Source organism: Manihot esculenta, chromosome 11 (genome assembly GCF_001659605.2).
Source record: "Manihot esculenta cultivar AM560-2 chromosome 11, M.esculenta_v8, whole genome shotgun sequence".
NCBI classification, from domain to species: Eukaryota; Viridiplantae; Streptophyta; class Magnoliopsida; order Malpighiales; family Euphorbiaceae; genus Manihot; species Manihot esculenta.
The window spans coordinates 11,104,649-11,176,737 of NC_035171.2; the positions used below are offsets into that span (position 1 = coordinate 11,104,649).

General features: G+C 37.2%; 3 protein-coding genes across 11 annotated transcripts in view; all 3 read right to left on the reverse strand.

Annotated features, from left to right (window-relative positions):
- The window catches only part of LOC110626677, a 9,640-nt gene extending 3,674 nt beyond the window's left edge, over window positions 1-5,966 (reverse strand). The window contains exons 1-9 of one of the 6 annotated variants that reach the window (XM_021772720.2): window positions 5,434-5,963; window positions 4,903-4,997; window positions 4,683-4,796; window positions 4,453-4,557; window positions 4,227-4,298; window positions 2,274-2,386; window positions 1,831-1,965; window positions 798-866; window positions 6-93 (exon numbers count right to left, since the gene is read on the reverse strand). In XM_021772720.2, the coding sequence (XP_021628412.1) occupies window positions 6-93; window positions 798-866; window positions 1,831-1,965; window positions 2,274-2,386; window positions 4,227-4,298; window positions 4,453-4,557; window positions 4,683-4,796; window positions 4,903-4,997; window positions 5,434-5,530 (888 nt within the window). In that variant the 5' untranslated portion in view covers window positions 5,531-5,963. Of the gene's footprint in view, window positions 1-5; window positions 94-797; window positions 867-1,830; window positions 1,969-2,273; window positions 2,387-4,226; window positions 4,299-4,452; window positions 4,797-4,902; window positions 4,998-5,433 lie in introns of all 6 variants that reach the window. The other 5 variants (XM_021772719.2, XM_021772718.2, XM_021772717.2 and 2 more) reach the window with 5 other exon arrangements.
- A 12,032-nt stretch (window positions 5,967-17,998) lies between these two features.
- On the reverse strand, window positions 17,999-28,701 carry LOC110626888. 2 transcript variants are annotated; one of them, XM_021773057.2, is made up of 16 exons: window positions 28,145-28,701; window positions 27,424-27,518; window positions 27,207-27,320; window positions 26,551-26,655; window positions 26,333-26,404; window positions 24,740-24,852; window positions 24,043-24,177; window positions 22,416-22,484; window positions 21,967-22,054; window positions 21,808-21,879; window positions 21,619-21,719; window positions 20,817-20,934; window positions 19,754-19,813; window positions 19,551-19,661; window positions 18,759-18,881; window positions 17,999-18,219 (listed from the first exon to the last, which is right to left on the reverse strand). In XM_021773057.2, exons 1-15 carry the CDS (start codon window positions 28,242-28,244, stop codon window positions 18,774-18,776), a joined length of 1,461 nt encoding a protein of 486 aa, XP_021628749.1. In that variant the 5' UTR covers window positions 28,245-28,701; the 3' UTR covers window positions 17,999-18,219; window positions 18,759-18,773. The 2 variants fall into 2 exon arrangements, with proteins under 2 accessions (XP_021628749.1, XP_021628748.1); XM_021773056.2 differs by lacking the exon at window positions 17,999-18,219 and having other exon boundaries at window positions 18,513-18,881; window positions 28,145-28,700.
- Window positions 28,702-30,718: 2,017 nt separating this feature from the next.
- Window positions 30,719-40,803, reverse strand: LOC110626337. Of its 3 annotated transcripts, XM_021772166.2 has the most exons (14): window positions 40,652-40,793; window positions 40,462-40,559; window positions 38,310-38,700; window positions 38,076-38,212; window positions 36,821-36,934; window positions 36,645-36,704; window positions 35,626-35,805; window positions 34,841-34,982; window positions 33,582-33,742; window positions 33,376-33,502; window positions 33,139-33,219; window positions 32,899-32,979; window positions 32,679-32,759; window positions 30,719-32,490 (listed from the first exon to the last, which is right to left on the reverse strand). In XM_021772166.2, the coding sequence occupies exons 3-14, from the start codon at window positions 38,625-38,627 to the stop codon at window positions 31,222-31,224; spliced, it is 2,751 nt and encodes a 916-aa protein (XP_021627858.1). In that variant the 5' UTR covers window positions 38,628-38,700; window positions 40,462-40,559; window positions 40,652-40,793; the 3' UTR covers window positions 30,719-31,221. The 3 variants fall into 3 exon arrangements, with proteins under 3 accessions (XP_021627858.1, XP_021627859.1, XP_021627856.1); XM_021772167.2 differs by having other exon boundaries at window positions 35,626-35,802; window positions 40,462-40,803; XM_021772164.2 differs by having other exon boundaries at window positions 40,462-40,803.
- Window positions 40,804-72,089: the final 31,286 nt, after the last annotated feature.

Sequence of the window (72,089 nt, forward strand, 5' to 3'; positions counted from 1 at the left end):
CTCACAAGAACTATTTCCATATCAGCCATTGGAATTTTCTGGAAATGCTTCACATAGATTCCCCGGTCCTTTTTTGTTTTCGTACTTGTTTTCCTGGTAAATCAGCATTCTTCCATGGTCTCAAATAATTTTATTTATCATTTTTTCAAAATTAGTTTCAGAATAAAATGACTTGAGGAATACGTTAAAGTGCTTCCACTCCCCTCACCCTTCAAATAAATAAATGAATAATCACATAGATTAAGATCATCAACCAAAAGAGCTTCGTCTAACATGAAATAAATCCAATTTTAAGGTGCTTTCAACTTCCTTAATTGAAAAGAACTATTCCTTAATTGAAAAGAACCATTCCTCCACATCATAAAACTATAGATCACAGGAACCCTGTGGATAACGTGCACCAATTACTAAAAGTATGCAGGCAAGCAAAACAGACTTGGGATCCTTTTGACCTAAGTGTTAGTTATGAATATGCGGATTTTTTCTTTTTGTAAATATTTCTATTTAGGAATATTATATATCTCCCACTGTTTTCCTGTTTAGGAAATAAATGGTTTTCTAATTTCCTTCTTGCTGAAATCTTGACCCTGAAATCATCTATTGTTTGAAATTTGCCTACTATAAAAGCATTAGCAGGCAGTTCTCAACATTTCTATATCTGTCCTGCACCAATATGCTCATCTTGCAATTAGAATGACCACCAAAAAATGTTTACACAATCATGCAAGACTTGTTCAGCGTAACACTACTCACAAAATAATAATTAAAAAGAAAAAGAAAAAGAACAAAAGCATTACCTGTAAACTACTATTATCCTTTCAAATGTAGGCTCTTGTATTGTAGTCTTGCTCAGCAAATTGCCAATACTTCAGAACACAGAGCAGGAATAGGAATGTCACTATGTGGCAACAATCAACTGATAAAAAGCATGCAAATAAAATTGAAGATGGGCAGATCGCAGGCTGTGTGTTCAACATATGCCAATTACTGTTCATGGTAATAATCCTTTTTCTTAGGTATAAATAATTCCTTTTGAATATCGATGCAGAATTAGTCTCCAACAAAGCTGAATGAGAAAGAAAGGATCCATATATCCGAACCAACTAGTCTAGGATCAAGGCATAGTTGTTGTTGTTGTTGTTGTATAAATAATTGCAAGGGCACACCCAAGCACTCCCCTCCCTCTTTCTAACCCATTAAACAAATTACAAAGACGTGTGCACGATTTTCAAGTTTATTAACCATTGCAAGTTAAATTCCAGTTTCAAGTAACCACATCTGAAATTAGGGGAAAAAATCTGGGAGCAGATTGCCGTTTTAATTACTATGTCATATATAACTGAACTTCACTGCAAATCATAGTTAAGGTGATGGTATTTAAGCCAATGAAGAGGTCTAAAGCCTCAATTTAAAAAAGCATATGGAGGCACTCCTGGCAGGTTCTATGCATGTGTATGTGCATGCACCCTCATGCATGTGTATGTGCATGCACAAGAGAAAGTGAAAGAGAGTATTTTTATATAAATTGGTCTGATTCTTCAACTAGCTGAACAATGGAAATATTATCAGGATTAAGGAACTGTAAAAAAAGTATAAATTGATCAAATGAATAATCATAAGAGACAAGTTGGAGTAAATATGAATAAAAGTTAAAAATAACAAAAAGTATTGCAGATAGATATACTAATACAACTTCAACAATTTTCACAAATATGTTATGCAAAAGATGCTCAAAGAGTGGTTTATGCCTTGTCAAATAGAAGCAATAAAGAGTCAAATTCATCAATAATAAATAATAATAACCGCAAGCATTCAAATGAAATCCACAACCTTATTTCCATATTTTCTAGACAAATTCGTTCAACAAGTTCAAAATCCTGATCTGCTAGAGTGGTAATTTCATTATTCTTCTTTACATGTTTCTTTTGCTGTCTGCTTGACCTTCTGGTCAACATTTCTTCTAGCCTGCTGCAAGCAACATAATAGTGAAATTAATATTATTACTTTAGATGGGGTGTTGGACCAAGGATATCAATATTGGAGATAATTTATGCTTCAATTTTTTATCTGGAAACTTTACATTACCATACATGTAAAACTGTAAATGATTATATTAGGCAACTTGATAAACAGTGCTAATGACGATAAGTAAAAACATTGCAAAGATAACGTTTAATTTCATTCAAGAAAGTCTAATGGAATTTCATGTACTGCGAAAATTAAGACTCTCAAGTTACATCTGTAATAAAGTTTTGCATCATGGGCCTGCTTACCGCATCAGTCTTAAAAGAAATGCCCAAAAACGTGCAATGAGAATGTCCACTTTCTCCAAGATGAAATAATCAGTTGTATGATCAATTCCGATCCCTCGTCGAAATATAATATACTAAAAATGCAAACATGACGTAGATTAGTTCACTTGATGAAGAATCATAATATAAAAGGACGGAGCAAATGAGAAAGGTAAACTCACTACATAATTTCTATCAACAAAATGCAGTTACTCAAAATGATCCTTGTGAGAACTAGTCTACGGATTCAATAAGGACCACATGGCTACAGAAACTAGGATAGGACAGTCATTTGTATCCAGGAATGTATTGCATCATGTTGGTCGATATAGATCAGATAGCAAGAATACATTTGTCTAGATCCAAGATATCAAAAAAGAAGGGGGAAAAGATCAAAGTCCTAAAACTATATTAAAATCACTTGTTAAAGCCATTACCTCCACAAAGCACACAAATTGAAAATAATTGCATAACGAATAGAATATAAATTAAGATACCTCATGTGTTTGAAATTTCGCCTATATCCTAAATGCACAGGCAGAATGAAAGTTGTCCTTGAAATCTGATGTAACTATTAGTCTATTACCATACCAGAACGAAACTCCTTCCTGTAATATGAAGAAGTGTTGACAAGAGGTAAAAGAAGCCTATGACTTCATCAGCTTAGGAGATGCACTGCACAAAGTGTGAGTTCCATCTGTCGGCATTGTGCAAAGCTAGAAACACGTTTAATACCAAAAGCAGTGACTTCACAATAGAGCAGAGGGCAATATAAGGTTATATTTGTGAGGAAACATGAGACTTTGACAGCTACGCATTGACATTATCACAGATTTTATTTCCCTTAATAAGGTCAAGTACAAAGTGTGGCAGCAAACTCCTTTTCAACCAACTTTAAATATTGTCTGAAAAATGAAGCCATGATAGAAAGGATTGTTAATATGGGGAAAATTCAAGTGAAGGCCTTGGCTCTAGTAGTGCAATGTGTTTACCATTTCAAACATTGAAACTATACTAGAAAGTTAAATCCAAATTCCCTATTATTGGAATGTGGGTTATCCCACACCAGTGGGCAACCAAGAAGAAGAAAAGAATTTACAAGAAAAGGGCCTCAAGGGCATGGAGACCTAATTATTGATCCAAGATAACAATATCTTCGTCAGAGAAATTAGGCCCAATGGCTGTGGATTTGTAAGCTGAATCCAGTTGGTGGAGGTAGCTAGACCCATGAAATGAGTCATAGAACACCAGATGCATGTAGGCCCATGAATTAGCCAAAAAGAGCTTGGGACAATTGGATCAGTAAGCTAAATGCAGTTGGTGGAGGTTGCCTAATGAGACCCAATTATTGATCCACAACCTCCAGGACCATGAAAACACACAAAGTTTGTTTGAGTTCCATCTTAATTAGAAAAGTAGTGTCTAAATAGCAAATTACTTTTCTCAGAAGTGAAAATAAGATTCACTTAAACCTAGTGTTTAGTGCAGTGGTAACTGAAGAAATAAAAATGTTGTCTAGCACAAATGTCAAAATAAAAATTTATCCAGTGGGTATAACAAGATAGTGGCGCAAAACACATAAATCATGAACACCATAGAAATGAGGCTAAGAGATGACTTTCCACATGTTTAAAAAGGCAAGAAGAGGCAACCAACAAAATATGAACACAAGCTAAACAAATGCTAAACCACCAATTAACAAGAAGACAAAAACTTTAGGAGGATAAACCAAATAATAACCAAAGATACCAGAAAATTCAGCTAGTAGCCATCAAACTTCTCTAGCAACATATCAAAAAAAAAAAAAAGAAGAAGAAGCTATGGCATCATACCAAATACAAAAATGGGAACATCTTGCCTACTGATATCCAAAAATGCAGTCACCCAGAAGATCTTCTAAAGCTATCAGTCTATTTTGCTAATTTAGTACAATACCTTATCAGCAAATGCAGGAAGCTTTACATGATGGTTCTCAGCAAAGTACCTTTTCAGAAGTTCCTTGTCAAGCTACACTCAAAGAGAAGAAGAAAAATAAGAAGAAAGATGAAGAATCTGAGAATCAAGTTTAAAGAGCACATAAAATGCACATAAATGAAAAAAAAAAAATTACTTATGCATGTACTTTACGAAAGGCAATCATATAAATCATATGTTAACAAACCTTAGAATCATCTACTGTGATTGGAAGATTTAAAAGATACTGCCCTGATAGTGCAACATCAATCTCCTCATCAGTTGCTATTTTGAAGTTGCTCTTATCCATCACCTGTCATAATGGATTTGATTCCACCTTAATTTGCGTTATATTTTTAGTTCTTATTTTACAGCAAGACAAAACTTCACAAAAGCGTGTGCATGCATGCATAACTGAACATCCATATTCCACAGTACCTGAAAGAAGCAAGTTAGAAAATTCTGTTCAAATTTATCAATTTCTTGAGGAGATAAGTTTTGCTGCTCCAACTTCTGAGCCCCACTCTCAGGGTCAAAGAGGGAATAAAAATGCTGCAACAGAAGATGCATTTAATTCAAGTACAACAGTAAGCAAGAAACATCTTCAACAAAATAATTATCACAAGATCAAGAAAAGAGACCAAAAGCACTTGATTACCATCAAATCTTCAAACTGTAGATGGTACCAAGCTCGAATTGTGTACTCAATTCTCTTGCAGAGCTTTAGAAACTCAGCCCGCTCAGAAGGATCGGCTACGGAACATTGAAAAAATAAAGTGCCAGTAAAGTCAATATGAAAGCATCTAGATCAATAACTGTACAAACTTATCATGAGATTTCGAGAGTAGCTTGGAAGGGAAGGGGAAAACAGGCAAAGCTAGTTGCCTGCATAATGCCCCATAACATAAAATGAAAAAGCTGCTGATAACAAGGTTACTTATATCCAATTAAGGAGATTTTTCCTCAAATTGGAAGTTTTAACTTGATGGATGTCCAAGCAAGGATATGGAGTTAGCTTCATGGTTTCTACTCTAAACACAGACAAATTATAAAACTGAGAATTCCATTTTCGTCTAAAGAGAAAATGGTTTGAGAGGGGGGGGAAATCAAAAGCTGAAATGACCCAATTATGCACAAACAAAAATGAGAAATTGAAATGGGAAAATGGGAAGGAGAAAGGGTGAGGTACCAATGAAACCCGTCAAGTTCAAGATAAGCTGTGATTTGAGAATTGGAATTACAGCTTCCTTCTCCAATCGGATGATTTCTTTCTGCTTTATCTCCATTCTTGAGCTTCAACGCAATCCCAATTCGAATACTAATTATTCTGAAAGGTTGAGTTGCAGCTCCATACATTGACACACATATATATGCATGTATGTAATGGAGAAAATAGGAGGAGAAGATTACTCAGAGGTGAAGCAAAGAAGATTCGAGGGATGAAAGAAGAGGGTTTTCTTTTGGAATCCATTGTGAATCTTGCGATTGTAATATGCTTGGCAGAGAAGCAAAATGGTTCTTCTCCATCAAATGCACTGCTCATCAGCTTTCTCGAGGAACTTGACATCGCCAGCTACCAGCCCATTACTGGGCTTCTCTTAGAAGCCTCCATGTATACCTCAACTCCTCCTCTTTCAACCCATCTCTTTTTCGGCGCCAAACTTCAATTTCAGAGGCTTCTCTAAGCAAGGTTCATTTGCATGTCAGATAGAGAGTCAACAATTTTCCAATTTAAGATTTTCTAGATTTGTATAACAATAAAAAAATTTTTGTATTATCTAATATAATATTATTTTTTTAATAATATAATATTTTTTTAACAACAAAAATATTTTTTATTTAATAAAAAATTATTTTTATAATTTTAAAAATTATTTATTATATTTATATATTTTTAAAAATTTTTATAATAATTATAATACTAAATTTTTAGTGTTTTAAATTATAAAAAATAATATTTTATTATTAAAAAAGTAACATTATATTAAGTTAGGATTTGTTAGGATTTATTTGGTCAAAGTATAGATATTTAATTGATCTAAAATTTTAAATTGAACTTATTTGACGTTTAAGTGAAAGTACAATGATCTATTTGAAAGTTGTTTGGTTCTCATTTGACGGGATTAAACACCTCAAGCCTTTTGTGTGGATTACCTAAAAGTAGTATTCACCTTTATACGGACTGTATGATTGTTCAAGATTTATGAATCCAGGCTGGTTTGACTAGAGTGAGTTAAATAGCAAGTTTTTAAATATGATGGATGGGGATCTTCGCTCGCGGTACACTTGAGAAGGTCCATTGTCTTACTTGTTTTTGTTACTATTTGTGGGGTAGTAGAAACAAGTTATTGTTCGAAGATGTGCCTTTTTTAATGGGGAGGGCTTTTATTGGTGCTTCTGAAATGTATACATCCTTTATACACGTTCGCCATTCTCCCCTAACGGCATCGATGAGAGTTTCAGCTAGCGAGATTCCGTTGAAGTCTCCTGAGAGGGGGTGGGTGAAGATTGATGGTTTTTTTTCCTCTTGCTCCATCATATGGGTCCCTTAATACTCGATTTGAGGAAGAGATCTGGAAAATAAAGAGAGATGGTCAAGAGTCTATCGGGGATACCCCGGTAGAGACCCTTCGACGTTCAAGTCAAATTTATGAACTAAAGTAATATGGACAGGTAAGAGATGCAGAGAATATAAAAATAGAGAAGCAGAAGAAGAAAAAGCCCTCCTTTGAACAAAAAACCCCTCCTTTTTATCTACCTCTTCCTTTTTTTGAGATATGTGAGAATATACCTTAGCATATTTTTAAGTGGAGCCCACTTTTTAATTAAAATAAATTTATAATTTTTTATATATTATCAAATGCACCCACTCCCTAGTGCTATAAGTTGAGTCAGACGATTGAATGTAGATTAGACTAAGGGAGTATATTCTATGCTTATAAAAGTGAGAAAATTTTCAATGAATTGTTTTGCCAATGTAATATGAACTAGTTCTGTCTTTGTTTTTGAAAGCATTATTTTAGTGATCTTTCCTTTGAAAGATTTGATCTTGATAGTTTTCTTTTTCTTCTCTCTCTCTCTCTTTTTATCTGACTTTTATGGTCTTCCTTTTTGAAACCTTTCTCTTACTATCGCTTCCAGACTTATTAGACTTGCTTTAGATTCAGGCTCATTGTTCTTACGGTCGCTTTCAGACTCATTAACCTTACTCAGAACTCAAACTCATTGACCTTACTGTCGCTTCCAGGCTCATTAGCTCATTGGCCTTGCTCGGGATTCAGGCTCATTGGCCTTACTATCACTTTGAGACTCATTAGCCTTACTTAGAATTTAGGGTCATTGGCCTTACTGTCGCTTCTAGACTCACTGGCCTTGCTTAGGATTCAGACTTATTGGCCTTACTGTCACTTCCAGACTCATTGGCCTTGCTCGGAATTCAGGCTCATTAGCCTTACTGTTGCTTCCAAGTTCATTGGCCTTGCTCAGGATTCAGGCTCATTGGCCTTATTGTCGCTTCCAGGCTCATTGGTCTTACTGTTGCTTCCAGACTCATTGGCCTTGCTTAAGATTCAGGCTCATTGGTCTTACTGTTGCTTCCAAACTTATTGGCCTTGCTCAAGATTCAGGCTCATTGGCCTTGCTCAAAATTCAGGCTCATTGGCCTTGCTCAGGATTCAGGCTTATTGGCCTTACTCTTTTCTTTCTTCTGAATTTTTTTTACAAAATAAGAGTTTGCACAGAGCGTATATAACGAGAATTCTCATTGTTAATTCAATAATATTTATTAATAAATAATATATCGCACATGATACTTAGTTTCATATTTCAGATGAATGCAAATATTAACATTGGATAAAAGTATCAAGATAAATTTATAATTTTTTATATATTATCAAATGCACCCACTCCCTAGTGCTATAAGTTGAGTCAGACGATTGAATGTAGATTAGACTAAGGGAGTATATTCTATGCTTATAAAAGTGAGAAAATTTGCAATGAATTGTTTTGCCAATGTAATATGAACTAGTTCTGTCTTTGTTTTTGAAAGCATTATTTTAGTGATCTTTCCTTTGAAAGATTTGATCTTGACAGTTTTCTTTTTCTTCTCTCTCTCTCTCTTTTTATCTGACTTTTATGGTCTTCCTTTTTGAAACCTTTCTCTTACTATCGCTTCCAGACTTATTAGACTTGCTTTAGATTCAGGCTCATTGTTCTTACGGTCGCTTTCAGACTCATTAACCTTACTCAGAACTCAAACTCATTGACCTTACTGTCGCTTCCAGGCTCATTAGCTCATTGGCCTTGCTCGGGATTCAGGCTCATTGGCCTTGCTCGGGATTCAGGCTCATTGGCCTTACTATCACTTTGAGACTCATTAGCCTTACTTAGAATTTAGGGTCATTGGCCTTACTGTCGCTTCTAGACTCATTGGCCTTGCTTAGGATTCAGACTTATTGGCCTTACTGTCACTTCCAGACTCATTGGCCTTGCTCGGAATTCAGGCTCATTAGCCTTACTATTGCTTCCAAGTTCATTGGCCTTGCTCAGGATTCAGGCTCATTGGCCTTATTGTCGCTTCCAGGCTCATTGGTCTTACTGTTGCTTCCAGACTCATTGGCCTTGCTCAAGATTCAGGCTCATTGGTCTTACTGTTGCTTCCAAACTTATTGGCCTTGCTCAAGATTCAGGCTCATTGGCCTTGCTCAAAATTCAGGCTCATTGGCCTTGCTCAGGATTCAGGCTTATTGGCCTTACTCTTTTCTTTCTTCTGAATTTTTTTTATAAAATAAGAGTTTGCACAGAGCGTATATAACGAGAATTCTCATTGTTAATTCAATAATATTTATTAATAAATAATATATCGCACATGATACTTAGTTTCATATTTCAGATGAATGCAAATATTAACATTGGATAAAAGTATCAAGGAGTCCAATAAATAATACTTTGCATGTATAAATTCCATTTAAATATTCCAATTTTCAATTTATAAAATAATATGCTTGAACATGTAAAATATTGTAAATTTAAGCTTAGGTATTATTTAAACTTTATAATTCTATAATCAATAATAACTGCAAAACGATAAGTAAAATGAAAGTAGTGTAAAAAACTCTCAATTCCAAACTTTGTCTAGTTGTGATGGTCGATAATAATTAATTGTTTGCAGTAAGAGTGGATTTTGTGTCTGCTAATTTTAGAAAATCATTTATAATGGCATCATTGTAATATTTATAAAGAATTTGGGTACTTACCTCCCAATGATTAAGAGCCGCATCGACCACTTTTGTATGGATTGTGTTGACGCGTCGCTCATGATCTTCTACAGTCCGAGCTCCTCACTCATGATCTTCTGCAATCCAAATGGGCCTAAACTTTTTATCCTAGTTGTACTCAAGATTTTCAACACGTTTGAGGCCGTCTTATGCGTGTGAGTTAACATCAATCAGTTGTGGTCACCTTGTCCCACTGCAGCCTTCCAGCTTCACCGAAATCACTCAACCTACTATCCTCTTCCTAAGGCCATACGTGACCAGCTCTGTGTAATTCATGGCTTTACAAGCTTTTGGAGCTCTCTAATATGGTTAGCCGACCTCGACTAATCTCTTTTCAAGATTGGACCCGGCTTCTTGGATTCTCCATCATCGACCTCGCCCAATTTTCAAAGTTGCGCTCCGATGTTTGGTTCTTCAAGAGCTAATCCTGACTTCGACCTCTGCGAATCCAACTGCATATTAACTTAGATCATCTTTTAGTCCGCCGACATGCAGCTCATCTTCAACTTCCGACTCACATGTTCAGCAAAGGTTCTCCTAAAACAGCTCGTCTGGTTTGCTGAAATTCTTCTAGTATGCTCTTATCACTCAGAGGTTGTCCAGTCAGTCCGACCAGTTGGAGTATGTGTTGCCGACCATGATTAATTGGGACCTGCTCTAGTTGAGCTCGCGAGCCAGTCGACGTGGTGAGTTCCTTTGCCGACTTGCTCTGTTGGTCCATCGAGGTCATCCTACTCAATTCCTTTCATCGATCTTCCAAAAGTGACTGGCCCGAGCTCTTTTACCAATCTCTCGTGGAGGACCAGCCGGAGCTCTTCTATCAATCTTTAGCTCGAGCTTTTCCACTGACCTATCAGGGGCTACCAGGTCAGATTCTTCCTCTAACTTATTAAGGAGCCCGAGCTCTCAAGGAGGACTAGCCGGAGCTCTTCCATCAATCTTTAGCTCGAGCTTTTCCACCGATTTGTCAAGGGCAGCCATGTTAGATTCTTCCGTCGACTTATCGAGGAGGACCTGACCGAGCTCTTCCATCGACCTTTATCTCGAGTTCTTCCACCGATCTGTTAGTGATTGGCTATCTATCTTGACCTTGCCGACTTACTTTTCCAGTCTGACCTTGCCCATTTACTATCTCAGTTCGACTTTGCCCATTTACTGCCCAGTCAGACTTTGTCGAGCCAGTGACCTGCTACGCTCTTTGTTGCCTTTTTTTAAACCTTTTTCAATGCCGACTGACAGGATCCTTCCAAATTCTAAAGTGATGGGCACGATTTCAAAGCAGTGACAATTATTCATGTAATTAGATTGTGTGCGTGGCCTACTAGTGCCCTTCCTTTGATAAATCCAAGGACGACTTGCTCCGTTGGCTATCAAGGTCGTCCCACTTAATTCATTCAACATCAACTCATCCAATGTCTTCAAGCTTGCATTATTTCTTCAAGAGGTCATCTTGTCCAAGCTAATGAAATGACCGTTTGAGCTTATGATGCCTTAGGGTTATTTCATCGGCATGTCGAAATCATTTTGTCCAAGGTTTTTTTTTTGCCAACCAACCGATTAAGGTCACGACACATTAATTGCTCGAACTAACTTTATTTATTTTTAGATCTTTATGTGGATCTCAATAGGTAAGATTAGAAACTATAGAGATAGAATAATCTCCTTCGTTTCCACAGATGGCGCTACTTGATAGATTGTTTTCCTCTTGTTACATCATATGGGCCCTCAATACTCGATTTGAGGAAGAGATCTGCAAAATGAAGAGAGATGGTCAAGGGTCTGCTGGGGATGCCCCCGGCGGAAATCCTCCAACGTTCAAGTCAAATTTATGAACTAGAGTAATATGGACAGGTAAGAGATGTAGAGAAAATAAAAAATGGAGAAGCGAAGAAAAAGAAGCCCCTTTAAAGGAAAATGCCCTTTTCTTTTTACCTACTTCTTCTCTTCTCTCTTTTGAGATATATGAGAATATATTTTGGCATATTTTTAAGTGGGGTCCACCCTTTAATTAAAATAAATTTATAATTTTTTATATATCATAAAAAATGAACTTAGATGCCAGCAGGAAAGTGTATGGGAGGATGGGATTTTGTGTTGTCTTCCTAAATGAGAATGGGGGAGTTATGGCATTGGCTATTAGTAGTGATACTGGTTCTTAGACACCACCGATATGTGAAACTAAAGCAATTCTATTTGGGTTTCGATTGGCCTGGGATCTAAGGTTTCTTAAACTAGTAGTGGAAACGAACTGTCTGTACATTATTTAACTTCTCCAATCATAAAACTTCCCCCGTAATCAGCTTGAATCACTTCCTTACGATTGTTGTGATTTTGCTGCTTCATTCCAGAATTGTCCTTGGTCTTTTGTAAGAAGAGATGGTAATGAAGTCGCCCATTTCCTTGCACGATTAGGTGTTGAGAACAACCAGGAGTTGATCCAGATTGAGGAGGTGCCCTCCCCTGTTTTATCTATTATTGAGTTTGAGTCTGAATCTATTCCTCTCTGATTCCTTTAATGAAATTTCTTTAGTTATAAAAAAAAATAGAGATTAAATTATAGATTTTGTTAAATTTTAGAGAGATTATGTTATAAATTAACCATTAATTTAAACTTAAGTGGTTTTTAAATTCACTAGAGATGTTTTCAATTATATTCGCTTTCAATTATAAAATTTATTAAAATTGGAGGAACACTATCTCATTTCAATATTGAAATTTATAATTTTTTATCTTGAGAATTACTTTTTAAAAAATAATTTAATTTTAATATAAATGTGTAAAAATAAATAAAATAAATTATTATTTAATCTCTGAATTATTAGAAAATTTATTAGTTAATCTCTATAATTCATAGTGCCAATTAAAATGTTCCTATTATCCTTAAATACTATGGTTGAATATTTATGTTAAATTAAATTAGTGGAAGACGTTTATTAATAGTAAAAAGTTAAAAATGCCCTTCAAGAAATTATTCCCCATTTTAAATACGATATTCAAGTATAGAACCATAACCCTAACAAACAAACATCCTCTGAAATTCCTTTGACCCATACTTACAACATCAAAGACTTGTGGTCCCTCGTCACTATCCCGAGTCGTCTAGTATTCTTGGGAGTGGTACATTGTTGTCGATAGTGGTCTCTCTTCAAGTTGGTGTACAGGTAACTGTGTAATAATTAATATTTGGGAGAATTACTATTTGTTTCTTCTTTTATAATGCATAAAAGTGGACATTGTTACCATTGGGAGCATTATAGTTGTTTATTGTTGAAAGTGTTGAGAGAATCTTATTTTTAATATAAACTCAGTATATTTGTCGGCAATTTGTATGATAATATTGTTTAAATATTATTGCTTGCATATGCTTTTTGATGTTTTTAAGATTAACTGATTTATTGCTTATAATACATATAGGGTTTTCTTTACATAATGGTTTATGTTGAATGGTATACCCTTGTGGCAAATTATGAAGGGGAAGAGGGAATCCTTAGGCATGTATCTGTTGAGAGGTATTCGTATATAGCAAAACTTAGTGATATGTATGAGCTTTTGGGGATTAAAGTTAATTTTGTTACTATTAAAGTTGGAAATGGGATGACTATAGAAAATGATATTGATTTGTTACTGATATTTGAGTTGTACAAAGATAGACATGTCATACCCCTTACTATCATACCATTAGCTATTGCCATTGTTGTTCAAACACCCTCAGATGAAAATATTGATAGGCAGGTGAAAATATTGATAGGGGAATTAGAGAAGATACTGATATAGGGGAGTACACTCTATGAGGAGAGGAAGATGTTGATTACTTCCTATTAGAGGTGCAAATATTGGTGGGGGATTAGGGGGAATACTGATATAGGCAATTCAAGTACAGAAGTTAATACCCCTTAATAGATGTTGGTATTTGTAGAGATGATATTAATACCTCAGTATATGCTGGTATAAATGATATTAATATACCTGTGGGTTAATACACCTTTAAGTGATGGGATGGGCACTGGGGCAACTACTGGGAGAGATTATGTTCGGACTGAAAGAACTCTGGCTAGAGGGAGAAGGGTTGGTTCATCCATATTCATGGGAAGAATGAGAGGTAGGAGGATGAGAAGAGTCATTGAGATGAACCAATGATATTCACTAATAGTGAGTTTGAGTTTTCATACTCAAATGATAAAGACTAGATGGCACAACTAGTACAGGACTTAAATGACAATTCTAAAACTAATAATGATGCAAAAGATGATGTTGATAATACTGAAGAGTTACAAGATGATCAATATTTGTATGATATTAATAATGGTGAAGATGAATTAAGTGACCATAATAGTGACACTGAAGTATATGAAAACTTGCATAGAACCTGGACTAATCCAGATCCCTTTAGAGGTGTATATTCTAACCCTTATACACAGACTGATGGAGAAGAAATAACCTTTAGAGTAGGACAGGTTCTTGGAGATATTAGTATTTTGAGGAATGCTCTTAGAGATTATGCAATTAAGAGTGGTTATAAAATTACAAGGCTAAAGAATGATAATTTAAGGTTGATTGCAAATTGGGCTACTCAAGGTTGTCCCTAGAGGATTCATGCATCTAGATTAGCTAATGAAATCACATTCATGGTCAAAACCTTCCAAGATGAACACACATGCATTAGACTTATTGAAAATAGGAATTCCAACACAACCACAAAATGGATTGCAGAAAAACTTATGGATTCACTTAGAGCAGATCTTGAAATAGGCTATGAATTAATGAATCACAATTTGATGGCTAAGTGGAGGGTTGATGCACTTATTTGTCAATTATACAGAGCTAGGTGTTATGTAAAGGAAAAGAACTTTGGAATGATATGGAAAGTTTTAAAAAGTTGAAGTATTTGCATTACTTACAAATGTTTAATCCTAGAACAGTGGTCAAAATTCAAGCAGAAACTATACAAAGTGATGATGATCCAACTGTTTTTAAAAGGATATTTGTGCTATTTGATGCTATTAGAAAATGTTTCTTAGAAGCTTGTAGGCCTTTAATTAGAGTTGATGGATGTGATGGATGTGACTTGAAGAGTCCATATGGGGGCACTTTTTTATCAGCAATTGTAATTGATGGAAATAGGAGAATATTGCTTTTGGCATTTGCAATTGTAGAGGCTGAATGTCTAGACAATTGAAATTTCTTCATGGAGAACCTTTATGATTGCATTGGTGGAGCAGTGACAAACAACCCCTTAACCCCTTGTCTTCATGTATAATAAGCAGAAGGTAATATATGTGCTAATTTTTATTGCTTTAATATTTATTTAGGGTATTATGGAAGCTATCAAGTTGATAATGATCAACATTTATTATTTGCAGGTAAATACAAGTTCCAGAGGCAATGTGAGAGCTAACTCAACCACATTGGCCCAACCAACTAAAATTAACATGGATATTGAAGGTAGTCAACCTCAAACCCGTCAAGTGGATCTTAGTCAAGATGGTTCTAATCAAGCTGTTCCTACTTAGTTCTAGAATTTTCGCAACAACTTGAAGACATTATTTTGGACTATTTTCTATGTCCTGTTTTAAACATCTTGAATTATAAACTTTTATAGTTATTTATATATTTTGGTTTTTGCTGATTTTGACATGGTAGCACTTCACATATATATTTTGATAGTTATGTTATGGGTATACTTACATATTTTGGGAAATGTTTATGTAATGATCCTTATCAGTCAAATGATGGTTTTGTGAGATCAATCATTTTAATTGATCAAGCATATTTGATTGGATATTTTGGACAAAGAATAAAATATATTTGATATGTAGTTTGATGTTCAATTGTTATGAATGGATGAATGAAAGAATGGATCAATCATGTTGATTTATAAGATCAAATCATTTTAATTAATCAGGCACATTCCCTTTTGATGAAAGAGTGCCTCAATATTCAATGTTTGTGTATTACAATATCAAATTAAAGGCAACTAATTTGTCACTGTATCTTAAAATACACTATTAAAAGTTCATCACTTTTACAAAATTCAAATTACAAGACCATTCCAATTGCATCCCATTATGCAAAATTTGTCTTCATCACATTTCAAACTCCAAAAAACTTTTATTACTACATTTTAATTATGAAGAAAACACCAATAAGAATAAATATGTAAACAATAGTCTTCAAGAATCCCAAAATCACTTTCATTCGTTCCATCTTCAAAGCAATCAATTTTTTATATTCTTTCATCTTCATCAATTCTTCTTTTATGCAATAACCTATAAACTGATATTGTTTGCCTTGTTCAAAATTATTGCTCTCTACAGTATGTGTGGTAGTAATTGATGGAATACTTTCACACTATCTCTGAATGTGTTACACCTATTTTCTTTGCAATAATAATATGGGCGATAATGTGGGCGATTTTGGTTGCATGTTGATTTAGATATTCTCACTCCATCCTTTAATCTACATCGGTAATTTGTGTTCTTGAACCTCATATCTCGAGTTCCACATGTTGGACTTGACTGAGACATACTTCACACTGACTCGCAGAAAGGTAAAGAAAAGCGAAGGAAGGGCAAGTGAATGAAACACAAGAATAGTCATAGAGAACATGCAACTATAAATAACGGGAAAAGGAGGATAAATGGAGTAGGAAACATTTAAAAATATCATGGATATCATTTTTCCTACTCTCAAATTTGACCGTTATAAAATCATTTTGACTAACAGAAAAATTAATAGAAGGATCCAACTATAGTATTTTGTAGTATTTAAAGATAATGAAAAACATTTTAATTGATTTTAAAAATTATAGGAACCAACTAATAATTTTTCTAATAATTTAGAAATTAAATAGTAATTTATCCAAATAAATACGTTCTATTTATATTGAGTGCTTGGGATTAAAAATTCAATTTTAATTTACGTAAAATAATATTTATTCTGCTCTAAGTACTGTGAAATTTTCCTTCAATGTGATGTTAAAAAAACATTGGGACCATGTGTTTAAAGAGTTTGAGAGAAAGGTAATGAAGGTAAGAAAATTGCAATGTAGATTTTAGTATTCCACCTCAAATGCATAAGTTCCAATTTTCCATTTTCATTTTCCTTAATCAATTTGTTTGATTTGATAATTCACACATAAAATGTTGATAACATTATATCTTGTTAAACCGAAGTTAATAACTTATGCAAATAGGGCTGTGCAATCGGTCGGTTCGGTTCTGAATCGAACCGAACCGAAAAAACTAAAAACCGAATTGCTAAAATTTTAAAAAACCAAAAAAACCGATTATGAAAATATAACCGAACCGAACCTAACCGATAAAAATCGGTTCGGTTCGGTTCGGTTCAAACTGAAATCTGTATTGATTTCTTTTAACTTAACCAATCAATTTCATGAAAACCGGAAATAACCTTAATTTAAAAAAAAAAAAAAAGAAGAAGAAGAAGATCTAGCTCAAATAATTCAATACTCTCAAAATTCATCATATTAAGGAAACCAAATTAAACAAAGAAGAAGAAGAATTACAAACTTCAAGATTGCTGCTACAGAATTCATCATTGCCACCGAGGCAAACGAAGAGGCTGGAGTCCACTGAACCCGACCCATGACCTCACCTACAACGCTACCGTGATTCAATGATAACCCATTAGCAGTCCGCTCATATTCAGGGCGGCCAAGATGCGTTCCAGCACTGCAGATTTCTCCTTTTCCATAGGAGAAGATGCGGCAACTTTGGTGCCGGAAATCATTGTGGGTTTCTTGTTATGTTCTACGATGCTCTTGTCCAAGAGAGGACTCGACTCTCGTGATCGCAGCTGTTGCGAGGTTGTTGATGGTGGTGTTGGCCATTTTGAGAAGAAAGAACGAGGATGAAGTTCAATAGATCGACGGGAAAGAGGTTCACGGTTGACGGGAAAGAGATTAATGGGATTCGACGATTCAGATTTTAATTTCGACTGATGGTGAGTGAATAGGGGTTCTGACGGTGAGAGAATAGGGGTTCGGGCTCGGGGGAGAAATCGGGAATGGGGACTGGAGAATGCCTAAATCAGGGTAGGAGAAGGGCCGAAAGGGGGAGGGGGAGGGTGTTGGGTTGGGTACTAGAGGGGGAGGGTTCGGGTTTGGCTTGGACCTAACCAGTAAAATCAGTTATTTCGGTTTGATCGGTTATTTAACACGTTTAAACCGAATCGAACCGAACCGAAAATCGAATAATCTTAAATATATTAACCGAACCAAACCGAACATTCTGATTAACCGAACCGATAAACCGAAATCGATCGGTTCGGTTCGATTTTCGATTTAAACCGAAATATGCTCTCCCCTATATGCAAACATATATTTCCTAAGAAACTTTATGAAAAAATAATTAAAATAGACAATAATAATATATTGTCATTAAAATATATAATTAAAAAAAATAATTAAAATAAATAAAAATATAGCTATAACATTTCATCACTAAGTAATTAATATTCTAAATGGTTGATAAATGATCAGTATTTTATTTTATTTTTATAATTTGAACGGTAAATTGGTGAAGTATGCATTTGCTTTGAGCAAGTTTTCATCAGAGAATTATACAATGCTCTAAAAAAGTAAATAAACAATAGTGCTCCTCTCTCTGTCTTGAATTTTGCTTCTTTGCAAACTTCACTTCACCTTTTGTTATCTTGGTCCAGAACTAACCATGCACCCACTACAAAACACACCATGATAAGCAGAGATTGGAGATGGAAATTTTACATCAAATATGGTAATTCAAAGCTACTTCTCACAATAACAATTCAAGTTCATTCATCCTTATAACTTCATTTGATATATTCAATTTATTAAAAAAAAAATTAAATATATTCTTGAAAAATTATGCAAGTTTTCAGCTTTTTTAATAATGAATTTTTTTTAAATTAAAAATAATGGAATTATTTCATTTCAAATATGAGAAAATTGCTAAAAAAAAAAAATAAATTAAATTGAATTCTTAATTCGAAATGGAGAGAATTTGAATATACTAGATTCAATAACAAAACCATCATCAACCCGCCACACCATCAAATTACCATTGTAGGGGAACTGCAATTTCACATCTCACATCTTGGTTTACAATATTAACAGAGGATAGAAAATAGAATAAACAGCACTCAGGTAAAACATCACAACAGCCATCCAGAGGTGCTTATCACCGAAGCTATCTACTGCAGATAACAGTAGAGTAGTAACGATATACAAGAATCTAACCTTCCAAAGACAACATCAAGTACTAACACCCTGTTTTGCCTTGAGGACAAGCTCTTCAGTTGTAGTGCCAATGATCTCGTTGGCACGTTTGAGGCCAACGCAGTAATACCGTCCAAGAGTATCCTGCATATGAAGATACTTCAGAGTCGGAACAAACACATAAACAAAAGGCACAAGCAAACCATTGAATAATTGGTTGCTCAAAGCCCCTATTTTACATCCTGTAGGTAATAATATGATCAAAATTCAAATTAGCAAGCTTTTTACTTCCGATAGTTCCTGAATAGGTGCATCACTAAATGCGTTCAACTCTCCTTGCAAATACACAAAATCTTTTGTTTTTCCATAGAACATGATTCCCTTGCCATCCTAAAAAACCCCACACCACTCACAACGGAGTCTGAAAAGTTTCATTAGCTTACTCCAATCGGGAAGGGGAAAACCAGAAGCACAAATCTAAGAAACATGCAACAAATATGAAGCCCCGCCCCGCCCCACGCCCCCCAAAAAAAAAATTGCCTTTGTGAGTGTCTTTATAATATTAGCCAAATGAAAATTAGAACAATGTGGTCCAACTCCGACAAATATGGTCATATGGATAAACACCATGGAAACCTGTTATGCACTCATGACTCACCACTGCACTCTTTCACGTTCATATACAAATTTCCCAATCGACTAACTGGGCACTTTGGATGACCAAGGAATCATATCAATAATAATTATAAGAAACTAAAGGAACATTCTTATTTTTGCATAAATAAAATTGCACATTTTAATACAGTTTCTCACCCGTGCAACAATGCCCAACTTCTCTAACTTCTGAACTGCATCATCAACATCAAAATTACAACTCTCCCCAAATTCTTCTTGAATTAGTTCCTCACATCGCAGATCCAAATCCTATTTCACATTATCACAAAGATGAATATAATTAAAAATACAAGAACTTTAAATACACAAATAGAGAGAGAGAGAGAGAGAGAGATGCAGACCTGCAATGTAGCCTTGCCCTGTTCCATCAATATGAAGAAAGAGATAATAACCTCTTTGACCTGAAATATCAAGCTGATTAAACCATGTGGAAAGACAAACAAATATAAGACATTTTCATACTTGCAATTTTTATTTTTCTGTGTGGTAGTCGGTTGCTATTAGCACACCATTTAATTTTCTTTGGACTTTTTTTTTGTTACTTCCATGGCACTTATGCAATGGTGCATGCATCATGTTTAATTGAGGATTTAGGGTCCTCTCATGATAATGGTAATAGCATTATATTCCATAATCAATCCAAATTGTTGAATCCAAAAAAATATATTACTATAAAGCATCCTCCATTGTCCATTTGTTGTATCCAAATTGTTCAGTAAAATTTGCAGATGTGCATTGAAACACTTGAAGGACATAAAATACATTGTTTATGTAAAATATTTTAGAAAATAAAATACGAAAACCTAAATCTGGAATAATCTAATCTATATATGATCCTATTAATACTATCAATAAGAAAACAAATAAATTAGCAAAAAAATAAGACCAATAATGTTTTAGAAAATAAAATATGAATACGCAAACCTATAATAATTCTAATATATGTATGTTCCTAACTAGCAATAAGAAAAAAAATAAATTTGCACAAAAACAAGTACCATTTTTTTTCCAAAAGAGCATTAATATGGAAAATAACTAAGGTCAATGATGAAGTTAGAATTGCTAGAATAATATTTGTTTCTTGGTTTTTGAGATTATTTTACTAACACGTCTTATATTTTTATTCACATTAGAAACCATCATTTAAAAAAATATAGTTTAAACATTGATTTATTGTCTGTACTTGGCATATATTTTTTGAAAACATATGCACGGATTCATAAATCACACAGGGATCACATACTATGCATGTATGTGAAAAAAGCACTAGTTGATATATATTTTTCTGAATAATTATGGCGAACTAGCTGTCTCCTGATTTCAACAATCATTGCCAGGCAAGAAAAGAAAGAAGCGAACATATATGATGATAATTGGAAAGAAAACATCAAGCTTAAAACTCACTTCTTGTTGAATGACATCATCACACAGGTGAAGAAGAGTACCCTTTCCACTGTCTAATTGTTTGTCATACATTGACTGGGTAATTAAGTTCTGATATGCAGCCAAGTTTTGCTGAAACCTGCAGATTGTTAAGGAAACATTAGCCACATCAGTGAGCACCAAAAAATTGGGGAGATAGAAAAAGAAGCAAACTAAAGGAGGAGATAAACTACATGTTGATATACACGGCTAAAAAAATGTAATAAAAGCTACTAAAAGATTGCCGATTAGTGATCACAAGCAAGTACTTCATCAGAAATTGCCCCAATTAGATTACCCTTTTAGAGACCATTATGAGCAGTTCAAGTAAAATTAATACTGTTGAAATCCCTCCAGTGTCAGTTTGGACGTCCCAATATCTGTTCACTCATAAAATATCTCCTACTTTACTCGAGCCATAAAGGATAAAACTAGCAATTCTAGAGGAAGTTAGCCAACTGACTCACAATTTAAGGCATTAGAACCAACCAAGAAATTCTGCATGGAATGCTGTAGCAATCTTAATTATATTAACAGAATAGGACTCGGAGAAATAGGGATACACACATTGCAATTGGTCTTGCAGTGTAATGAAAAAGATATAATCACTTGACAAGATCAATCTGTACAAACTTCTTTGTTCGGTTTTCTGTATTCATACCCGCAACCAACAACATGCAACATACACGGTGCTAAACAACTTCTATGGCTACACTGAGAATTCAAAAGGGAGAAAATTTAAAGTTGTACATGCACGCTAGAGAGAATGAGAAAGAGACTTAACGTGAAGTATGTCTTAGCAAAGTAACCAATCACGGTGGAAAGTACAGCAAAAATGACCCAAAGATCAGCCTTGGGCATTTCAACTGAACTAATCACAGCAACCTGCAAACAAAGGTATGCTCAGTGCATTTGAACCAGACAAACAAAATAAAAATGAACCGACAACTAACACTTCAAACACATAACTCACCAGCCCAACTATAGCAGAACCCAAGAATTTGACCCAGTCCATTGGAGTTAACCCAGGATTTTTCTTTTCAGGCTGTCAAGGCATAAAAGTATCAACAGTAGGTCATACGTTTGGTACAAAGAGTAGAAAAAGATGCAAGAGAGAGAGCCTAAATCTCACAAGAACTATTTCCATATCAGCCATTGGAATATTTTTGAAATGCTTCACATATATTCCTCGTTCTGTTTTTGATTTGCTACTCGCTGGCCTGGAAAATCATCAATCTTCTTGGTGTCAGTAAATTAATTATTATGAACAGATCATTTCCCTCTCCATGAAAGGAACTCTTTTTTTTAAAAAAAAAACAAAAAAAATCCCCAGAGCTCATTAGAGCATTAAAAAAAGCATAAACCCCAACAAAAGAACCTCAACTTCCTGATGAAAAGGACAAATTCCTCCAAATCAAAATACTGGTACTACATGCATCTTGTGATAGAGTTCAAGTTTCAACAATCAAAATGGTATGACCTTGTGCTAAGAATCACCAACAAATTGTACATATATGACCATGGAACACAATGGCATTTTTTAGAAAGCAATAGTTAAAAATGAATGAAAATAAGCAATACCTGTAAACAACTATTATCCTATCAAATGTAGGTTCTTGGATTGTAGTACTGCTTAGCAAATTCCTAAAACTGCAGAACAAAGACAGAAATGTGTCATTGAGCAGCTGTAATTATGAAATAGCCAAGGAATTCAAGAAAATTCACGTTCAAATACTCAAGAAGCTTAGGATTATTACTCAAGTTTAATGTATAGTTTATTGGAAAAATTGTAGAATGTTTTCTGATTTTTTTACAGTTTTACCAATGTCCATTTAAAAATATTAGTTGTTGGTTTCTTATTTAAGCCACATGGATAATTTTGTAACTTTCTCAAATTTTCTGGAAAGATCTAGATTTCTATACATCTCTATTTGGAGTCCTTATTGGTTAGAGATTACATTTTAGGATTACTTAAAACTTTTAAATCACTTTGTAAAAATCCAAATCCTTCAAGGTTTCGGATCACATTTAGACTATAAATCCCTATGTTTGTAATGTTATTTCAAAGTTTTTGTTCAATAAGACTTCTAGCAACTATGAGTTGTGTTTTACAATTCAACCCTTGTAAAGACTAGACATTTTATTTTACAGTTCACAGCCCACAAATCTTTTCTTCCTGTTTAAATCCACTTCTCGATTCTATCTAAATTCTAATTCTCCACCTAAATTCCTGCTCATTTTAGCTTTCACAAAGCTCAAATTCAACATCAATTCTAAGAAATGCAGGCCATTCTGCACCAAATTACAAGATCATTTTTTTGTTTGACTAATGCCTGTAACTATTTACAATAACTCCTTACCTCTGACCCAGCAAAAGACTAAAAAATTTAATATTCTGCACCAAATTACAAGAGAATATTTTTTGTTTGACTAATGTCCATAACTATTTACGACAAACTATTCTTACCTTTGACCCAGAAAAAGAATAAAAAGTAGAACTCATCCACCAACCTGAAAGAAAAAAGCTTCCAGTGCAAGACTTCTCAAGCTTCTAAATTTTGCAAGTTAAATTCCCATTGTGGTTACTTTAACTAGGCTATGTGATTTTAACTACGGTATGTTATACATAAACTTCTACAGCAACAGTGAAGTGACTAATATTCAACTCAGTGAAGGTGTTCCACACCTTGATTAAAAGAAAAGGTTGAAGCCAACACTCCTAATCATCTATTTGTGAAATCTTTTCCAAATTTTGTGCATGTATATGACAGGGGGTAGGCACATGTTCACAACTCCACACACATATGTTTGTGAAAGAGTAGCTTTTTGCTACATGAGATTATTCCACCAAATAATACTGATAGGTTTTCAAGATCAAGCAATGATTACTAGAAGTTATTTAGCAAATGAAAAAATAAAATTAAAGCAACAGAAGTAATGCATTTGCTTAATAAGAAAACCCAAAAATTAGCATAAATGTACCATTAAAAAATTTTTTAGGATACTCTAATGGGTCAAAATTCGATTGTGAAAGTCAAAAAGTTCGATTTCATCTATCAAAAAGATTTTCATGCAGAGTACCAAAAACAGGAAAGATCCCTCAAACAGCTTAAAATGCACTACCATGATTGCATTGAGCAGAGGCATGTTCAAAAGCTATAATAACAATCACAAATTTAATCCAAAATAATGAGATCCTACATACAACCTTAGTTCCATATTCTCCAGACGAATGCGTTCAACATATAAGTCATCCTGAGCTGCTTCAGAGTTAATTTCATCATTCTTCTTTGGATCTTTTTTCTGCCATCCACTTGATCTTCTAGGCAAAATTTTTTCTATCCTGCAAGTACCAAAACCTTGGAGATGTTAAAAGAAAATTAAATGCATAGAAAAAATTAACTACAAGTAATGAGAAGGAAATTAACTGCCAATTCACATTCCCAAAATAATATCTTTCCAGTAACTTCACATTTTGGAATCACAAATAAAAAAATACTTTGAATAGGGCCAAGCTATTTTATCAGAAGTTAGATAATGATAATTATTAGATTATCTAGACAATATGAGATCTTAAATTTAATTGATTGTGCTTCAATAGCAGTTAAGCACACTTGGCTATAGAAAGATTCAGACTAATTTTTTATTTCTCTCCCCAGAATTACATGGTGGGGCCTATAGCTTAGAGGATTAGAGCACGTGGCTACAAACCACAATTTCAGGGGTTTGAATCCTTGCTCCCCTACAACCGGCCAAAAAGGGAAGGACCTTTCCTTCTGGAGGTAGGAAAATCAAGATCGGGATAGTGAACCCAAAGCTATGGAACTTGGGTATAGGTCCATTGATTTTAAATTATCATGCAATCAAATTAACACTACCATATTATATGGGCCAGAATTTCTTACCGAGTCACTCTTAGAATAAATGCCCAAAAACGTGCAATAAGCATGTCCACTTTCTCCATGACAAAATAATCAGTTGTCCGATCAATCCCAATCCCACGTCGAAAGATAATATACTAAAATTAAAACATAAAAGATATTAGCTTTCTAGAGAGAGAGAAACCTAATATAAAGGGCCAGCATCAAGCAAACTTGCAATTCATAAAATCAATCACCACGCACAAGTGCTTCACTTCAAATATAAGACTGCACTTCCTATTATGAACATGGATGAACTAATGGTTGCATAAATAGGACAATCATCAAGATGTTGCAATTTGCTGATTCATATTGGACAACCTATGTCAAGTCAGTACACTATTATATTCTTAAAAGTTGTAGATCAAAAAAATTCTACAAAACATTCCACAATGAAAACCCCATTAAAGCAATTGTGTTCTTAAAAGAGCAAAACCAAAACTGAACAGTGTAAATAAGATTATAAAAAGAGTGTGTGAGTGCATTATGAATTCAAGCAAAGAGCTGAAGGATAGCAGCATCAGCCAAGAAGTTGTGGATTTAGGCCCAAGTCTACAAGTATACTGCAGAAAGAAGAAGAGAGAGGCAGGGGCCTTCAGAAAGGAGTATTCTAGAAAAGTGCAGCTGGATGGATTGGGTTTGTTAGAGGGAACTAAGGAGGGAATGCCACCTAGAGATCCTAATGAGAAGGAATCCAAATTTATCATACATAGGAGGCTATCTAAGCAGCAAAAGGAGTATCTTTTTCTCAAGTTACACATTGTCTGCAGTATGGGATTACTAAACAATTTATCATTGACATGCTTCTTGTGTGATTGCAATTCATAACGGAGAGCCTCCACGTGTTTTGAAATTTCATCACATAAATTAAACAGAAAACAGAAGACATTGATGCATACAGCAGTGCCACATATTGTGTTGCTCATAGCACAGTTTTTATATTTGCTTCAACATGTAGCATTTAAAAGGAAGGTCATTCTTCCTATAAAGGTAAAAGAGTTAAACAGAGGCATATTGCTTCCCAGGATAAAGGAAGTTTACCAATGAAGTATAGTTTGCATCCAATGAAGCAATAAGAAAGGCTTCCAACAAATTTAGTAAGCTTTCCATACATAAAGGTGAACAGGTCAATTTTTTGACACTCAGATCCTGAAGGTTCTCCAGTAATAAAGTTTTCTCCCAATAAATGCATGATTTCCAAGTTAATTGGTTTGGAATTTTGTCAAGGTTTAACAATGATACCCATTAGAAAGCAAACTAAGGGAAGCAGGAAAGCAAGAAAATGTTAATGATGCACATGGGCAGCAGGTTGCAGACTTGTTATCATTACAATATTATCCATCACATATTTTATTATCATCATCTTGTCTTCTGAGCCTTAATAATAAGGTTCATTTTCCTCCAGCACCTTAGATAAAGCATCTCCTACTCAATAAAACTTTTCTTTTTGTTTTGATAAATTTAAAAGAACTACTAATTTACAATGAAGCCAAGAAAGGAAACATTTGCGATAATTGATACACAAGAAAAGACCACTGATTTCCAAAGGCTACAGTGAACATTAATTTAGAGTCATACCTTATCAGCAAAGTCAGGAAGATCTTCATGAGGATGCTCAGCAAAATACTTCTTCAAAAGCTGCTTGTCAAGCTGTACACAGCAATACATATATATTTGAACAAGCAAAGTAAAGAAGCACATAAAATAACCATGATATATATACAATGACAAGCATATTTGACAGACACCAGTAAACAATGCAATTATCTAACCAAAAGTGATGACGATTCACAAACCTTCGATTCATCTACTTTTATGGGAAGGTTTAAAAGGTATTGCCCTGAGAGTGCAATATCAATCTCCTCATTGGATGCGATCTTGAAGTTGCTCTTGTCCATCACCTATATGACAGGTAAGAAAATTCTGAAAAATATATACTAGCAGCATATACCAACAAACTGGAGAAAAAGAATTACATGTTAGGCTATCTAATTACAAAATTATTGTGGGTAACAGGATAGTTTTTATCTGAATATGTATCTTGTTGATACTATGCAACCTATGGAATTCCTTCTCTACTATTTAGTTTAGACTTAAGGTTTCGTTACTGCTCCACTTCCAAATAATAAGTAGATCTGTGAATGAGCCAAATCTCACAAGCTACTCAAAATTCAGCACCATAGAAACTCATTCAAGCATGTCCATTGTGATCAATGAGACAAACCCAAACTTTTAAAAGCGAGCCGAGCCCAAGGCTAATTTTAAGATCATTTCATAAACAGCCAAGCTGGAGCTGAGACCAAAGCTCCATTGTTTGCATCCGTAAACACAAGGCAGCCACTAGATCACCTAACTGTCAACTTAATGCTTGCTCCTTGCTGTTAATGCTTGGGTAGACTCTCCTACCATAGAATATAAATACACAATACATATGGCTAAACAGCCATAATACCTGAAATAAGTATGTTAGGAAATTCTGTTCGAGTACATCAATTTCTTCAGGAGATAGTTTCTGCTGCTGCAATTTCTGAGTTCCAGTTACTGGGTCAAATAGGGAATATAGTTGCTGCAGAAACATTACGTAACGCTGAGTAAGAAATATTTTCACCACAGAGTCACTAGAGAACAAGAAAACAGAAGTCAATCGGGCCAAAGAAAAACATGCCTACCATCAGATCTTCAAATTGCAGAAGATACCAAGCTCGAATTGTGTATTCAACTCTTTTGCAGAGCTTTAGAAACTCAGCCCGGTCAGATTTATGTTCTACAGAATATTGAGAAAAACTCCATATCAATTTAGAATATAACAAGACGCAAAACTGAGCCAATAAACCATCGCCTCAAGTCATGTACAGCAGCAAAAACAGAGATTTTCTTAGAATTCCCATCTAAGCCTTTCTCTTTTTTTTTTTTTTTTTTTTTTTTTTTTTCCTTCAGTCCTTTTAGAAAGAAAGCTCATTGCCTACATAAATCCCTGTGGGATAAAAAGAAGTTGCCAATGCAAGGATCCCAATATTCAAGTGAGGTGATTTTCACAAATCTCGAGGTTATGAACTATGCAAAATCAGTCCAAGACTGAAGGAACTGAAGTCTATAAACATAGAAGAAAGTGCAAAACTGGGAAATTCATATAGGAATGGAGGACGCTGCAAATGTTGAAATTTGGGGGACAAATGGGTTTTTATTAAAAAGAAAAAAAGAAACAAAACCAATGAGGGCTAAAAGTAGTAACGAATTCAAAAGCTGAAAGAACCAATTAACAAATAAACAATAGCACCCAGTTTGTGTAATTCAAAAAGAAAGAAGACCCACATCTTTACAGAAGCAAAGCAACGCAATATTACTTAAGAAAGAGAGATTAAACAAGGTATAAGAGGAAGCATAAGATACCAATGAGGTTAGCCAAGGTCATGATGAGCTTAGGCTTGAGAATTGGAATTACAGACTCTCTTTCCAATTGAATAACTTCCTTCTTCTTACTCTTGTCCATTATCTCCGTCAAAACAAAAACCAATCCAACTGTATGTCCTCAGAAGTTGAATTGTTGATGTGTCTTACAATATATAAGGAAGCATCATCATCTTCTCAAACTGGAATATGGGTATTGGTGAGACGGTGAAGTTAAGAAGATTCGGTAGATGAAAGAGGAGGGTTTTGTATTGGTATCAAATCAAAATGGAAACAGAAATTTTGCTTAGTAGAGAAGACAAAAGAAGATAAAAGAATCTAAACAGTAACTCCTTTCATTTGCATTTGGTTTCCAGCAGCGGATTGTGAGTATTAATTATAGGGTTTACTTCCTGAGTTTCTTTAGGAGTCGCTTTGTTTTCTTTCCTTTGTTGTTGTCGCCCTTTTCTTTCAACCGCTGTAACCTATGCGTCCTCTTCGGAGGGAAATTCATTTCAGATTTTACCCATTTTTCCTTTTTCTTTCTTGTTTTTTTCCTTTTTCCGTCTGTCTTAGTCAGCCATGTCTTAGCTAGCCATTAGCCACATAAGACAGTGGCATTACCTCGTCTTGCCCTCAATTTTTTCCCTTTTTTTTTTTTTTTTTTCTCCTTCTTGCAGCTTCCTTTCTCGTTAATAACGGTTGCTTACGGTTGCAGAAATATATCGGTTGCTTACTGCATTTTTAATTTAATTTATTAAGGAGCAAATTAATTTTAATAAATATTTATGATAATTTAAAAAAATAATTAACCTCATTTTAAAAAAAAATAGTGACAGACTATTTTTCTTAATAATTAATAGTAATAATAATAATTATTATTATTATTAAGGAGCAAATTAATTTTAATAAATATTTATAATATTTATGATAATTTAAAAAAAATAATTAACTTCATTTTAAAAAAAATAGTGACAAACTATTTATCTTAATAATTAATAGGCAATAATAATAATTTTAATAAGGCATGATGACGATAATCGAGCAGAGATGATGGAAGATTAGATGGTAGCAGGGGCGAAGCCACGTAGGAAGTTGTTAGAGGTGTATAGGTGGTTTTACATAAAAGTATAAAAATTATCTTTAAATTTTTTATATTTAAAAAATTTATTAATTAATTTTTATTTTAAAATATTTAATTAAAACATTTTATACTTTATAAAAATTAAACTTTTAATCATTCTATTAAATAAATTTTTAACGACCTTTAAATGCTTCTGTCCAATAAATTTTTAGCGGTTTTTACTATCTATTTTATGTTATTTACCATAATTCTTCCTATTTTTTATTCTTTTTCAATTTAAAAAAATTTGTTTTTCAATTTTTAAATTTCAAACTCAGCTTTCTAACTAAAGTTTTTTTTTATCTCATTTAATCTTTAATTTATTTATATGATTGAAATTATATATTAAATTATTTAAATTTAAATAAAATAAAATTTAAATTTTTTTTAAAAAATATTTTATGGGTAATGTTAAATTTAGTGAATTTTATAGACTATTTAAATTAAAAAATAAAATTTAAATCTAAAAAATATGAATTCAATAAGTAATAAGTTAGATACTTAAAATTTAAAAGAAATTAAATATTATTTTTATAGATAATAAATTAAAGTCTCGTTTTCATGGATAATAATTTAAAATATTTTTAAAAATAAATTTTAGTAGCAATAATATATTAAATTATTATATTATTTCAATAATATTATTTATTATAAATTTACATGGCACAATTGTAGTGAAATTTTTTTTCTATAATAAAATTTATTAAAAGTGGACTTTATAATTAAATGAAATATTAATAATTAAATTATTATGAATATATTTAGATCAATAAAAAAACAAATAAATAATAATTATTGTAATTTAACTATAATATTTTATTAACTTTGATAAGCTAAAGAATGATGTATTATAAATATAAACTTTATAAATTTATATATCTATCATATGCAATATTAAAATGATTAAAGTTTAAAAAAAATTCAAATTAAGAATAAATCAAAATTGAGTGGAACTAATATTTTGAACTATAATGGTTTCAAACGAACTTATTTCTAATCATGAACGATTCAATCTTTAAAGCTAATAAACCAAAGGCTCTGAGCCCCAAAAGGACAGAACCGACCCTTGGCCAAATCTAATTGCAAACAAGCATGAATTTCCACGCCAAAGAGCAAAGTGTGTTGAATGTAATCTTCCACGTTAGGAGTAACATCCATCTCCATATTAAATTCTCATCTAAAATATGGACCCATTTAGTGCAAAACCCAATGTACAAATACAAAACAAAAAAAGGAAAGAGCACAAAATCCAATAAATAATCATATTTACACTTTTTTTTTTCAATCATACCCTCCAACTATTAAAATAAATAAATAAATCTTTTAACTTCTAAATTCAAAAAAACTTTTTTTAACTTAAACTAAGATAAGCTCACTCAGAACATATATTTGTTTATTGGAGTTAAAGATTACAGAATTAACCTAAAGTACAAGTGCATCCATATATATACATATAAGATTTTAATCTCAAGTGTTTTCTCTTCCCACTTTATTAAAATTCAAAAGGTAAGAAATGGAGAGACAGAGAGAAAGGGAGAACCTCAAGGCTCCAGCTACATATGGCCCCCAAAGATTATTAGAAGATAATTTTTCAGTAAATAAAGGGAAAATTGGAAAAGAAAATGTCACTGAAAACAAAAATGTAATATGCCAAATATAGATATCAGAATCTTTTTCATCCTTCCCTCATCTTTGCCTGCACCTGCGCTGCCCATCTAACATCTGCTGCATATTTATATATACATGGGATTTCAGTTGGCTCTTGTATAAGCTATGTACAAAATCCTATTTCTGTGACGAACTGCTGCAATCTGCTGTTATCTCCGAAGTCTACTTCTCTGATGGGTAACAAGTCATCAAATCTTGTGACATGCATGTTGTATTTGACATTTGCTGCCATACATCTTCCAACACAGATTATAAATTTCAACTCACCAAAAAGGGCGGAAAATGTCTCTTACTGATGCCATGACCTCAGGTATGTTTTCCCCACCATATCGTTTCCGCCTGAACTCTGAGGCAAAGTCATCCATCCCATTTCATCAGGCCTCAGGGAATTAGGCGCTTCGCGTCCACTCAAGTAATCCAGCGGATGGGCTGTTTGCGGTAAAGAATTACTGATCCTAGGAGCAATACCACTTGTCAGCTCATAGTTCCTTGGCAACATGAACTGCTCAGTTGGCCCCATTGAATCAAAATGGTTAGTCGAATGCAATTGATTACACTGAGATAGAACGCTAAATAAGCTCTGATCTGCATTATTTCCAATGCTCTGGCCGGCGACACTTGCACCATCTCTGCTATTCCAGCCACCACGAACTTGATGCTCCCCAGAATACCAGTTCTGAGTTAACAATAAATCGTTATTATTCAAGTTAGATTGCAGCCGCGCTGCCGTGCGAACAGGATTAACATGCCAGTCTTGTAGAGTGACTGGTGGTACATGTCCTTGTCTTGGAATTAAGAATGCACTTCCCTCGGAGTACATTTCCTCTGACATAGATTGTGGCATGTAACTGTCACCCCGTCTCTTTAGCCCCTGCTCCAATGGGAGTGAGGAATGAAGCTTCCTTTGGATATGCCCAGCAAGATGAACATCTTCAATCAAAACATTGTTCGGTGATTGGAAATCTAGTCCCATTTGTTTTTGTTCACGATGGTAGGGTAACATTTCCTGTCCCTTGAACAGAGATTGAAGTAAGCCACTTGGATCATGGTTTGGGTAAGAACTGAAGGAACCATCAGATCGTCTATGCAACAAATCTTTACTGGTGTCATCTTCATGCAAATCAGATTTCAAATCAATCAACTGGGGCCTTTGGGCTTCATTAACTGAATGTGGGAGCAACAACTCGCTAGCGGATGTGTATCCATGATTTACAGTTGAATCATAAAAGGAGCGTGACATGCTAACTGATGGCCAACCATCTCCACTGGAAGAGATTGGAACCCCTTGGCTAATGGAAGCATCCGCAGTGTTTGCATTACCGGAGTACTCGGATGCATATGGAGAAGCATCGTCTGATTTGAATGCAGCATGATTACGGTCTGAATCTATATCTACAGGGCTCAGATTATGGCCACTGTTGAGGGAACAAATCTGCTGTGGGGACTGATACTGTGGAGAGTCGGAACAGGAATGTTCATTATCTTCCACATAAGACTCTTGGTTTCTTATTCCATTCTGATCCTCAAGCGGAACTCTGTCAGGGCTCTCCTCGTCATTCTGAATACACCAATCACAAAACTACAACTTAAACATAGAACCAATAAGTTACATTCTACTATCACATACTAATGAGATTCAGGTTCGACAAGTCTCTACTGGACATCCAACCAACTAAATATATCAGATGCAGACAAAGCACAGGTACGCAAGAAAAAAGAAAATATTATCAGTATACAGTATCAAACCTCCACAACTGCTTCATGTTCTCTTGCCCCTTCATCATCCTGACAGTTGAGAACAGCTTCATCATTTAGTTCCTCCTCATCCTGAATGGATTACACAAATAACATATACACTAGGACCGGTTATTTACAGTCACAGTTTCTGCTGTCATCCAATATGAAAATATCAGATGCAGACATGAACACGCATGCATCAGTAATGAGGAAAAGCTCAGTATCAAACCTCCAAATCAGATTCATCTTCTCTTGCTTCTTGATCACTATCATCCTCAAAAACAGTCTTGTGGTTCAATTCCTCCTCATCCTGAATGGGTTCATAAACCAACAAGGTAGATATGTAAACAAGGAAGACTTTTACATTCACACAATTTATGAAGCCATCTGACATAATTAAATCAGCTGCAGAAATAGGACACATGCACAAGGAAAAGAGACAACATTATGGGGACAAATAGTATCAAACCTCCAATCTGGATTCATGTCTTTTTGCTTCTTTATCATTTCGATCCTGATGAAAAATCTCATGGTTCACTCTCTCCTGCTCCTGAATAGATTCATAAACCAACCATTAAACATGCAAACAAGGAAGACTTTTACTGTTGTGCAATTCCTGCTGCCATCCATCACATTATATCAGATGCGGAAATAAGCACACATGCATAATAAGAAAAGTCAAATTATAAAGGGCAGGGTATCAAACCTCCATTGAATATTCCAGTTTTCCTTTAATGTCTTGCCCCAAAGATTTGGCCATTTCATATCGCTGTGACTGTCTCTGTCTCCAATTTTCATATGCTGTAGGAAGATCCTTATTTGCTAGTTTTAACCTATACAACAGAATCCTGTTTTGAGACCAAGAATAAATTTTATATTCAAAAAAGAGGCATTTCATCATATACAACTAACCAATGCTCATGCAACTTCATCTGTTCCTCCTTCACAAATTCTTCATATGGTTGCACATGCAGCATATCAAGGTTACCTAACACGCGGTTAAGAGACTTAGACTGAATGCTTTTACCAGATTGCTTCATACTCTTAACAAGTTGATGCTGCTTCTTGCTTATCTGAAATATTTAAAGGCAAGTGATCAGCTAAAGCCTGCAACAATCAATAGAACTGTGTACTTTCCAAGTCTAAGTGCTTAGCGACTTCCTCAAACTGTGTTGAGATATGGACGCATCCATTAATTAGGTTACTACTCAACAAGGTAAATACAGTTTTTGGAAGGCAGCCAAGCACATAGGATAAGAACTGAACAAATGATATGAGACACTTTCAATCGTGTGAATGAAGTTGGCAGAGCACATTAAATGTGTCAAGTTTAAAACAAATTAGTTCAGAATAATGGAAGTCAAAACATTTAATTGCTGAGTAATCCATGTTAATTAAGTTACAATTGAACCCAATGTGCAAGAAAGAATGCTGGAAAAGACATAAACCCATTCAATTAAAACATGAGAAAAAATCCAGCCTTTATTTTGACCAGGAAGCCGTTAGTCTGTTAGTCCATTCCCCTCATCATTCAGCCCATGGTCACCTTGAGAAGCAAATTTAGCACGAATTGGTCCTATAAGGTTTAAAATTCTAGTGCATGACGCACTAACATTCAGACCCAAAAAGTAAAGACACATATATCAAAGAATTAATTAATTATACTATATTATAGTCCAAATTGTTTTGATAATTATCTAAGACTGGTGCCTATATTATCAAAAATTGAAGTCCCAATAAATAAAATGTTGTTCCTTGGTAGTCGATAACTTGGATTTCTCTGAGCAACATACAACAAAATCTAGCAGCATCACAGTCATGAACAATAAAAATATTCTGGCCAATACATGGAACGATTACAGTAATGAGATACATGACGCATTCTTAGAAATTACAAATGCTACTCCCCACTCTATCGCTCTCTCTCTATCATTTTGCATGTTTATGTGTGTTAAATGTAGCATGTAAAAGAAAAATACCAAAAAAATGACAGTTTACCCTGTTAAGTTAATGAACTCTCAGATAATAAGGTGCTTAAAGCATCTGCATAATACTGAATCACTGATAACTATCCCCAAACTGGCTATAAGGACAAACCACCCTCCCATAAAGGTGACTGATAAAGTACTGAATTTCATATATAAATTAGGAATATCAAAAACAGCCCAGACCTTTAAATATGACATATACTTGACACCATCTGTGTGGTAGATATTATGCTTGTGTAGCCGCTCTCCTTTTCTGGACTTAGCATCATCTGAAGCAACCAATGGCTTTTTACTTTTATCCCTTATGAGGCTTCTTTCATGAATCCTGACATAGAAGGAGTTAAATTCTTCAACAATTGTATGAATATTAAAAAGGATAAAACTAGCATGTTTTCTACCACCTCTTCCGAAAAATACAATTCTCCTGTTGGCAAATATATCACTTTCACTCAATCAATTATCCATAATTTTCCAATAAATCTAACCTTTTTTCATGAAAAAGTTTATAATGTAGGTGCAACCACATAAAGTTGGTAAGATCAAATTCTGTTACTTTTAAGGAGAAAAGTGGTTCTTTCAAGAGGATAAGAGGAAATAAATTAGAAGATTACACAATATGGCCATATCTAATGCAAAATCAGACAACTGATAGCTTGTTCAGTGTGTGAGATTCTGGTAGGGTCTCACAGCAACCTTCAAGTTCATGTTTTGCTTTCAATTCACATGCACATTTTTTTAGAAACAAAAATTAATGTTGAAGGATCTAAGTGTAAGAAGCCCCTTTTCTTTTGAAAAAAAAAAAAACAAAAAGGATGTTGGAGGATTTTAGTGTAACAAGCTGTTCTAGGAGAATGAATCAAGCATCCAAGTGAAAATTCAACAATTAAGAACTCTTTTACAAATCTTGCAAAAGGAGAGTCAACTATTAGGACATGACAATAAAACCTTATTGTGGTAACATCAATTACCTTCTTTCAAGTTCCTCACCCTTCATTATTGAAGAGTTTTGATTGTCACTGCTACATGCTTTCTCCTCTGCAACCAACGAGCAAGATTCAGATGTAGCCACAGCATCATGCTCCAGGTCATGAAATCTTGATTCATTTGCATTTGATGAAATTTGTCTGTCTGGATCCCTGTTTGACCTACTTAAAACATTAATTATATCCAAATGAGATTAAAATTCTCCATGTAAAGAAATCAAATAAAGACCTATCTGAAAAAGTAGTAAAAAAGAATACGTGAAAAAAAATTACTCATAAACTTCTAGAAGTTAGTATTTAAAGATGACACTAAAATTGTGATATATCAACCCTATTGTTAGTTAGAACAACAACACCATTTCAAATGAAGTGAGCTAAGAATACATGTATAAAAATAAATATTATAAAAAATAGTTAAAAAATCAATAAACGTTCTCACTTACAACATGCCAGAAGACATTAAAAAACTATAACAAGCAGGACACAAACACAAACAATCATTTGAATTAGACAAGCACAGGTGACTCTTCAAGAAATTTCCAAATTCAAGAATGGATACAATGCACAGAAAACAGCCAAGGAGAAGCAGATTGGAGAAGCTTAATTTCAGTAGACACTAGAGACTGCAGCAATCAGTCAAAATATTTTCATTCACAGAGAACACAGCACTAACTGATCAAAAGCTAGCTTCAAATCCATCTGAAACCAGATCTATGTTTTCAAATACTTTCATGACAATACAACATTGAAGATAATTTTCAATAATAAATTATCGACATCATAATCCTCTTCCATAAACTGCTTATAGTTTCTTACAATGCTAATAAATAATAATTTAAGTAGGGGAACACAACCATTAAGGAAGGTGGCCCAGCCATTACTAAGTGCTTCTTGAGTTGCAATGTTTCTAAGCCAGTCAGCCAGATCAGTAACAAATTTCAACAATTTATTACAAACAAAGAAAAGTAACAAGCATCAACCTCCTTATCTTCTCCATAACTTACTTTTCAGGATCCTTACTGCTTTCCCAAGTCTCCTTCAGCTTCTGCAAATATTTTATCATGCTGCCACAAGGAAAAAAGAAATAAAGGAAATACATCATATAGGGCATACACCGATTGAAACCACGGAGTGAACGCATAGATAAAAAAAAAGAAAAGAAAAGAAACAACCATCATACTCATTGTGGTACTTCTGTATCTCAGAGTAGTATGCTTTCTTATCAGCCCTTAGGCACTTCTCCTGATGAATAACAGCATCAGGGTGAAGATTTCCTGAACAAAGTGAAGCACCCCTGCAAGCATATGCTCCAGATAAATATTCTAAATAAAACTTCAGACTAACATCAGATGCCAATATCATGGTTATTTAAAGATATTTGGATCTACAACTATTTAGGATTATCCATATGCCAATATTATGAAAGTATACCAGTGAATCAAGAATGGAACTGGCAGTTGTGGGAGCTGACAATCCAATCCAATATACCACACAGAAGGAAATGAAAGAAATTCAACACTCAAGATTGCTACACAGTAGAAACCATTGTTTTGACAACAGGACCAGTTAAACCAGTAACTGGTCCAATGACCAATTTGATACTGTCTGTTTCTTCATGTTCACCTTAGTTAGAAAACCACTAATGAATTATTTTTTCAAATTTTTAACCACTATATAATTAATTTTTTAGAATTTTCAAACTGTTTTTTCCCTTCTACCAGGTCAAACTGGTTGAACTTGAACTGCCACACTAGTAAATTGGTCACAGCAGAACGCACTGGTAGAAACAAGATACTCTGGCCCAAGCAACAGCAACTGATAGAAAATATCAACTATTAGTCAAGTTCAACTGCATCAGGCCCCTTATGTTGGATCTTATTCTTTTTATTTTTTTCTTTGTATATATGCTAAAGCTAGGCATCCGAGTCGTAAGAAAAAAAACAGCATGTAAATGGTAACAAGGTGTTTCTTGCTTATATTCAGACAATATCTAATCCAAGAAGTGGTAGTGGAAAACATTCTCACTCTAGAAATAAGGGCAAAAAATTTCATAAATAATATGTCCAAAAAAATATGGGACGCATCATAGAGTATAAAAAAGGAACCAAATAACACCCCCCCCCCCCCAAAAGCTTCTATTCCACCAATGAACACAAGGAAAGTTGAATCTATGCTTTTATGTATGAAATCTGCATCAAGGGTGTTCGGGGTGCACAAATCTCCCTACCCTGAGGGTCAGGGGAGGGCCTTGATGCTAGAGGTATTAGACATAGCCTTCCCCTGCTTTTTGCAGAGAGGCTGTTTCCACCATTCAAACTGACAAAGGAGCAACCTCCTTGTTGCACCAACACTTGCCCTCAAACAAAATCTCCATAATTTTTCCCCAAAGGATGTCCTTCTTTAAGAAAAAGTTATCATTGGAAAACAATACTTGCCATTTAAGAAAAGGATTTCCAAAATGAAAGTTGTCCCCAGCAAGCAATGCTTGCACAACATCTTCTGCATCAGACCCTTTCGGTAGAAACTGCATAAGGTATTCTCTCTCCTTTTCTGATAAATGGGTCTGCCATACCTGCATCAAGTTCCGCATAAAAGCATAAAACCTAAGTTTGGAGAGAGAAAAGTATACAGATAACAACAACTACCAACAATCATATAAATAAAGTTACCTCGTATGAAAGAAACTCATTCAAATTTTCAACCACAAAAATTTCTTGAGGAATAAAGGTGACATCTGCTAAGATTTTGTGATGCTGAGGAGCAGAATCAATAAATGCCCTCAAATCTGTCTTACTTAGGCCAATTTGTTCCCTTTTGGCAACAACCTCTTTCCGTTTTCCATCCCACTCCAAAGAAATATGAGATTTTATATTTAACTCATTTTTTGGTGATTCCAATTTTTTCTTTTTGGTTTTGTATTTCTCCCAAGAACTGCAACCAGCAGTGCTGGCACCATTAAGCCTTTTTCTTCGGTGATCAGCAGCCATTGGTTGAAGATGTAAACAAGTCTTCAGCAGAAGATTATACCAAGATACTGATCGGCATTAATCCATATGCTAACTGAAATCATCATTTAAACTTGCGTTACAATTAACACCATTTTTGGACAAAAAAAAAAATCTTCTGAAAAGGCATCGTTTTAGATGCTTTTAAAAGAAGTTTAAAATTCTTATGACTAGAACATGTCAAATTTAACTTTAAACTCATTTTTAAATACCCCGTGACATATTTAAATACTTCCTCCGTCCCATAATATTTGTACACTTTTGCTTTTTCACATATATTAAGAAAGAGAATTTTTTTTATTAACTTTTCAATTATACCCATCTTAAAAATATTAAATTTTATTAAATATTAAGAGATGTTTTGAAAGAATTTTTGAAAATAAAAAGAAAATTAAACAGGGTTATAATAGTCAATTTATATGTTAGTACAGTGTAAAAAAGGAAAGTGGACAAAAACAAAAATTTTGGAACAACAAAAAAAGGAAAGATGGACAAAGATTATGGAAGGGAGGGAGTATGTATTTTTCTGAACAGTAATGTAAAACAAACTCTAAATATTCATCATAAAATTACTGCTGGAACAGTGCGAAATTTTGCCATGCATCTATTAACAGGCATATAGTGAACTGCAATGTACAAAAGTGTGGATTTGCACAAATGCGTGCGTCGGCACATGTGACAACAATTATAAGAAATAATCACGATGACAAAACAACCATTTTTTTATCAATATAGTCCAATGTCTTACATGCACCCAAAGAGCATCAAAGTGCATCCAGAGGCATGTGATACCAAACAAATTCAGCATACAAACACTTCTAATGACAGTGGTCCAAGCTAAATACAACACTTAATTATTGAAAAATTTGAGCGACTTCAACTTTCAAATCACCAAATAGGACAAGATGATGTGAGAAAATCTTGACAGGCACTATTCAAATTCCCAAACAAGATAAACTCTGTGTATTATTGTTACTAGCAAGCACATGGGATATGCAGTTTCAAACCCAAAACCATTCTTGTAAGAATTAATATCATGAGAACACTCAATCAACTAATGAAGCCTACTGTTGAGTTAAGAAATATTTTTATCTCATCTCAAGCACTTAATGAAGACGGCAATTATTATCAAATTCATAGAAAACCAACAAAGTGCAATAATTATTTGTTAATGATTTATTAATTTAAAATTGAGCATATAGGCGAGAAAAAAGAAAGGAGAACATAAGTGGCCAACTTTATATTATTCCAGCAGTAAAAATGTTAAATTGACAAGGCACCAACTGCAACTACAGAGACTTGGGTATAAATAAATTTCTTAATTACGCTTAAACTGAAGATTTGGAGATTAATGGGCGTCGGATGGAGGGAGCGAGGGAGAGAGATTATTAAATTATCCTAACAATTTTCGAATACTCACTTCCCAACCAATCACTATGTCAAATAATTAAATAAAATAAATAACAACACCTCGAAAACTAGATAAGTGGTGCAAAATATCTCCTGTATCTAACAATGCTGCCCAGCACAAAGAAAAAGCATCATAATTTTATTTTGAAAAAAAAAAACACACAAGACATCAATCTACAACCTAAAAAATGAAAGAGCAGCCAACCCCAAACGAACTTCCACCCAAAAAAAAAAAAAAAAAGAGGAATTCAATTACACACAAAAAATCAAACAGATAATCATAATATGAATTAGGAAAAACGCAGCTAGATAACTTCACTACAATTCGAAGCAACTAAACCCTAACAAGATGAAGGGAAAAGAAAAAAAAAAAAAAAAGAAAGAAAGAAAGAAAGAAAGGCGATACCCATGAAAGACAGAATGCCCGTGGTCTCGAGAGCCCTAGTCAATCAGCCGCCGGGAAGGCTCAGAATATTAAAGCACAAATAACAGCAGGCAAGCGAACTAGGTAGAGAGAAAGAGATATAGGATTATTCGGTTTCGTATAATCAGATTGGCTAGTGGCTATGTATTGAGAGAGAGAGAGGCACACGCACCACAGGTCCACAAGAGAGACTAGAGAAAGATCAGATGAGTGAGGTTTCTCGGAACGGTTATGGTGAACATTGAATCGTTCATTCGCGCGCTCGGGCGCGGCTCGGCTCCACTCTTTGCACCCAAGTCTTTAGCCTATCGCTATGCCTACCAACCCCTCCAATTTTTTTTTTTTCTTTTTCCGTCTTATAAGCCATTGTCCACCCATTTTTTTTTAAATATATATTATTTAGACCAGTAATAAAGAAAACCTATTAGTTAATGTATTAGTACTAAAAATATATATAATAAAATATTTTTAAAATTTTTAAAATTTTACTTATTTTTTAATTTTATTAATTAGAAAAAAATTCAAATATCTTTGATTAAAAAATAATTAATTTATATTTTATAAAATTAAAAATTAACTAATATACGGTATTTTTTAATTTATTAATTGGATCTCCATTTTGCCTCGACTGTTCTGCTTTGTGTTTATTCTGCTTTGATTTCAGTGTTTAGACAAATTGATGGTTGCATGCGAGACTTTCTTGAGGATTTGCTGTTTTTTGTCTTTGTTTTTTATTTCATGTTATTGGTAGTCACTTGGTATTTTTATTTTATTTATTTATTATTTTTGTTGTGTGTTTTTTGTATGATTTTTTTATTTTGATTTCTATAGTCGAGAATCGTTATATTCTAGTGTTTTTTGAGGTGGTGTTATATCTCTAGAATGTAACACCTAACACGCGGTTTGTACATTTCTATTATCTTTATCTTTTTTTGAGACTCTAAGATATTGACTTCTATCTATTTAGTCTTTAGTTTGACTTATATTATGTATAGATCGGTGATTAGGGCGAGTGAAGCTTCTTCTCAATAATAGTAGTTATTGAATTGGCGAGTATTCCAAACGTTGATGGTTATTTCAGTTTTTCATCTATTTGGTCTTTAGTTTGGCTGATACTATTTATAAATTCGTGACTAAAATAATGAAATTTCTTTTCGGTAGCGCTAGTTGTTGGATTGTCACGTGTTTGAAACGGTGAAGACAATTCTTTATTTTTTAATGACTGAATTAAATTGAATGAATTTGATTATCATTTGAATTAATTTATTTATTAAATTAAATTTGATTACTTTATATTAAGCTTCTCTGAATTTGATTCTCATTTATATGTATTATATTCGGTTTGAGTGTTACAAATATCTAAACATATTAAAAAATAAAAAAAATTAAATAAAAGGTAAATTTAATATTTTTTTGAAATAAAAGTAAATTTAATATTATAAGCAAAAATGATTAGCTAAATAAATAAATAAAAAGTTAATATCAATCTAATTTAACTTTTTTATTTAAATGGAATGATATGCTCTAATTAATATCAGTGTCACCATCAATACAAAATATTAATTAAATTAGTGGATCATTGTCATAAATTAAAAATCAAACAGAAAATATTTGGCCTTCTTGAATTATTTTCATTTTATATAATAGACAATTTAATAATATTATCGATTTATTAAAAAAATATATATTTTTAAATTCGTATAATTAATAATTCATATAAATTAATAAATAAAATTTTTCTTGGCTGTCGAAAAGCCTCGACAGCACAATCATAGAACGTCACACTCTTCATCCATTCGTTGGGTGTGGAGCAGACACGTGTATAACTCTATATGATTGGCGCATAAATGTTCAACCAGTACGTACTGTCATTTTAATCAGAAAAAATATTTCCCTTTTTTTTTTAGAGAAATTGAACCATAAAAATATTAAATAATTACTTAAAAATATTTTTTTAGATTTTAAAATTTTGAATAACAACATCATATAATAATTTATCAACATTATTTATTTTAAATTAAACTTTATAATTATGAAATAAATTATTTTATTCAAAAATATTTTTCACATGTAAATTATTTCTTTACAAATAAATACAACTTTATATTAATTTTTTCAAATTGTTGCATTCAAAATAGTTATCGTACAAAATAAGACTATGAATTTTCTTATTTAAACTTTATATTAAATAAGAAAATGTATAAAAAAAATAAAATTCTAATTAAATTTTCTATATCTATACTATATATAAAAAGTAGGAAGCGAGGTAAAATAATGGAATTTTCTGTAATGATTTTAAAATTTTAAATTATTTAAAAATTAATTAATTTAATTATTTAAGTGGTTCATAATTTTATTATTTTAATTTTAATTTTTAAAAATAGATGATAATTATATTTTTTAAATTAAGTTTAATTATTTAAAAAAATCTTAAAAGATATATAAAAATATAATAAGATTAATTTTTTTAAATAAGGATATATAAATCTTAGAGTTTATTAAAAAAAATTTAAAATAAAGATCTAAAATTAATTTAAATATCACTAAATTAATTTTAAATAAAAATTATTAAAATAATATATTTAAATATTAGATAAATTGTAACGACCCGGAAACCGGACCGTTATCGGCGCTAGGATCTAGATCGACTTAAGGTCGTCGGGACCCGTAGCAAGCCTACTATACATGTTGTACACCTGATAAAATCACATACATGATCATACATTATCATAAAAACTTTAAACTTTCACATATATCAAGTTTGAACTGTGCATGCACCATACTGTAAACATAAAACCCCATATTAGAGCCCTCATCAAATGCTCTAGTGGGTCAACAAATCATATATCAAGCTTGGTTCAACATTTCATATCATTAAAACATTTCATATAGATCATGTACAAAAAGGAATTAACCATAAACTTTAAGGCCAAGCACAATACTAATCCTCAATACATTTCTTTACATTACATTACATCATTCTTACACTTCATGTCCACTACTAGACTATTATATAGACTATACCATAATCCTGCTATCTTTCCCATAGCTACCTGTGCTCCTACAAACCTGGGGGTTAGGGGAGAGAGGTGAGCTACAAAAGCCCAGTGAGCATAACTATAAAAATATTATAATAAACATATGCTCTCATGAATGCGTCACAGTACAAACAATTCACATCACGGATGGACTGACCCAAAAATCCCTCTACTCTGTGCCCGGCCCTCGGTGGAGCTCCTCAGGACTTCTGTTACATACATAAGCTCTGTGCCCGGCCCTCGGTGGGGCTCCTCAGGACTTCTGTTACATAGCATAAAATCTAGAGGGCTAATGGGTCGTCCTGTTGTCCATCCACACCCACAATGAATAATGCAATGCGTCATATTCGTGAATTCTAATGCCAACAACCTATTATATATCATGGTGCATGAACATGCTTAAAACATTTGCTTTCTTGAAATAAAGGATTAGTTTAGTTCCACTCATCTCTGGCTGACTCTGAACTAATCTCTGAAGCAGCTATCTCTGTAACGACCCGAAAATCAGGCCGCCACCGGCGCTAGGATCCAGATCGGCTTAAGGCCGCCGGGACCCGTAGCAAGCCAAACATACATCCTGTGAACCTGTTTAATCCCATACATGGTCAACAACATACATAAAAATTAAGACTTTTCTTTCATTCATTCAAACATTTCTTTGCCAAGCCTAGCCTGTGCATGCACAACATAACATAAACCTCTCATTGGAATCCTCATCAAATATTCCAATGGGGTAACATAACATAACATAGGCTTGGATTACATAATCATCATAAAAACATTATATCTCATACAAGACCATGTGTACTGGGAATACAACAGACTCTAGTCAAGCACATTATCAATCTTACATTACATTACATCTCATACATTTACATTGCTACAAACCATGTCCACAGCTAAGCTATTACATAATCTTCTCTTACTCTGCTGACTTCTCTATCTACTCTGCACCTGCAAGACTGGGGTTAGGGGAGAGGGGGTGAGCTATAAAGCCCAATGAGCGGAAACTAAAAATATTTGCTTTAATTCCACCCTTTTTAGGTATGTTATTATTCATTTTATTATTAAGATTCCTCCATTTTTAGGTATATTATTCTTCTTTTTATTATTATTATTTAACTTTTTCTTATTCATGCTTTCATGAAATGCATCACATCACAGCTAATCACATAAAGGATGAATTTGTCACCAATAGCCCTCTACATTTCCATTAGTGCCAGAACGTAGAATGGGTCCTGGTCTTTCTCTTACATAGTGCCAGGGACGTAGAATGGGTCTTCCTGGACTTCCATACCGTATCATCATCATATCATGACATAACATACGAGGGCTAATGGATCACTCAACATTCATCCACATCAACATCAATTTATGCAATGCGACATATTCGTGAGATCTAATGCAAACATCCTGAAATATTGCATAGCATAATGATGCATGGGCAATGCTTTATGATTCATTCATTTATTCATTATTCATTTATTCATTTACTTTAAAATTTAAGAAGTTGTTCCACTCACCTGGTGACTGAAGTTGTAACAACGAACTCGGAACGACTATCTCACAACCGGGGGTCTCGGTTCCTCGGGTCCGAACCTACACAGGTGGACTCAAATGAGGCACCAAACAACAAGAACATAACTCTAGACATACCCCCAAAAACCTCCTAAAACATCACCAAAACACTCCTAGGAATCATGCAAGAAAAGGCTGGACAGGGCACTTTCGGCGGCACCTTCGGCGGCCGAAAGTCCCTCCAGAGACGAAAGTCAGGCAGGTTCGGCGGCACCTTCGGCGGCCGAAACTCCCAGACAGAGACGAAACTCATGCATGTTCGGCGGCACCTTCGGCGGCCGAAAGTCTCGGACAGAGCCGAAACTCCAATTTTTCGGGGGCAAGCTTCGGCAGCCTAAAGCTGCCTCTCAAGCTATGTTCGGCGGCCGAAAGTGCCTTCGGCTGCCGAACCTGGTTTCTGCCAAAGGGCAGAAACTTTGGCTCCCCTATGCACAAATGCCTCCCAACTCTCACATCATGCATATACTTCACCCAAATCATGCATACATGTTCCTAGGGGCCTCAAAACATCAAATACCCCAACTACAACACTTCAAGCATACTCAAACATCATACATTGATCATAAATCACTTAAAACTTAACATTTGCTTAAAAACTCATACAACCCTATACATGTCATTCTACCCCATAAAATCACTTAAAACTTACTTAAAACACATGAAGAGCTTAAGATCGGCTCTTACCTCTTGAAGATCGAGGGTTGAGGAGATCTAAACTTGGAGATGGGAGAAGTTCCAACTTTTGGTCTCCAAGCTCCAAAACTTGTTCTAAGCTCAAAGATCTTCAAAACCAAAGTTATAAACTTGTAAAGATCATGGAAAAAGGAAGGAAAAACTCAAGATTGGGGAAGGATGGCGGAATGCTCACCTTGGCCGAAATGGGGAGAAAAAGCTCGCCCATTTTCGGCTAAGGGACCCTTTTATAGGTGGCTGGCCAGGCCACGTTCGGGGGCCGAATGTGCCTCCGCATCCATGCAAATGTTCGGCGGCCGAACTTGACTTTCGGCGGCCGAACCTGAACTTCCCTAACTCATGCTTTCGGGGGCCTAACGTGCCTCCAAAACGCATGCATGTTCGGCGGCCGAACTTGACTTTCGGCGGCCGAACCTGGGTTTTCCTCCAATGCTATTTTCATGCAAAAACTCATTTAGTTTCATACTTTAAAACCATTAAAAACATAAAAACATTTCATAAAACATGTCTTTACCCTTCTAGAAGTTCCCGACAACCGAAATTCCACCGGACGGTAGGAATTCCGATACCGGAGTCTAGCCGGGTATTACATTCTCCCCCCCTTAAGAACATTCGTCCCCGAATGTTCCTCAACTAATACATGCATAACATAGAACATAACATACACACTAAACACATAGAACACATAGATACTAACCTCTAAAAGAGGTGGGGATACTGTTGGAGCATGGACTCCCGTGTCTCCCAGGTACATTCTTCTATATTGTGGTGGTTCCAAAGGACTTTTACCATCGGGATTTCCTTGTTTCTTAGCTTTCTGATCTGGGTGTCTATGATCCGCACTGGCTGCTCAACATAGGTGAGATCCTCTTGGATCTCCACATCAGGCTCACTAAGAACCTTACTCGGATCTGACACAAACTTCCTCAACATGGAAACATGGAAAACCGGATGGATTCTTGCCATTGAAGCAGGTAAGTCTAGCTTGTACGACACATTACCGACCCTCTGAAGCACCTCGAAAGGACCGATGTACCGTGGAGCTAACTTACCCTTCTTCCCGAACCGAACCACTCCTTTCATAGGAGACACCTTGAGTAAAACCAAATCCCCCTCCTGAAACTCTAGCTGTCTTCTGCGGATATCTGCATAACTCTTCTGCCGACTAGCAGCAGTCTTGATCCTCTCTCTGATTATGGGTACTACCCTGCTGGTAAGCTCTACTAACTCCGGACCCGCAAGAGTCCTCTCTCCTACTTCCTCCCAGCAGATAGGTGATCTGCACTTCCTCCCATACAAAGCTTCATATGGAGCCATCCCTATGCTAGCATGATAGCTGTTATTGTAGGCAAACTCCACCAAAGGTAGATGCTGCCTCCAAGAACCGCCAAAATCTAGCACACACATTCTGAGCATATCTTCTATTGTTTGGATGGTCCTCTCTGACTGTCCATCAGTCTGGGGATGGAAGGCAGTACTGAAGTCTAACCTAGTACCCATGGCATTTTGCAGACTCCGCCAAAATCTGGAAGTGAACTGAGGCCCTCTATCTGACACTATAGACACTGGAACCCCATGCAGCCTGACAATCTCATCTACATACACCTGCGCCAACTTGTCCACAGAGTAGCCACTCCTGACAGGGAGGAAGTGAGCAGATTTGGTGAGTCTGTCCACAATCACCCATATGGAGTCCAATCTGTTGGACGTCGCCGGTAACCCTACTACGAAGTCCATAGCTATGTTTTCCCATTTCCATTCTGGAATCGGTAGCGGGTTAAGCATTCCAGCTGGCTTCTGATGTTCTAGCTTCACCCTCTGACACACTTCGCAGGCTGACACGAACTGCGCCACTTCTTTCTTCATAGCTGGCCACCAATAAACCTTCTTTAGATCTTGATACATCTTGGTGGCTCCGGGGTGAATGCTGTATCTTGCATTATGAGCCTCTCTCATAATGTCTCCTTTTAGCCCTATGTCATCTGGTACACATAATCGACTCCCATAGCGGAGGATCCCCTTGTTGTCAAATCTGAACTCATCATTCTTGCCTGACTGAACAGTCCTGGCAATCTTCACTAACTCGGGGTCCTCATGCTGTTTCTGAGCGACTTGCTCAAGGAACACGGGTGTCACTTTCATCTGAGCCACTAAGGCACCTGTACCTGACAACTCTAACTGTAGCCCTTCTTCGATGAGCTTGTAGAACTCCTTTACTACTGGTCTTCGTTCTGCTGTGATGTGGGATAGACTGCCGAGTGATTTCCGGCTTAAGGCATCAGCTACAACATTAGCCTTACCCGGATGATACTGGATTTTGCAATCATAGTCACTGAGCAGTTCTACCCATCTTCTCTGTCTCAAATTCAAATCTCTTTGACTCAGGATGTACTGCAGGCTCTTATGATCTGTAAAGATCTCACATTTTACCCCATAGAGGTAGTGCCTCCACATCTTGAGTGCAAAGATTACTGCTGCCATCTCAAGGTCATGCGTGGGGTAATTCAACTCATGCTTCTTTAGCTGTCTAGAAGCATAAGCAATCACCCTCTCATTCTGCATAAGCACACATCCCAGTCCCACACGGGACGCATCACAAAAGACTGTAAAGTCCTCTCCACTAGATGGCAGTGCTAACACTGGTGCTGAAGTCAACCTCCTCTTAAGCTCTTCAAAACTCTCTTCGCACTGGTCGGTCCACAGAAATTTCTGATTCTTCCTGGTTAGTCTGGTCAGAGGAGCTGCTATCTTTGAGAAGTCCTGAACGAACCTCCTGTAGTAACCTGCCAAACCCAAGAAACTTCTGATCTCCGTCATTGAAGTGGGTCTAGGCCAGTTAACCACAGTCTCTGTCTTCTTGGGGTCTACCTCTATCCCATTCTCTGACACTACATGCCCCAAGAACGAAATGCTCCTTAGCCAGAACTCACATTTAGAGAACTTGGCATACAAGCCATGTTCCCTCAAAGTCTGCAAGACCAACCGCAGATGATGGGCATGCACTTCTGCATTCCTGGAATACACTAAGATATCATCTATGAAGACAATAACGAAGTGATCCAGGTATTGGCTAAATACTCTGTTCATGAGATCCATGAATGCTGCAGGGGCGTTAGTTAACCCGAACGGCATCACAAGAAACTCATAATGCCCATATCTGGTCCTGAATGCCGTCTTTGGCACATCTTCATCTCTGATCCTCAGCTGATGATACCCAGATCTCAGATCTATTTTGGAGAAACAACCTGCTCCTGCTAGCTGGTCGAATAGATCATCGATCCTAGGCAACGGGTACTTGTTCTTGGTAGTAACCTTGTTCAACTGTCTATAGTCGATACAAAGTCTAAGGGATCCATCCTTCTTCTTCACGAACAACACTGGAGCACCCCAAGGTGAGGCACTCGGTCGGATGAAACCCTTGTCTACCAGCTCTTGCAACTGTTCTTTAAGCTCTTTCAGCTCTGCTGGCGCCATCCTGTAGGGAGGGATAGAGATCGGTCTGGTTCCTGGCATCAATTCTATTTCGAACTCTATCTCTCTAGGAGGCGGTAAACCTGGCAGCTCGTCTGGGAAAACATCTAAGAACTCTCTAACCACAGGCACCGAGGCGGGCTCTCTGACATCTCTGTCTAGCTCTCTCACATGAGCTAGATAACCCTGACAACCCCTCCTGAGCAGCCTACGAGCCTGTAGGGCTGATATTAAACCTCTAGGTGTACTCCCCCTGTCTCCTCTAAAGACGACCTCTGACCCATCCTGACATCTGAACTTAACCACCTTGTCTCTGCAATCCAAGGTAGCACCATGGGTAGATAGCCAATCCATCCCTAGAATGACGTCAAAATCTGTCAAGTCTAGAACCACTAGGTCGGCGGATAGGCATCTTCCCTCTATGAAAACTGGACTGTACTGGCAGACTGACTCTGCCACTGACGGGTCACATTTGGGTCCGCTGACCCATAGGGGACACTCTAACCCAGAGACCATCAAACCCAACCTCTCGACCGCTCTCGGAGAAACAAAAGAATGGGATGCACCCGGGTCCATTAAGGCATAAACATCTGAACAACCAATGATGATATTACCTGACACCACGGTGTTGGATGCGTTTGCCTCTTGCTGCGTCATTGTGAAGATCCGTGCTGGAGCTGACGGACCTTCCCCTCTGTAAACTGATGAAGAAGAGGCTGACCCTCTCCCTCGGCCTCTGCCACTAGCCTGTGTTGCGGCTGAAGCTGCTGGCTGTGCTACGCTACCCGAAGTTGTCTGCTGGGGCTGTGCCGTAGGAACTGCTCTCGGACACTCCCAAGACATGTGTCCCTCTTGCCCACACCTATAGCAGGCTGTCGTCCCAAACCGGCATACTCCCCTGTGTAGCTTCCCACACCTTGCACACACTGCATTATCAGCACCAGAGCTTGAGCCACTTCCTAATCCCAGACCTGATTTGATCTTGCTCCAGAACTTATTTTTCTTTGGTTTCTTAGTGGTATTGCCCCACTTCTTACTAGCTGAACTCAAGGATGAAGGGTCTATCCTTCCCCCACCTGGGGTCTTAGAACCAGAAGGTTGTGCCACAGACTGCTTGACTTTTCCCTCTATTACGGCACTAGCCTCCATTCTCCTGGCCATGTCTATAATGGTATGGAAACTTTCTCTATCAGCTGACTGAATCAAAGAGGAATACCTGGAATTAAGCCTCATGACATACCTCCTCGATTTCTTCGGATCTGTATCCAGATGCTGCCCAGCAAATGGCAACAACTCTAAGAATCTATCGGTGTACTCATCGACACCCATCTCATCAGTCTGCTTCAGCTGTTCGAACTCAATCACCTTCAGCTCCCTGGAACTGTCAGGGAAAGCCCATCCTGCGAACTCATTCGCAAACTCCTCCCATGACAAACTGTCCACCTTTGGTTTCACATAGTTCTTGAACCATTCTCGTGCCTTCTTGCATTTCAGAGTGAAACCAGCCATCTGAATGGCTCTACTATCATCAGCCCCTATCTCATCTGTAATCGTTTTGACCTTCTCCAGGTACACAAACGGATCATCACCAGTATCAAACTGAGGAGCACCCAACTTCATATAGTCGGTCATCTTAGCCTTGCTCCCTCCAGATGAGGTAGGTTGAGGTCTTTGGTTTTCTGTCACTGTGGTTTCAGCTGGTGGTGGAGGTGCGGCATCCCCTGGGATAGGGTTTGCTGTGCCTGGATGGAAGGATGGAGGTGGGTACATAGGGTACTGTGGATACTGTGGGTAAAAAGGTGGGTATGGCATGTGAGAAGGGTAAGGATTTACACTGGGGTAATCCGATGTACCTCCCATCGAATACCCGGGGTATGGTGAAAAAGGTGGGTACTGGGGTGGTGGAATAAACCCCGAGGCCTGAGTGCCTCCCTGAGACTCACCCATGCCCTCTTCTGGCATGCTCACACCAAGACTACCATCCCTCCTCTAGTCCACATCCATCTCTTCTCCCGCATCCACTGACCTGTCTCCTTGAACCGTTCCTCTTACTGATCTGTTTCTACCCAGATCCAGAGATCTTCTAGGATCTCCCACTGCTCTGTCCCTGTGGGACCTACTCGACATTGCCCTTGGCAATGCTGGAGGACGGGCGCTCGTGCCCTCATCCTCCGGTGGTACTCTAGCCAATCTAGCTGATCGACGAGTTCCTCGCATTCTGATTACTGGAAAACAGCACAGAAATCAAAACATTAGCATCCAATGGTTCATGTGGAAACACATGAACCCACATCATATACATAGCATATCTCATGGCATATCATACTTACATTCTAGACAGGACTCTACATCCTATCCTAGTGGACATGATTTCCTATTGTGCTTGACTTTCTATCATATCTATGAGCCCGACACTCTAGGTCCGACCATATGAACCTAGGGCTCTGATACCACTCTGTAACGACCCGAAAATCAGGCCGCCACCGGCGCTAGGATCCAGATCGGCTTAAGGCCGCCGGGACCCGTAGCAAGCCAAACATACATCCTGTGAACCTGTTTAATCCCATACATGGTCAACAACATACATAAAAATTAAGACTTTTCTTTCATTCATTCAAACATTTCTTTGCCAAGCCTAGCCTGTGCATGCACAACATAACATAAACCTCTCATTGGAATCCTCATCAAATATTCCAATGGGGTAACATAACATAACATAGGCTTGGATTACATAATCATCATAAAAACATTATATCTCATACAAGACCATGTGTACTGGGAATACAACAGACTCTAGTCAAGCACATTATCAATCTTACATTACATTACATCTCATACATTTACATTGCTACAAACCATGTCCACAGCTAAGCTATTACATAATCTTCTCTTACTCTGCTGACTTCTCTATCTACTCTGCACCTGCAAGACTGGGGTTAGGGGAGAGGGGGTGAGCTATAAAGCCCAATGAGCGGAAACTAAAAATATTTGCTTTAATTCCACCCTTTTTAGGTATGTTATTATTCATTTTATTATTAAGATTCCTCCATTTTTAGGTATATTATTCTTCTTTTTATTATTATTATTTAACTTTTTCTTATTCATGCTTTCATGAAATGCATCACATCACAGCTAATCACATAAAGGATGAATTTGTCACCAATAGCCCTCTACATTTCCATTAGTGCCAGAACGTAGAATGGGTCCTGGTCTTTCTCTTACATAGTGCCAGGGACGTAGAATGGGTCTTCCTGGACTTCCATACCGTATCATCATCATATCATGACATAACATACGAGGGCTAATGGATCACTCAACATTCATCCACATCAACATCAATTTATGCAATGCGACATATTCGTGAGATCTAATGCAAACATCCTGAAATATTGCATAGCATAATGATGCATGGGCAATGCTTTATGATTCATTCATTTATTCATTATTCATTTATTCATTTACTTTAAAATTTAAGAAGTTGTTCCACTCACCTGGTGACTGAAGTTGTAACAACGAACTCGGAACGACTATCTCACAACCGGGGGTCTCGGTTCCTTGGGTCCGAACCTACACAGGTGGACTCAAATGAGGCACCAAACAACAAGAACATAACTCTAGACATACCCCCAAAAACCTCCTAAAACATCACCAAAACACTCCTAGGAATCATGCAAGAAAAGGCTGGACAGGGCACTTTCGGCGGCACCTTCGGCGGCCGAAAGTCCCTCCAGAGACGAAAGTCAGGCAGGTTCGGCGGCACCTTCGGCGGCCGAAACTCCCAGACAGAGACGAAACTCATGCATGTTCGGCGGCACCTTCGGCGGCCGAAAGTCTCGGACAGAGCCGAAACTCCAATTTTTCGGGGGCAAGCTTCGGCAGCCTAAAGCTGCCTCTCAAGCTATGTTCGGCGGCCGAAAGTGCCTTCGGCTGCCGAACCTGGTTTCTGCCAAAGGGCAGAAACTTTGGCTCCCCTATGCACAAATGCCTCCCAACTCTCACATCATGCATATACTTCACCCAAATCATGCATACATGTTCCTAGGGGCCTCAAAACATCAAATACCCCAACTACAACACTTCAAGCATACTCAAACATCATACATTGATCATAAATCACTTAAAACTTAACATTTGCTTAAAAACTCATACAACCCTATACATGTCATTCTACCCCATAAAATCACTTAAAACTTACTTAAAACACATGAAGAGCTTAAGATCGGCTCTTACCTCTTGAAGATCGAGGGTTGAGGAGATCTAAACTTGGAGATGGGAGAAGTTCCAACTTTTGGTCTCCAAGCTCCAAAACTTGTTCTAAGCTCAAAGATCTTCAAAACCAAAGTTATAAACTTGTAAAGATCATGGAAAAAGGAAGGAAAAACTCAAGATTGGGGAAGGATGGCGGAATGCTCACCTTGGCCGAAATGGGGAGAAAAAGCTCGCCCATTTTCGGCTAAGGGACCCTTTTATAGGTGGCTGGCCAGGCCACGTTCGGGGGCCGAATGTGCCTCCGCATCCATGCAAATGTTCGGCGGCCGAACTTGACTTTCGGCGGCCGAACCTGAACTTCCCTAACTCATGCTTTCGGGGGCCTAACGTGCCTCCAAAACGCATGCATGTTCGGCGGCCAAACTTGACTTTCGGCGGCCGAACCTGGGTTTTCCTCCAATGCTATTTTCATGCAAAAACTCATTTAGTTTCATACTTTAAAACCATTAAAAACATAAAAACATTTCATAAAACATGTCTTTACCCTTCTAGAAGTTCCCGACAACCGAAATTCCACCGGACGGTAGGAATTCCGATACCGGAGTCTAGCCGGGTATTACAATCTCACTGCTGATTACCTCGGTTCCTCAGGTCCGATCCTACACAGGTGGACTCAAATGAGGGACCAAACATACTCTAACACGACTCTAAACATCTCTCCAAAAACCCTTAAAACATCATAAAACATGCATTGAGAACATGCAAAGAAAGGCTGGACAGGGCACTTTCGGCGGCAGGTTCGGCGGCCGAAAGTCCCTCAAGAGCCGAAAGTCAAGCACTTTCGGGGGCAGGGTTCGGCGGTCGAAAGTCCTTTCAGAGCCGAAAGTCACCCACTTTCGGGGGCAGGTTCGGCGGCCGAAACTCCCCTCCAGAGCCGAAAGTCCAAACTTTCGGGGGCGAGTTTAGGCGGCCTAAAGCTGCCTCCAGGTAGGTTCGGCGGCCGAAACTGGCTTCGGCGGCCGAAACTGGCTTCGGCGGTCGAACCTGGGCTCTTCAAAAGGGCAGAACCCAAGCCTCACAAGCACATCCAGCCACCCCAAAACCTCCCAACTCACACCAACACACACAAAAGCATGCATAAACATATTTTCAAGCATATAGGGGCATAAAATTAGCCTAAACCCCAACAAACATCAACATAGCATATATTTGAGCATAAAACTAACATAAACCCTAACATTTACATCTACTCTAAAGCATGCATCAAAACCCTTAACCCCTTTTTAAAACTTACTTAAAACATGAAAGAAGAGAAGGATCTACACTTACCTCTTGAAGATCGAGAGGAGATGTGATTCCAAACTTGGAGATGTGGAGGAACGAGCTCCGGGGGTTTCCAAGCTTTAAAACTTGATCTTGAGCTCAAAAATCTTCAAAACCAAATAAAAACTCATTAAAACTTGAAGGGATTGAAGGAAAACAACAAATCGACTATGGAAGGGCGAAATCTCACCTATGCCCGAAAATAGAGAGAGAAAACTCGCCCATTTTCGGATAAGGGGCCTTTTATAGGTGGCTGATCAGACCACCTTCGGGGGCCAAAGGTGCTTCCGCAAACTCCCCATGTTCGGCGGCCGAATTTGAGGTTTGGCGGCCGAACCTGGGTTTGCTTCCTTGGTCTTTTTCTTTCAAAACTCAATTTCTTTTTTCGTAAAACTCATGAAACATGTAAAAACATTTTAGAAAACCTTTATTTTACCCACCTAGAAGGCTTCGGCATCCGAGAAATTCCGGATTCCAACGGGGATTCCGTCGGAAGGTAGGAATTCCGGTGCCGGGGTCTAGTCGGATATTACATAAATATTAAGAAGAATTCATATATTTAAGTAGAAATTAAAATAAAAGGTTAAATTTAATTAATGAATATTAAAAATATTAATAAAATAAAAAGTAAAATAAAAAGTATATAAAATCATTAATTTTATTAGTGATAATAATTTAAAAATTATTTCACTTAAATATCTTCAATTCTTTTAATTTTTATAATTTATTTATATTATATATTAGAAAAAGGAATTTCTTTTTATTTGTTAAATTAGTTTTAGAAATTAATTAAAAAATAATAGGATATATAAATTGATTAATCTTTAAAAACTTTAAATTAAACATATTATTTTTCATTTGAACTTAAAATATATTATATTGTAAAAAATTTGATAATATATAAATTAAAATTATATTATTAATCATAAAAAAAATTTACGATTGAAATTTTATATTACTTTTATTATGATTGATTAAAAAATAAAAAATAAATTTATTATTATTTAATATTTTAATTTAATAATTTATTATTTAAATATAATTATAAATTATGATAAAATTTATCGATTATAATATTTATTAATTAATTTTAAAGTTTGTTAAAAAAATATAAAAGAAATACTTAAATTAATAAAAATATAATTAAATTAATTTTAAAATTAAAATTATTCGAATTTCATATCAAAATAATAGATAATTATTAAAATAATAAATTTATATTTTTAAATAGAATATATCGCTAATAAAAAAAATTATGTATTACTATAAAATTAATAAAAATATTTTATTCTTTAAATCATATTAATATATAATATTATATTTTTGTTTATTATTTTTTTAGTAAATTATTTTTTTTTAATTTATATTTTTCTAATTTTTTATTATAAATTAATACATTATGTATAAATTAAAAATTGATGAGTTAATTTTCTATTGATTTTTATATATATAAAATTTTTAAAGTTTCATTAACTATAAATTAGTTGTTGAATAAAGTTAATAAAGAATTAATTTTCTTAATAGTCTGTATTTTTTTATATATAATATATATTATGTATTTTGTTTTATATATTTTATAAATTAATTCATTTAATTTTCCTTTAAAATCATTTTTTTTAATGATATTACTATTTAATTAATAATTTATATTTTATATTACGCTATATATAAAAATGTAAAGGATGTGAGAATGATAAAAATGTCAAAAATTATTTATAAACTTATTTAATGATTATAAATTATTTTTTAATTTAATTAGCTAAAAAATTTAATACTTTATTATTATTTAAATTTCTTTAATCTAATTGATTAAATAAAATTTTTAAATAAATCTAAATTAATTAAACACTGCTTATTTGCAGTGATATATTTTTTTATTAAAATACAAAGTTCAGTAATAATAAATTTATTACTAATGTATATTAAATTAATATTATTAAAATTTAATTTCAATCAGTATGTCGATAATAATATTAAATAATGAAAATTTATGCAAAAACTTATATTTTGTAATTAAGTTTAATTGTTAATATTATTATAATTAGTATTAAATAAAAATTTAAATTTTGCCTTCTGAATTTAAAGTGATCCAATAATACTTTAAAAGATTTATATTATCTATGGACTGAATTGCAGTATTATTTTAATTTTATTTTTAAATAGTTTAATCACTTGTTTGATATAATTTATTTTATAAAAAAAATAATTTTTTTAAAATGATATAAATTTTTTGTTTCTTTTAGAATGAAAATTTTTTAATTTAAAAATAATTGAATTCCACCCTTCTAAATAAAAAATTATTATAAAAAAATTAAATTAAATTATTGTGAAATTTTTAATTCTAAATGAAAGTTAGATATGTCATGAGATATTTTTAATATTTAAAGTATCACACGAATATTTTTAATATCATTCAGAGTATAAGTATGTATCATGTTTAATAATTTTCATAAAAAATAATTAATTAATTTTTAAATTTTATCTTTTATAAGTATTGATGTGGCGGGAATTGTACTGCAATTGGTCAATCTGTAAAACAAAAAGAAAGCGAAGTGATTAGCGCCTATAACAGCCGCTCCAACGTTCAAATTAGTAAATTGAAAAAAGAAAGCGAAATGATTAGCGCCTATAACAGCCGCTCCAACGCTCAAGTTAATAAATTGAAAAAAAAAAAGACGAATGTAATGAGAGGTTTTGAAATCTCATGCACATGGCACGTCTAGATTGTATTATATCAGAAGTCCTCCGTTGGTTTTCGATTTTTCAGATTCGAAGGTGACAGTTGTTTTCGTTATTTCAGGCACGTGGCATGTCTAGATTGGCCTCCCACACTTGCGTCGCTTTGCCTGCTCCTGATCATAAATGATGATTGCTTGGTTCCTCAAGCTGCATTCAAAGCCTACCATCAAAACCGTCATATAAAAACCTTTCTCCTTTAAATACCACTTTTGCTCCCATTTGACATTTATGCTTTAGAAAATACTCGACACTCCTCTTTTCCATTCACACTCCTTTGCTTCAAGGTAATTCTTACTTTCTTTTCCTTTTATAAAAATGAATAGGAATACTTCATCGTCTTCTTCTTCTGCCTCTAGTGGAAGTTTTGCCTCAAGTTCCTCCTCCGAGAGCCTCATTCGCGCTCCGGCTCCCATCATTTCACTATGGGCAGTCCATGAGAATGAAAGCATCCTGGTTAACGACATCCCTTCTGTACTAACTCAGAAAGGCGTAGTCTGCTTACATGACCAATACCACATCTCTCGAGAAATCTTTCATGTCTTCACTCCATCTCTGAGCGTTCACACGGATGATCAAATCCCTGCGGAGGATACTATCATGGTCTATGAAGAGTAGCTGAAAGTGGGTCTTTGGTTCCCCCCTAGACCTATCTTTTACTGAGGTCCTCCGATTTCACAAGCTGTTATTTGCCCAACTGCACCCCAATAGTTGAGGATTTTGGTGGCATTTCGGTTTGTTTATTTTAATAACAACATTGAGCCAACCGTGTCTCCCTTCTCACAACTGTACCAGCTAAGCACTCGAAAAAATGAAGAATTCTGGTTTTTTTTAGTGAAAGAAAATACCAAACATTATTTGACCGGATACCTTTATCCCTAAAGTGATGGAAGAAAAAGTTTTTCATCCTCCATCACAGGGTGTCTGCGGGTTTCAGTCCTATCCGTACCAGCTGGAAAATGTATGTGAAACTGAGAAAGGATGGGGTCTAGCCACGGATGAGTGAGGAAGAGGCTCTAGACATTCTCCAAATAATGACCATGTCCCAAAAAATAGACATTATCATGGCAGAAAGGAACACCATTTTATCTTGGCAGTAAGAAACACCATTTTATCTTGGCAGAGCCATCTCCAGGCGAGCCAGACACGTGCTCCTCACCCGCCCAGCCTTCCCTGTCTTGGAGAAAGCACCTCCTTGGCTAGTGAACATGGTATTTTTCTTTTCCACTCTTTTTGTCTTCAAACTGCCTTAATTACTCACTTTCCTTTATGCAAATATGGTTGGGTCAAAAAATAAATTTGCCGAAGCAACACATGCTGCTGGAAAGGCAAGACTGTTGTTGGAGTGACTGTGCTCCACCTAAGTGTGCTCGTCATACCGAGGAGATCATCATGCTTCCTCCTCCTCCTCCCCCTCCTGCAAGTGAAGAATCGGCTCCCACTCAGCCCGAGTCTTCTACAAGAGATACACCTCCTACAGTCCCTACTCAAACCGATGCTCCACAAGAAGAAGCTAGTATTAGAGCCATATGGCCTCGGGGTATCAGCACCTAGCATTAGCTCTGACCCGTACCACTTTCCTTCTCGAGGAGCTCTTCCTGTCTGTTCTGATCCCCAAGAGCGCTCTGAGGCTTGAGGACTACCACCGATTGAATGAGGTCAAGACCAATAACCTTTATGATAATATTATCCACTCTACCATAGAGAGTGCTCTCTATGCCTACATGGACAACGAGCGCAACAAGACTCTAAGGTGAGAGTTTAGGGTGTAAGAAATAGACAAAAATCTCCTACAGGAAGAGTGCTCGAGGCTGAAGGCTTGGGTTGACAAAGAAAGAGCACGATCAGTGGATAAGCTCCAAGCGAACTTGGATGAGGCTAACGCTTCCAAGCTTATCCTTAAAAATTGAGCAAAGGATACCGAGGATTAAGTGGCTATCCTTCAATGACAAGTACAGGAGTTCCAGTCTAGAGCTGAGGAGAACCGGGCCGCCTCCAATAGAATTGCTAAACTAGAGACCGAGCTTCAAGAGATAGTGGCCTGGAGAAGGGAGATGTTCACCAAGGGCCAAGACTTGATCAAGAAGGAGCTTATGAAGTGATTTCCCACTGAGAACTTTGCTTGGATAGGCGGCATCTTCCCAGATGAGGAGAACAACAAGGACAATGATGGGTAGGACAAAGATGGGCAGCTAAAGACAATCACTCTGATTTGGGTTCTAACGTAATAACCATAGATGAGAATGTAACATAAGTTCAGGTGGAGGCGACTGATAATGTCTCTCCTGCCCTGTAATATTCTTTTTAATGAGAAAAAGCTTTTTGTTATACTTTATCATTATTTTTACTAAGTGTTTATATGTTCTATACTCGTTTATAACTCTCATTCAACCATCCTCAAGTAAGACTTAAATAATATCTTTAAAAGATTGCTAAGAAGTTAACACTCAACTAAAAGAACTTGTTAATCATTGCCTTTGTCAAAAAATGACTAAAATAAGCTCACTAACCGGACATAACACCTGGCCACTGGCCTAATTAGTGGCCATAAAATAAATAACTTGGAAAATTTACAGAATGGGACCAACACCCAAACATGTGGCCTGAAGGATACCTGCCTTGTGGCCTGTACATGAACTGCCTCATAAGATTTCTTATAAACATGGGGCTAACACCCGGTCATTGGGCCTCACCGATACCCACGTCGTGGCCTGCGTATAAAATGCCTTAGAAACTTTTTATAAAATGGGACTAACACTCGATTGTGTAGCCAGGTGGATACTTGCCTTGTAGCTTTTATTGACGAATGTTCCTTAATCATTTTTGAAGAAGGCAACTCATCATTTCTTGTCACTGAATAACACAACACATAAAAAAAATACTTTGTTAATTATTATTAATAAAATTTTCTCAGATTGCAAATATTTTAAGAGTGGGGAATGACTCGGCCATCTAATTTGGCCAGCTTATAAGACTCTCGATGAATAACCTTCGAGACCCTAAATGGTCCTTTCCAGTTTTTGCGCAACTTACCAAACCCAGCGCTACCGCTTGTTACATCTATTTTTTTAAGGACTAAGTCTCCTACATTAAAGACACGTGACCTGACTCTATTGTTGAACATTCTAGACATCTTATTTTTGCAAACTACCATTTTAATTATAGATTGTTCACGTAAAAACTCGGCTTGATCCAGTTTGAACTGCATTTCTTCAGGGTTTTCTGATAGTTCAGGGTGCTATGTCCTGAAACTGTTTGCTTGGACCTCCATGTGGATTATTGCCTCAGCTCCATATACCAGAGAAAAAGGGGTTCCCATGGCTATTCTTGGAGTTGTTCTGCATGCCTAGAGTATATGGAGTAATTTGTTAGGCCAGTTGCCCTTTGGCTTTATCAAGTCTTTTCTTCAGCCCTTGTAGGGTAGTCCTGTTTCGGAATTAGGTCATTCCATTGATTTGTGGGTGATAGGCCGAACTGAATCTTAACTCAATCTCCTATTTTTTGTAAAAATCTTTAAATTTTAAACTTGCAAATTGAGTTCCATTGTCGGTGATTATTACCTTTGGGATTCCAAACTGAGTGAAGATGTTCTTACTGGTGAAGGACATTGCCTGTTGGGTGGTGATGGACTGAACTGTCTTAGCCTCAGTCCACTTGCTAAAATGATCCACCACTACTATTACAAACTTTCTTAACCTAGTTTGTAACGACCCCAAAATGGACCGTCACCGGCGCTAGGATTCAGGTCGGCTTAAGGCCGCCAGAACCCGTAGCAAGCCTGCTATACTCTCTGTGTACCTGTAAATCTCATACATGATCATACATTTGGTGAAAATAAAAACTCTTTTCTAAACCAAGGCTTAACCTGTGCACTCTGTACTCTGTACTCTGTACCCCTGACTAGAGCTTGCTCTAGATGGGTTAACTCATACCTGTTAAGCCTGGTTTTTCACATACAGTAAAACATATTTACATATACAGATCATGTACAAAACAAACATTACTAAGTCAAGCACATGTCTCACTTTATACACCTATTACATCTCTTTCATAGTACATGTCCACTCTAAGCTATTACACATCTCTTTACTCTTCCTGTACTCTGCTGGACTGTCCCTGTACACGGAACCTGCAAAACTGGGGTTAAGGGAGTGGGATGAGCTCTATAGCCCAGTGAGTAGAACAGTAAAACAAGTCATTAACACATGCTCTTATGAAATGCATCAGATCACAGACAATCCACATCAAAGGTAAACCTGTCACCACATAGTCCCAGTAACTCTGTGCCAGGGCGTAGAATCGAGCACCTGGTCTTCCTGTCATATATGTATATGTGTATATAACACCTCTGTACTTACCATTGCCAGGGCGTAGTCAAAGGCTCCTGGACTTTACTATATACCTGCCAGGGCGTAGTCAAAGGCTCCTGGACTTTACTATATACCTGCCAGGGCGTAGTCAAAGGCTCCTGGACTTCTTTATACCTGCCAGGGAGTAGTCAAAGGCTCCTGGACTTCCTGTCTGAGACTATTGGATCATTCAGCATTCACCCACATAAACAAATAACGATGCAATGTAGCATATTCGTAGAGTCTAATGCAAACAACCTACTATATACTCATGATGCATGAACTATGCTGACAATAGTGTATGTCTCAATTAAAAGCATTAAGTTTAGTTCCACTCACCGTTGGCTCTGGACTGACTCTGCAGGCTCTGAAACCTCTGGAGCAGTACTCACTGCTGCTCTCTCTGGTTCCTCTGGTTTGTACCTATCCAAATAAACTCAAATGAGGGACCAAACTAACTTAAGAACAACTCTATTAAACTCCCCAAGAATCCCTTTAAACTCACTCTAATATCCATGCAAAGCATGCAAAGGAAAGCTGGACAGAACACTTTTGGCGGCAGGTTCGGCGGTCGAAAGTCCTCTCCAGAGACGAAACTCAAGCACCTTCGGCGGCCGAATCTCTACTTTCGGCTGCCGAACCCTTTCGGGGGCAAGTTTCGGAGGCCAAAAGGCACTCCAGAGACGAAAGTCTCTAACCTTCGGCGGCCGAACTCCCCTCCAGAGCCGAAAGTCCAAAAGCTCGGGGGCAAGCTTGGGCAGCCGAAGCCACCTCCTCACACCTCCTCAGGGGTTCGACGGCCGAATGTACCTTCGGCTGCCGAACCTGAGTTCATCAGCAGGGCAGAAACTTGCCCTGCCTCTCGCCCGATGCACAAAACTCACTCCAACTCAAACACCTCAATTCCTCAACTTGCATACACTTATGTATATGCTCAAAGGGGTTAACAACTACCTTAAAACCCCAAACACACAACTCAAACAACACAAAAACAAGCTCTATGCATAAAATCATCAAAACATCTCTTTTTAACCTATTCATGCCACTCTCTCCACAAACCCCATAAAACCTTCAGAAAACATAAAAACAAGCTCAGGATCTTCACTTACCTAGTGAAAACAAGGAGATGAAGGATCCTAACGTGGAGTTTTGAAGTAACTCTTCTTTAAACTCTCCAAAAGTCACAACTTTGTATTTTAAGCTCAAAACCTTCAAAAGATCATCAACACTAATCAAATCTGTGCATGATTTAATGAAAACATGAAGAAATACTCACACAGGACAGGGTCTCACCTCAGAAAGTGAAAGAAAACGGTGATGGTTATCCTTTCAACCGACTGAGGGCCATTTATAGGTGGCTGGCCAGACCACCTTCGGCGGCCACACGTGAAACCGAAAGCCATGCATGTTCGGCGGCCGAACCTGGCTTTTCTGCCTTGGTTCATTTCATTCAAAAACTCATTTCCTTATGCTTAAAACGGAATGAACATATCAAAACATTTGAGAAAAACATAAATCTATCCCGTCTAAAGACTTTCGGCAACCGGAACTCCATCGGAAAGTAGAATTCCGTTGCCGAACTCTAGCCGGGTATTACATTCTCCCCCCCTTAAGAACATTCATCCTCGAATGTCCTAAATCAAACACGGAACACATAAAAAGGAGGAAACTAACCTCAAAACAAATATGGATACTGCTGAAGCATAGACTCCCGCGTCTCCCACGTGCACTCTTCTAGATTATGGTGGTTCCACAGGACTTTCACCATTGGAATCTCCTTGTTCCTTAGCTGTCTGATCTGTGTGTCCAGAATCCGCACTAGCTGCTCTATATAGGTGAGATCTGTAAGAATCTCCACCTCAGGCTCACTCAGAACCTGATTCGGATCTGACACAAACTGCCGTAGCATAGAAACATGAAATACCGGGTGAATTCTTGCCATAGAAGCAGGTAAATCCAGCTTATACGACACATTCCCGATCTTCTGCAAGATCTCAAAGGGTCCAATGTATCGTGGAGCTAACTTACCTTTCTTTCCAAAACGAACCACTCCTTTCATTGGAGACACTTTTAGCAATACTATACTACCTTCCTGAAACTCTAACTGTTTTCTGCGAACGTCTGCATAACTTTTCTATCTGCTCTGAGCTGTTCTGATCCTCTCTCTGATCATGGGCACCATTCTACTGGTAATCTCTACTAACTCTGGCCCTGCAAGAGCCTTCTCTCCTATTTCTTCCCAGCAAACAGGGGATCTGCACTTCCTCCCATACAAAGCTTCATAAGGAGCCATCCCTATGCTAGCATGATGGCTGTTATTGTAGGCAAACTCCACCAAAGGTAGATGCTGCCTCCAAGAACTGCCAAAGTCTAACACACACAGTCGAAGCATATCCTCTATGGTCTGGATGGTCCTCTCTGACTGTCCATCAGTCTGTGGGTGGAAAGCAGTGCTAAAATCTAACCTCGTGCCCATCGCACTCTGCAGACTCCGCCAGAATCTAGAGGTAAACTGAGGTCCTCTATCTGAGACTATAGACACTGGAACTCCATGTAACCGTACTATCTCATCCAGATAGACCTGTGCCAACTTATCCACAGAATAGTTATTCCGAACGGGAAGAAAATGAGCAGATTTCGTGAGTCTGTCCACAATCACCCATATAGAGTCTATCCTGTTGGACGCTACTGGTAAACCCACTACAAAATCCATGGCGATGTTCTCCCATTTCCATTCTGGAATCGGCAGTGGGTTAAGCATTCCAGCTGGTTTCTGATGCTCTAGTTTCACTCTCTAGCAACCCTCACAGGCTGTCACAAATTGCGCCACCTCTTTCTTCATGGCTGGCCACCAATATACCCTCTTTAAATCCTGATACATCTTGGTGGCTCCTGGGTGAACACTATACCTCGCATTATGAGATTCTCGCATAATGTCTGCCTTCACACTGCTACTATCTGGTACACAAAGTCGCCTCCCATAACGGAGGATCCCTTTGCTGTCAAATCTGAACTCTGCATTATTGCCTGACTGAACAGTCCTGGCAATTTTCATCAATTATGGGTCCTCGTGTTGTCTCTGAGCTATCTGCTCCAGAAACACAGGTGTCACTCTCATCTGTGCTATCAACGCACCTGTACCGGAGAACTCTAGCTGTAACCCCTCTTCTAAGAGCTTGTAAAGCTCCATCACGACTGGTCTTCGTTCTACTGCTATATGGGATAAACTGCCTAGTGACTTCCGGCTTAGGGCGTCTGCCACAACATTCGCCTTACCCGGGTGATACTGGATCTTACAATCATAATCACTGAGCAATTCTACCCATCTTCTCTGCCTCAAATTCAGCTCTCTCTGACTCAAGATGTACTGTAAACTCTTATGATCAGTGAAGATCTCGCATTTAACTCCGTAGAGGTAATGCCGCCACATCTTAAGTGCAAAGATCACTGCTGCCATCTATAGGTCAGGGGTAGGTAATTCAACTCGTGCTTCTTCAACTGTCTAGAAGCATAAGCTATCACCCTATCACTCTGCATCAAAACACAGCCCAATCCCACGTGAGAGGCATCACAGAACACTGTGAAATCTGCAGTACTGACAGGCAGAGCTAACACTGGTGCTGTAGTCAATCTCCTATTGAGCTCATCAAAGCTTGCTTCACACTGGTCTGACCAGACAAACTTCTGGTTCTTTTGAGTCAGTTTGGTCATCGGAGCTGCTATCTTTGAGAAGTCCTGAACGAACCTCCTGTAGTAACCTGCCAGTCCCAGAAAGCTTTTAATCGTAGTCACTGTAGTGGGTCTGGGCCAGTTAGCTACAGCCTCTATCTTCTTGGGGTCTACCTCAATACCCTCTGCTGATACCACATGTCCCAAGAAGGAAATGCTCCTCAACCAAAACTCACACTTCGAGAACTTGGCATACAAACCATGCTCTCTCAGTGTCTGCAGAACTATCCTCAGATGCTGGGCATGCTCCTCTGCATCTCTGGAATATACTAAGATATCATCGATGAACACAATGACAAAGTGATCCAGAAACTCACTGAAAACTCTATTCATGAGATCCATGAATGCTGCAGGGGCGTTAGTCAACCCGAACGGCATCACTAAGAACTCATAATGCCCATATCTGGTCCTGAAAGCTGTCTTAGGCACATCTGCCTCTCTGACTCTCAACTGATGATACCCAGATCTCATATCTATTTTCGAGAAACAACCTGCTCCAGCTAGCTGGTCAAATAGATCATCAATCCTAGGTAGAGGATACCTATTCTTGGTAGTGACCTTGTTCAACTGTCTGTAGTCGATACAAAGTCTGAGAGATCCATCCTTCTTTCTGACAAAGAGCACTGGAGCACCCCAAGGTGAGGTACTAGGGCGGATGAAACCCTTATCTACCAAGTCCTGCAACTGTTCTTTTAACTCTTTTAACTCTGCTGGCGCCATCCTGTAGGGAGGAATAGAGATAGGTCTGGTATCAGGCAGCAATTCGATTTCAAACGCTATCTCCCTATCAGGTGGTAGTCCTGGAAGTTCGTCTGGGAAAACATCGAGAAACTCTCGGACTACTGGTACTGTAGCTGGTTCCCTCACCTGACTGTCTAGCTCTCTCACATGAGCTAGAAACCCCTGACAACCCCTCCTAAGCAAACGATGAGCCTGAAGGGCTGAAATCAAACCTCTGGGTGTACCTCTCCTGTCTCCTCTGAAGACACACTCTGACCCATCCTGGTATCTGAGACTCACTATCTTCTCTCTACAGTCCAACGTAGCAATGTATGCAGATAGCCAATCCATCCCTAGAATGACATCAAAATCTGTCAAGTCTAGAACCACAAGGTCAGCTGGAAGGCACCTACCCTCTATGAACACTGGACTGAAATGACAGACTGACACTGCCACTGATGGGTCACATTTAGGTCCACTGACCCAGAGAGGATACTCTAACGCAGAACTGATCAAACCCAATCTCTCTATGGCTCTCGAAGCAATAAAGGAATGAGAAGCACCGGGGTCCATCAAAGCATACACATCTGAACACCCAATGATGAGATTACCTGACACCACTGTGTTCGACGTGTTAGCCTCCTCCTGTGTCACATTGAAAATCCGTGCTGGGGCTACCGGATTTCCACCTCGGGAACCTGTTGCTGAAGTAGAGGCTGCCCCTCTCCCTCTACCTCTGCCACTACTCTGAGGCATGACTGGAGCTGCTGGCTGTACCACACTGCCTAAACTCATCTGCTGGGATGGTGCAAAAGTCACCTGAGGACAATCCCGAGCAATATGCCCTTCCTGTCCACATCTAAAACAAGCTGTAGATCCCAACCGACAAACTCCTCCATGTGGTTTTCCACATCTTTTACATACTGGAGCTGTGCCAAAGCTTGAGCCACTACCTATTCCCAGACCTGACTTGACTTTACTCCAGAACTTACTCTTTGTTCCTTTTGCTCTATCCCATCTCTTGCCGCCTGAACTGGGGGCCTTCAAACCCGAAGCTTGTGCCTTTGACTGTTTCTGAATATTGGCACTAGCTTCCATTTTCCTGGCTGCGTCCACTATGGTGTGGAAACTCTACTTTTCGGCTGGAAGAATCAAGGAAGAATACCTAGGATGCAGTCTCATAGTATATCTCCTTGCCTTCTTCTGGTCAGTATCATAGGCTTGACCCACATACTGAAGCAAATCCAGGAACTTATCTGTGAATTCATCAACACTCATCTCATCTGTTTGTCGCAACTGTTCGAACTCTATTACTTTCATCTCCCTAGAACTGTCAGGAAAAGCCCACCCTGCAAATTCATTGGCGAATTCTCCCCAAGACATACTATTCATCCTGGGTTCCATATAATTCTTGAACCATTCTCTGGCCTTCTTACATTTCAGTGTAAATCCTGCCATCTCAATGGCTCTTACTATCATCAGCTCTAATTCACTGGTTATCATCCTAACTGATCTGAGGTATTCAAATGGATCATCTCCCGTGTTGTATTTAGGAGCATCCAATTTCAAGTACTCCGTCATTTGCACTTTACTCCAGATGAGCTAGGTTGGTGTCTGTCAACAACAGGGACTACTGGTTCTGGTGGTGGTGGTACTGGGTCATTTGGCTCTGGGTGTGCTGCATTTGGATGGGTAGGGGATGGTGGTACATAGGATATGTGGGGTAATAAGGAGGATAAGGCATATATGGCATGTAAGGAGGATATGGGACAAAACTAGAGTACTCCGACATACCTCCCATCGGATACTCTGGGTCCTGCGGAAAGACTGGATAGCCAAAACCTGAGGCCTGGAGCACCTCCCTGCGACTCTCCCATACCTTCCTCAAATCTGCCTACACCCATGCTATCATCTCTAGACTGATCAATCTCCATAGCCTCCCTCCTGTCCTCTGATCTTTCTCCCCTAGCTGTACCTCTCTTCGCTCTCGTCTACAGACCTTCTAGGGTCTATTGACGTACCTTCCCTGCTAGATCTCTGAGACCTTTCCCTTGGCAATGCAGGAGGACGAGCAGCTGGTCTCTCACTCTCTAGTGGGACTCCAGTCAATCGAGCTGATCGATGAGTTCCTCTCATCATTACCTTCCTCTCTCTGAAACACAACATAAAATATAGCACTTTAGCACATAAACATCACATATCAATAAGGCACATGCATAACTCATGGCATTAAACAGATAGGACTCAATACCCTATCCTAGTGGACATGATTTCTTATTGTGCTTGACCACCTCTAGCCTCAATGAGCCCGAAACTATCTCTATAGTCCGATCATGTGAACCTAGGGCTCTGATACCAATCGTTAACGACCCCAAAATGGACCGTCACCGGCGCTAGGATTCAGGTCGGCTTAAGGCCGCCAGAACCCATAGCAAGCCTGCTATACTCTCTGTGTACCTGTAAATCTCATACATGATCATACATTTGGTGAAAATAAAAACTCTTTTCTAAACCAAGGCTTAACCTGTGCACTCTGTACTCTGTACTCTGTACTCTGTACTCTGTACTCTGTACCCCTGACTAGAGCTTGCTCTAGATGGGTTAACTCATACCTGTTAAGCCTGGTTTTTCACATACAGTAAAACAATTTTACATATACAGATCATGTACAAAACAAACATTTCTAAGTCAAGCACATGTCTCACTTTTACACCTATTACATCTCTTTCATAGTACATGTCCACTCTAAGCTATTACACATCTCTTTACTCTTCCTGTACTCTGCTGGACTGTCCCTGTACACGGAACCTGCAAAACTGGGGTTAAGGGAGTGGGATGAGCTCTATAGCCCAGTGAGTAGAACAATAAAACAAGTCATTAACACATGCTCTTATGAAATGCATCAGATCACAGACAATCCACATCAAAGGTAAACCTGTCACCACATAGTCCCAGTAACTCTGTGCCAGGGCGTAGAATCGAGCACCTGGTCTTCCTATCATATATGTATATGTGTATATAACACCTCTGTACTTACCATTGCCAAGGCGCAGTCAAAGGCTCCTGGACTTTACTATATACCTGCCAGGGCGTAGTCAAAGGCTCCTGGACTTCTCTATACCTGCCAAGGCGTAGTCAAAGGCTCCTGGACTTCCTGTCTGAGACTATTGGATCATTCAGTATTCACCCACATAAAAAATAACGATGCAATGTAGCATATTCGTGGAGTATAATGCAAACAACCTACTATATACTCATGATGCATGAACTATGCTGACAACAGTGTATGTCTCAATTAAAAGCATTAAGTTTAGTTCCACTCACCGCTGGCTCTGGACTGACTCTGCAGGCTCTGAAACCTCTGGAGCAGTACTCACTGCTGCTCTCTCTGGTTCCTCTGGTCTGTACCTATCCAGATAGACTCAAATGAGGGACCAAACTAACTTAAGAACAACACTATTAAACTCCCCAAGAATCCCCTTAAACTCACTCTAATATCCATGCAACGCATGCAAAGGAAAGCTGGACAGAACACTTTCGGCGGCAGGTTCGGCGGCCGAAAGTCCTCTCCAGAGACGAAACTCAACCACCTTCGGCGGCCGAATCTCTACTTTCGGCTGCTGAACCCTTTCGGGGGCAAGTTTCGGAGGCCAAAAGCACTCCAGAGACGGAAGTCTCTAACCTTCGGCGGCCGAACTCCCCTCCAGAGCCGAAAGTCCAAAAGGTCGGGGGCAAGCTTGGGCAGCCGAAGCCACTCCTCACACCTCCTCAGGGGTTCGGCGGCCGAATGTACCTTCGGCTGCCAAACCTGAGTTCATCAGCAGGGCAGAAACTTGCCCTGCCTCTCACCCGATGCACAAAACTCACTCCAACTCAAACACCTCAATTCCTCAACTTGCATACACTTATGTATATGCTCAAAGGGGTTAACAACTACCTTAAGACCCCAAACCCACACCAAACTCCAAAACAACACAAAAACAAGCTCTATGCATTAAAATCATCAAACATCTCTTTTAACCTATTCATGCCACTCTCTCCACAAACCCCATAAAACCTTCAGAAAACAAAAACAAGCTCAGGATCTTCACTTACCTAGTGAAAACAAGGAGATGAAGGATCCTAACGTGGAGTTTTGAAGTAACTCTTCTTTAAACTCTCCAAAAGTCACAACTTTGTATTTTAAGCTCAAAACCTTCAAAAGATCATCAACACTAATCAAATCTGTGCATGATTTAATGAAAACATGAAGAAATACTCACACAGGACAGGGTCACCTCAGAAAGTGAAAGAAAACGGTGATGGTTATCCTTTCAAACCGACTGAGGGCCATTTATAGGTGGCTGGCCAGACCACCTTCGGCGGCCACACGTGAAACCGAAAGCCATGCATTGTTCGGCGGCCGAACCTGGCTTTTGCTTGTTCCTTGGTCATTCATTCAAAAACTCATTTCCTTATGCTTAAAGAAGAGAATGAAATATCAAACATTTGAGAAAAACATAAATCTATCCCGTCTAAAGACTTTCGGCAACCGGAACTCCATCGGAAAGTAGAATTCCGTTGCCGAACTAGCCGGGTATAATTCTCCCCCCTTAAGAAACATTCATCCTCGATGTCCTAATCAAACACGGAAAACATAAAAAAGGAGGAAACTAACCTCAAACAAATATGGATACTGCTGAAGCATAGACTCCCGCGTCTCCCCGTGCACTCTTCTAGATTATGGTGGTTCCACAGGACTTTCACCATTGGAATCTCCTTGTTCCTTAGTGTCTGATCTGTGTGTCCAGAATCCGCACTAGCTGCTCTATATAGGTGAGATCTGTAAGAATCTCCACCTCAGGCTCACTCAGAACCTGATTCGGATCTGACACAAACTGCCGTAGCATAGAAACATGAAATACGGGTGAATTCTTGCCATAGAAGCAGGTAAATCCAGCTTATACGACAATTCCCGATCTTCTGCAAGATCTCAAAGGGTCCAATGTGTATCGTGGACTAACTTACCTTTCTTTCCAAAACGAACCATCCTTCATTGGAGACACTTTAGCATACTATAAACCTTCCTGAAAACTCTAACGTTTTCTGCGAACGTCTGCATAACTTTTCATCTGTCTCTGAGCTGTTCTACTGACCTCTCTCTGATCATGGGCACATTCTACTTGGTAATCTCTACTAACTCTGGCCTGCAAGAGCCTTCTCTCCTATTTCTTCCCAGCAAACAGGGGATCTGCACTTCCTCCCATACAAAGCTTCATAAGGAGCCATCCCTATGCTAGCATGATGGCTGTTATTGTAGGCAAACCCACCAAAGGTAGATGCTGCCTCCAAGAACTGCCAAAGTCTAACACACACAGTCGAAGCATATCCTCTATGGTCGGATGGTCCTCTCTGACTGTCCATCGTCTGTGGGTGGAAAGCAGTGCTAAAATCTAACCTCGTGCCCATCGCACTTGCAGACTCCGCCAGAATCTAGAGGTAAACTGAGGTCCTCTATCTGAGACTATAGACACTGGAACTCCATGAACCGTACTATCTCATCCAGATAGACCTGTGCCAACTTATCCACAGAAAGTTATTCCGAACGGGAAGAAAATGAGAGATTTCGTGAGTCTGTCCACAATCACCCATATAGAGTCTATCCTGTTGGACGCTACTGGTAAACCCACTACAAATCCATGGCGATGTTCTCCCATTTCCATTCTGGAATCGGCAGTGGGTTAAGCATTCCAGCTGTTTCTGATGCTCTAGTTTCACTCTCGCA

Coding starts and splice junctions, on each gene's coding strand:
- LOC110626888 (XM_021773057.2), bottom strand. CDS start 28,244: ATGGACAAGAGTAAGAAGAAGGAAGTTATTCAATTGGAAAGAGAGTCT. Junction 22,485..24,042: donor CTGGAGAATATGGAACTAAG/GTTGTATGTAGG, acceptor TTTGTTCTGCAG/TTTTAGGAATTTGCTAAGCA. Junction 19,662..19,753: donor AGGGCAAGGCTACATTGCAG/GTCTGCATCTCT, acceptor AATGTGAAATAG/GATTTGGATCTGCGATGTGA.
- LOC110626337 (XM_021772164.2), bottom strand. CDS start 38,627: ATGGCTGCTGATCACCGAAGAAAAAGGCTTAATGGTGCCAGCACTGCT. Junction 36,705..36,820: donor ATACAGAAGTACCACAATGA/GTATGATGGTTG, acceptor TCCTTGTGGCAG/CATGATAAAATATTTGCAGA. Junction 32,980..33,138: donor GACATGAATCCAGATTGGAG/GTTTGATACTAT, acceptor GAACCCATTCAG/GATGAGGAGGAATTGAACCA.